This window comes from Chlorocebus sabaeus, chromosome 26 (assembly GCF_047675955.1).
Source record: "Chlorocebus sabaeus isolate Y175 chromosome 26, mChlSab1.0.hap1, whole genome shotgun sequence".
Taxonomy (NCBI): domain Eukaryota; kingdom Metazoa; phylum Chordata; class Mammalia; order Primates; family Cercopithecidae; genus Chlorocebus; species Chlorocebus sabaeus.
Genome location: NC_132929.1, coordinates 40,518,244 through 40,572,668, shown reverse-complemented (window position 1 = coordinate 40,572,668; position 54,425 = coordinate 40,518,244). Strand labels below are relative to the sequence as shown.

General features: G+C 48.1%; 1 protein-coding gene across 1 annotated transcript; it reads right to left on the bottom strand.

Annotated features, from left to right (window-relative positions):
* Positions 1-3,333: 3,333 nt before the first annotated feature.
* ANKDD1A (ankyrin repeat and death domain containing 1A) lies at positions 3,334-45,488 on the bottom strand. Its single transcript, XM_008016271.3, has 15 exons — positions 44,768-45,488; positions 40,771-40,874; positions 39,184-39,282; positions 34,539-34,637; positions 30,394-30,498; positions 29,567-29,665; positions 25,652-25,750; positions 25,008-25,106; positions 22,372-22,470; positions 14,365-14,463; positions 13,015-13,113; positions 11,543-11,638; positions 8,053-8,257; positions 5,707-5,838; positions 3,334-4,769 (listed from the first exon to the last, which is right to left on the bottom strand). The coding sequence occupies exons 1-15, from the start codon at positions 45,123-45,125 to the stop codon at positions 4,708-4,710; spliced, it is 1,854 nt and encodes a 617-aa protein (XP_008014462.3). The 5' UTR covers positions 45,126-45,488; the 3' UTR covers positions 3,334-4,707.
* Between the last annotated feature and the right edge of the window lie 8,937 nt (positions 45,489-54,425).

Genomic DNA, 54,425 nt, shown 5'->3' with positions numbered 1-54,425 from the left:
TGCATGAACACTAAGGACCTCTGTTGTGGAAATCAGACCACAGTTTCAGAAACTCTGAAGTAGGACTGTAACCATTTACTGAAGCTCTGCACACGGGAAGAGATGAGGGGAGCAACCTCCACTAAGAGCCAGGGACTCCACCTCTGTTCTTAACCTGTGCATTTTATAAGTTCATTTTGATACATGATGTGATCCAGGGCCTGCGCCCACTTCTAGAAGTTACCTTGGGATCCACAGGAGAAAGGCTTTGCACTTTAAGTATATAAACCTGCTTACTATATGTGAATAGTTTTAAGTACAGTATATATCTTGAAAAGGGGCCAGGCGCAGTGGCTCACGCCTATAATCCCAGCACTTCGGAAGGCCGAGGTGGGCAGATCACGAGGTCAGGAGATCGAGATCATCCTGGCTAACATGGTGAAACCCCATCTCTACTAAAAATACAAAAAAAATTAGCTGGGTATGGTGGCCCGTGCCTGTAATCCCAGCTACTTGGTGGCAGGCTGAGGCAGGAGAATCACTTGAACCCGGGAATCGGAGCTTGCAGTGAGCCAAGATTGCGCCACTGCACTCCAGCCTGGTGACAGAGCAAGACTCTGTCTCAAAAAAAAAAAAAAAAGGAAAAGGGAAGGGAGTAACTGTAAGTAAATACACATTGGAAAAGTGATTTAAATATACATTTTAGAAACAAGGAGAGTCACAATTAGCAAGGGAAAGTAGACTCTGAAAGGACAAGCAGATGTGTGTTTCCAAAGGTGGAGTCTATTCTGTTCAGTTTCTACTTTATGAGACATCTAATTTTTGGTGATGGGGTGGGGAACAATTTCCAACGCATCTGCACCCCTTCCCCTCCCACCCCTCAGGTCACAGCTCCCCCTCCTTCCACGAATCCTGTGCTGCAGCCACGCCACGCCACGCCCCGAGGGGGGTCCCTCTCCACACCTGTGGGCCATTGCTCAGGCTGTGCTCTTGGCTTGGACTGCCCTTTCCCTACTTCCGTCTCCTCTGTGAGCTTCATCCCCTTCCTTTCGTCCTTCCTCCAGGAAGAAGTCCCATGGTTGTTTGCACCCATCCATTACAGCGGGGACTGCACCCTATTTCAGTTATTGGTGTGCACGCCCTTCTCCCCCACTAGACCGTAAGCTTGGGGAAAAGGAGGGAACTGTGGGCTCTCATCTCTGTACCCACTCCTGGCAGACCACTGGCACAAAATCCACTCAGGAAGTATTCACTGGCAGTGAGTTGAGCCGTTGTGCTTACATAGCACCAATCTGTGACAGCTTGTCTGACCTGGAATTTCGCCCTGTATTTCCCAAAGAAAAGAAATGAGTACTGGATTTGAGAGATATATTTCAACATTTCAATTTTATTGTATTTAAGAACTTTTTTGTCTCAGAAAAAAATTACAAAATTCATTGTATAAAATTCATCCAGAGAAATGATTTCAGTCCTGTAGTACCAAAGAAATATCTGCTGAGAGAAATACTATTTTGGGAAGCAGTTAATAATTTTACAATATGCAATAGAAGCAGACACACAAACAACTACAATGTGGATACAAGTTTTGTCAAATAATCAGGAGAAAAATGAATAAAAATCACAATGGCAAATGGCTGTCCAAATTTTCCAAGTCCAACTTTATAGTGCTGTGAAGGAAAGTGTGAATATGAGACTCTCAATAAACACTTGTGCATCCATGAAAATTGAATTATTTTGGTTTAAAGATCGAATTTTGGAAAACTGAAAATAATTTTTGTAATTTCAAGGTAAAAAAATCTTTACTTTCAGAAAACACATTGTAACTGTGGTAAGCCATGGCATTTATTTATGTGAATAAGATAAAAACACAGAAATTATTCTACTCTTGTTACTTAAGGTGGAAGAGGAATAATTGTGAAATTATGTTTTAATTTTCCAGCCTGGCCAACATGGCGAAACCCCATCTCTACTAAAAATACGAAAATTAGCTGGGTGTCATGGCACGCGCCTGTAATCCCAGCTACTCGGGAGGCTGAGGCACAAGAATCGTTTCAACCCAGGAGGCGGAGGTTGCGGTGAGCTGAGATCTCGCCGTTGTACTCCTGCCTGGGTGAGAGAGCAAGACTCTGTCTCAAAAAACAAAACAAAGGCCGGGCCCGGTGGTTCAAGCCTGTAATCCCAGCACTTTGGGAGGCCGAGACGGGCGGATCACGAGGTCAGCAGGTCGAGACCATCCTGGCTAACATGGTGAAACCCCGTCTCTGCTAAAAAAATACAAAAAACTAGCCGGGCGAGGTGGCGGGCGCCTGTAGTCCCAGCTACTCGGGAGGCTGAGGCAGGAGAATGGCGTAAACCCGGGAGGCGGAGCTTGCAGTGAGCCGAGATCCGGCCACTGCACTCCAGCCTGGGCGACAGAGCGAGACTCCGTCTCAAAAAAAAAAACAATTTTCACCCTTAAAGTGTAGCTCAGAAAGATTTAGAGTAAGAGCATATATTTAGCTCACAACATATATGTTAGGAAACAAAAGAATGCTGATTAAATATAAATTAGTGGTAGGTAAAGTTGTCTATTTTTTTCCCTATCATGTCTCATAAGGTAATAGATCACAAATATGTTTTAGAATTTTTCTTAAGTTTCAAGAATCCAAAGATGGCCAGGCTCTATGGCTCATGCCTGTAATCCTAGCACTTTGGGAGGCCAAGGCAGATGGGTCACCTGAGGTCAGGAGTTCGAGACCAGCCTCACCAATGTGGTGAAATCCATCTACTAAAAATACAAAAATTAGCCAGGCATGATGGCACGTGCCTGTAATCCTAGCTACTCCAGAGGCTGAGGCAGTTGAATTGCTTGAATCCAAGAGATGGAGGTTGCAGTGAGCCAAGATCAAGCCACTGCACTCCACACAGGGCAACAAGAGCAAAACTCTGTTTCTTTTTTTTTTTTTTTGAGACAGGGTCTCACTCTGTCGCCCAGGCTGGAGTGCAGTGGCACGACCTTGGCTCACTGCAAGCTCCGCCTCCTGAGTTCACGCCATTCTCCTGCCTCAGCCTCCCAAATAGCTGGAACTACAGGTGCCCACTACCACGCCCAGCTAATTTTTGTATTTTTAGTAGAGACGGGGTTTCACCATGTTAGCCAGGATGGTCTCAATCTCCTGAACTCATGATCCGCCCGCCTTGGCCTCCCAAAATGCTGGGATTACAGGCTTGAACCACCTCACCCAGCCGAGCGAAACTCTGTTTAAAAAAAAAAGAAAAAAGGAATCCTAAGAAAAAAATACATCACCTGCAAAAGGTGAAGAGAGAAAAGGAAGTTTTTTCTCTAAAAGCATCTCTTGACAAATAGTGCAGATATCCTCTGAACCAATTTCCTTCTGTTTAATGTACCTGTATCTTGGTGTTTTTTTTTTTCCATTTAATTTATCCTGGAGCTCTTTCCATAACAACAACATCCTTTTACTGCTGAACAGAATTCCATTGTGTGGATGGAACATATTCTATTTCACCAGTCCCCTGTAGCCAGTCACTTGGTTTGTTTCCAATCTTTTGCTTTTTCAAAGTAATAACCTTGTATGTCTGTCATTTTGTATGCATACAGGTTTATATGTAGGACAAATTCCTAGGACTAGGATTGTTGGACCAATGGATAAAAGTATATTGTGGACAGATAATGCCAAATTACCTTTCAGAGACGGTGGCCCTGTGCACCCCATCAGGCATGTGTGACCGCCAAAGCCCCTGTCAGCTGTTTTATTCTATCTCCTTTCCAGTCTCAGGCTCAATGCAGAACTTTGAGGTAAGCTTTTCTCAAATGTAGGCTCCTAAACTGGCCACAGCCAGCTCTGCCACATGAAAGAGAGCTCAAATGAGACAGAAACAGCCTCTGGGCAGGATTTCTATCCTGCGCAGATATATTTTCCACATTCTAGGAAACCGTGAAGCTTCCAGAGCCACATTTCCCCAGAAACACATCCCCCTGCTGGTGTAGCCGAGCCCCACAACAAGCTGTGCTTGCCTGGCACCTCAAAGCCAAGCACCATGGATGCCACTTGCCATGGGTGCCTACAATTTCAAATAATGAGAAATAAGAAATTTCAGCTTCTCAGTCCCTCTAGCCAACATTTCAGGTGCACGACAGCCTCAGGTGGCAAGCGGCTACTCTCCCGGACAGGGCAGAAGATGGAACGCCCCATCCCTGGGGAAGATCACGAGGTCAGGAGATCGAGACCATCCTGGCTAACACAGTGAAACCCCGTCTCTACTAAAAATACAAAAAAATTAGCCGGGTGTGGTGGTGGGCGCCTGTAGTCCCAGCTACTCGGGAGGCTGAGGCAGAAGAATGGCGTGAACCTGGGAGGCGGGGGTTGTAGTGAGCCAAGATCGCACCACTGCACTCCAGCCTGGCGACAGAGTGAGACTCTGTCTCAAAAGAAAAAAAGAAGAAGAAGAAGAAGAAAGTGTGCCAAGAACTCCAAGAGCTCCAAAGGACCATACCTGTGGGACAGGATTACCCACAAAACCTGAAACAGGCCCTTGGACCCATCCTCATGAAAAAGATCATTGTACAAACATTTGCCTGCTGGGCTCTGCATGACCGTGCATTTCAGTAGAATCAGTCGGAGGTCCATTAACAGTGATTTTTTAAAAAGCCCTTAAATGATGGTCATCTTCTGTTCAGGTGGCTCCACATGCTGAGGTCCCATGTGCCTGAAGGTCTGGCCCCCCCGGTTACATGGCTGTGCACCTCCTGGGGGCACTTGGGGCTGCGTTTGCTTTCTTCCTGATGTTTTCTGTTAAAAACAAGAATCTTATTTCCTCTGTTGCCTAAGCTCTGCCTCACAGGACTGGTTTTATGTTTTAATTGCCTACCAGAGTTTGTGTTAAAAGAAGATGCAACAACTATATTTAAGAACATTTTGGGGAAAGAAAGGTAGCGTCGCTAATCCCTCTACCCTGAAATGACTCTTAGCTTTTCCACCTGGCTTATAGCAGCTATGGGGGGAGGTCCTTTCCTTTTTTCCCTCAATAATATGCTAGAAATATTTCCCTAGCAATATGCTAGAAATATGTCAGGATTGGTTTTCTTTGTTGCCTCATAACTAATGGAGCCTTCACAACTGTCAGTGACGGCCTAGTGCTCCATTCTGTGGTTGCCCCATCATGTACCACGTCAGTGGGTATCACAGCGTTTAAGGCTTTTCATCATGAGCTGATTTTGTTTTTAATGAAGGGTTAGTACTAGAACCTTCTATCCTGCTTGTCTGATGATTCCACGGAACACTCTGAATCCCAAATCAGGCTTTTGAAATTGGCATACTCAAATAAGTTGTGATGACCTCAGAAGGTTTATTTGACCTGACTTAACTGGTTCAACTCATATTAAGTCAGTTTTGGCTCCCATGTCTTAATGTTTGTGAAAAAGAAGTCCGAAGGTGGCTTATTCCAAAATGGAAAAAAAAAATCAAGGTATAGAAGGCTGGTAAGCAAGAGATTCTGGACAGCATCACTGGCTCCGGGGCATCATAGGGTTCAGTTTGGGCCAACACCAGGGTCAGGAGGCACTGTAGTTTGCCCAAGGGAAAAGGGGGCAGAGCTAGGGGTAGGAATCTGGAAGGCCCAGAGCCAGCACCACAGCATTCTTGTCTGAGCAGCCCTTGGAGGGCCCTGCTGCATTCCAGTGGGGGCCACCCAGCTCCTGAGAAGAAACCCAGCAGAGTACGCTCTTACCAGCCAGGTCCCTCCTGCCAATGGTCACAAGGCCCTCGAACAGTGCTTTGCTGGGGTTCTCACCAGCTGTAGACACGCCATGCAGCCAAATGAGCAGCATTCGGTGGCCGTGCTCCTGATAGCTCTTGGTGCCTGAGGACAGTGAGGGAGGAGAGAGGGAGAAAGAGCCAATGGGGCCACTTGACCAGAACGCCTGTCTATGCCACCCTGCACTGCCTCCTGAACATGCCCATGTGGGAAAGAGGCCAAAAGCCTCCAAGGCCCTTCTCCATGCTCCAGCCAAGCTCAGCCTGGAGATGGGTAAGGGGAGTGGAGGAGCAGCCTCTCAGATGGAGGGGGAAGGGTTTGTGTCTTGGTCTCTAGAACCTCCCCAGCCCCAGGCCTTCTCCTGAACACCCACTATACACTCTGTTGGTGTCACTCTGAATGGAGAAAGAATTGACATTCATCGTTGTAGTACCATGATGCACAAACTGTACACTTCACCTCTCTGGCTGCTCAAAATAATCTGTGTCTTGCATGATAGTGGTCCTAATTTACAGATGAGAATACAGCTTAGACAGAGACAGAGCTGGCCATGCTCTTTCCTCTGCATTGGTGGTTCTGAGACTCAGCTGCTCCTTGGAAACACCTAGGGCCCATGTCACCCCCAGAGATTCTCATGTACCTGGGTCTGGGTGCAGTCTAGGCATTTAATGGTTTTAAAGTTTCCTAGGTGGTTCCAACATACAACCATGTTTGGAAAATAATTGCCCACACGGCATGGGGTTAACATGCTATTTGGCTGGCTGTGATTCAGCTGGCTCTCCTGTGCTGGGGAAACAGATAGATGCTGGGCCACACCCATCAGGTCCAGGTCACTCCATTTGCCCCTCTGACCTTCCATGTCCCTCTTGGGGCCCTCAGCAGGCATGTCCTCACGGTGCTGCCCTTGGTGTAGTGGCACTTCCGCTTGACCCAGCGGTCTCAACACCATTTGCCCCCACCACTGTAATGTACAAGTGCTTCTTTATCATATGTGAAAGTTCTTATCTGCAGCAGCGTTTACTTTTGAACTCTGCTCTATTCCACTGATCAATTTGCATATTTTTGTGTCAGGAATCTCTTTTTTTTTTCTCTTTGGGAGACAGAGTCTAACTCTATCCCTCAGGCTGGAGTGTAGTGGTGTGATCTCAGCTCACTGCAAACTCTGCCTCCCGGGTTCAAGTGATTCTCACGCCTCAGCCTCTCGAGTAGCTGGGATTACAGGAGCCCACTACCATGCCCGGCTAATTTTTGTATTTTTAGTAGAGACGGGACTTCACCATTTTGGCCAGGCTGGTCTCGAACTCCTAACTTTAGGTGATCCCCCACCTAGGCCTCCCAGAGTGCTGGGATTATAGACGTGAGCCACCATGCCTGATCCAGGTATCTCTTTTTGTAATTTTAATTTGGCTTTATAAAAGGCTGAGTCTGCTGGAGTTAGATCCCCTTTATTGTTTTCCCCCAGAATGTTCACTTTTACGTCCCTGTTTATTCTTTCAAATTGTAGAATACTTCAATCAAGTTTCAAAAACCTCCTATTTTGATTAAAATTAGATCCAATTTTTAATCTAATTGGGGAAAACTGGTATCTGTATGATACTTTTTCTTGCCACAAATACAGAAGTCATTCCGTTTACACAAATCATCTTTTAGAGTTGAACCATTATTGTTTTATTCATATGTGTCATCTGTATTTGTCTTTTAGGTTTTCCAGATGAAACACACACACCATTGTAAATAGAGTCTCTTTTAAAAGATTCTCTATATATACTTTTTGCCCATTTAACAATGGTTCATAGGAGTTCTGTGGTGTTAGTATATTTTCTATATTTAGCCATTTCCTTGAATTATTTGATTAATTCTAAGATTTTTTTTAGTTGATTCCTCTGGATGTCCTATGTATATTAAATATTCCATCTGAAATTAATAAGTCTTTCTCTTCCTTTACAATATTTACACTCCTTATTTCTATTTCCTTTTCATACCTTAGTGCCAGGGCCAAAATTTCCATATAGATGTTGAGTAATAGTGATAACAGCAGACCCTCTTCTTTTTACCAACAATGGTTTAGTTTAGGTGTAAACAGTGGGTATCGGTTTGGGCTGATTGGTGAAGAATGTAAATTCACAATCAATGGGGAGGGAGAGGCAGAGTGTGCACCCTGTGCGGAGGCCTGGAGGAGGGACAGAGCACCAGGTGTGCTGGGACCAGGCTGTGGGTTGCACAGGCTCTTTCCCCAGCAGCACAGAAAGCTGAACACATTTCAGGTGCCCCACCCCTCCGCCCACTGGTTGCTTGGAGGGAGGAGAGGCAAGGTGCTACCTGTCCACTGTTGTTCGATGGCATAGACATGCGCCTCCGTGAAATCCCAGGAATATGCCAGCTTCTTCCACTCACGGGGCTGCAGATGCCTGGAGGCCAGCCGCCACAGCACAGAACGGAGCTGCTGTGTTTCCTGCCGATGGTCCTGCTTAAAGGACAAGCTCTTCCCAGAGGGGTCACTGAGGTCCCTGCATGAAAGGTGGTCCTGTGGGGCAGATCCCAAAAGTGCAGAAGCTCTCCCTCACGATCCCAGACAGGGACAATGCTGAGCCGAGGCCCCTATGACCCTCCTACCACCTCTGCTGGGGAGCCTGGGAGCTGGAGTCAGCAAGGCCAGGGGCTTAACGTCCTCTCTTCTGGTTTCTCACTCCATGCCTTGCGTTGACCTCTGGAACCCAAGCTGCTCCCACTGTTCTTCCACCCGGAATTCCTCTGCTCACCTTCCTGCCCCTCAACCTCATTGTCATAGTCAAAAGACCACCCATGTGCCACTTCCGGGGAGCCTTTCCAAAATTCTCTGGTCACCTGCTCTTTCCTGTGTTCTTAGAGCATGGGTGTCGGCAGAAGTACTCCGAAGCTCTGGCCAAAACCAGGCAGGGCAGGCATCAGATTTGCTGAATCACAATAGGCAGTAAAGGGTAGGATTACAAAATCCTTTCTAGCAAAGCAGGCAATGAAATTAGAGGTTACAAAAGAATTCTATCATAGCATAAATGAAGGCCACCCACAGAAGCCTAAGGCCCTCTAAAGGGAATGGATGCAGAGTTCTGGTTGTTAAGTTCAGGGTGAAAAAAATCACCCTGGTGTCTGCAATTCCAAAACTTACGTCATGGTCAGCAGTCTCTGGCAATCACTGTGAGGTGAAGCTTGGTTCTCACCTGGGGTATTAAAAACTGGTCCCCTGGGGCAGTGTTTTCAGCCCCATCTGCACACTGAGACCATCTGGGAACTTTAAGAACCACTGATGTGTGGCCCCCACCTCAGAGATTCTACCTGCATTGGCCTGGGGGTCCAGGGGGGATTTGTGATTCTGACATGCAGCCACTGCCTTCGTGGTGGGGACCTGTAAAGCCTGAAGTGGCTTAGTACTCAGCACAGAGATGAATCAGTTAGTCTAACCCTCAGTATTCACATTTTGGGATTATATTTAGGAATAATCTGTTGTATGTAAAGGGGTCGTAATGTTTAAGGAAATCTAGCGTATCAGTGGGAGAACATCTTATGATTCCTACTGAAATTTATCTACCAATTGATTTTGAAACAGTGATTTTTATTTAAAAGGGATAAGAGTTTACTAAGTTTGTAAACCACACTGGAATGTTTAAGATATTTGAGATTATTTCTAGTTTTAGTTAATGGTCTTATTAGGATAATTTAAGAATTTAAGAAGCATTTGAAGTGCTTAAAAAGAAAATCTGGCCGCGCGCGGTGGCTCAAGCCTGTAATCCCAGCACTTTGGGAGGCCGAGACGGGCGGATCATGAGGTCAGGAGATCGAGACCATCCTGGCTAACACGGTGAAACCCTGTCTCTACTAAAAAATACAAAAACCTAGCCGGGTGAAGTGGCGGGCGCCTGTAGTCCCAGCTACTTGGGAGGCTGAGGCAGGAGAATGGCGTGAACCCGGGAGGCGGAGCTTGCAGTGAGCTGAGATCCGGCCACTGCACTCCAGCCTGGGGGACAGAGCAAGACTCCATCTCAAAAAAAAAAAAAAAGAAAAAAGAAAATCTGTTATATTAAGTTTATTTATTCAGTTTCAGTGTTTAAGGTAGTTTGACTAAGTTTAAACACAGGACCCAACATTACTCAAAAGATTTCCCTGAAACTGACTGGAAAAATTTACTAGTTGTATAGATAGAATAATAAGATTTATCAAATTAATTTTAAAGTTTAAGAAAAAACTAGGTTTTTATTTTTTTTTATTTTTTATTTTTTTGAGACGGAGTCTTGCTCTCTAGCCCGAGCTGGAGTGCAGTGGCCGGATCTCAGCTCACTGCAAGCTCCGTCTCCCGGGTTTAAGCCATTCTCCTGCCTCAGCCTCCAGAGTAGCTGGGACTACAGGCGCCCGCCACCTCGCCCGGCTAGTTTTTTTTTTTTGTATTTTTAGTAGAGACGGGGTTTCACCGTGTTAGCCAGGATGGTCTCGATCTCCTAACCTCGTGATCCGCCCGTCTCGGCCTCCCAAAGTGCTGGGATTACAGGCTTGAGTCACCGCGCCCGGCCAAAACTAGGTTTTTAAATGTGTAATTTAGCAGATTCAATACAGATGCCCCTCAACTTATGATGGCGTTATGTCTTGATAAAAATATCATAAATTGGCCGGGCGCGGTGGCTCACGCCTGTAAACCCAGCAGTTTGGGAGGCTGAGGTGGGCGGATCACAAGGTCAGGAGATCGAGACCATCCTGGCCAACATAGTGAAACCCCGTCTCTACCAAAAATACAAAAAAAATTAGCCGGGCATGGTGGCACGTGCCTGTAGTCTCAGCTACTTGGGAGGCTGAGGCAGGAGAGTCGCTTGAACCCAGGAGGCGGAGGTTACAGCGAGTGGAGATCGCGCCACTGCACTCCAGCCTGGGTGACAGAGTGAGACTCTGTCTCAAAAAATAAATAAATAATATATATATCATAAAAGTTGAAAATGCATTTAATCTACCTAACCTACAGACTATCGTAGTTTAGCTTAGCCTACCTTACATGTGCTCAGTACACTTACCGTAGCTTAGAGTGGAGCAAATCATCTAACACAAAGCCAATTTTATAATAAAGTGCTGAATATCTCATGTCATTTATTGAATATTATATTGAAGTGACAAACAGCATGGCTATACGGGTACTGAAAGTACGGTTTCTACTTAATGTGTATCGCTTTTGTGCCATCATAAAGTAGAAAAGTCATAAGCTGAACCATTGTAATTGGGGACCGTCTGTATTAACTTTGAAAACTGAGGTAAATGCAAAATTATTTTCTGTATATAAAAACAACCCCCAAGGACACCAGAAAACTCCCTACCTCCATTTGCTAACTGGAATAGCAACATTCTGCCACTCCTCTGTCCCAAGTCCACAGGAGACATTGCTAATCAATCCCAGCACACTTACTTCTGACTCAGAAAGTTGCCTGAGCATAACATCCCAAGCAGCAGTTCAATCACCTGGAGATGGCATGAGATGGAACCACCTGCCATCTCTTTTTCACACGTCCATATGCATTCACGCATGCATGCATTCGTCAGCTGGACGCCACAGCAGTGTCCAGCAATATCTCCACGCTGGCATGGACCTCAGTCTGCCTTGTTTCAGCATGTTTGGACACTTGCCCATCACCAGATCCTCACAAACAACTGTGGTAGCATACAAGGTGGTGATTATCACCTACTTGGAGCCTGAGGGACCCAGAATTGGTCAGGGCTGGAATTCAAAGCCAGCTTCATCTGGAGCCAAAATCACTCCCTTTCCAATGAGGAAAGATCAAGCGTGAGGCCTCCGTACCTTCTCCCATCTGTAGAAACGATCAGCTTTTATGATCATGTCCACCAGGCTGACATGGTTGCTGCGGGTGGCCACTGCCAGGGCGGTTTTTCCCTGCTGCAATTAAGAGGCAAGAAGAGAAGCCAGAGTTTCTACAGAAGGGATACAAAAGGGCCTCTAGCACTGAGCACAAACCCTCCTGCCCACAAGAAGTGCTTTCCAGCAGTCTACACTGAGAGCAGAAAGGTTTTCTGGTTTTCTGGGCATGATGGGGATATGGAAAAGTCACAAATAGAATAAAGCAATAGCAATACATAATTCCAATGACCATCTCTTATGTTTCTTTAGAAATTAGGAAGCTTTAGAGCTTATGAAACTCAGCCCTCATTAACTCTTCAACATCCCCTGTGAAATAGGGGTTCCCACCCACTTTTCAGATGAAGAAACCAGAGCCCAGAGATGGTGGCTTGGTGGGGTTTTGTTTTGTTTTGTTTTTTTGATACGGAGTCTTGCTGTGTCGCCTGGGCTGGAGTGCAGTGGCATGATCTCGGCTCATGGCAAGCTCCACCTCCCGGGTTCACGCCATTCTCCTGCCTCAGCCTCCCGAGTAGCTGGAACTACAGGCGCCCCACCACATCCAGCTAAATTTTTTGTATTTTTAGTAGAGACAGGGTTTCACCGTGTTAGCCAGAATGGTCTCGATCTCCTGACCTCGTGATCCGCCCGCCTCCGCCTCCCAAAGTGCTGGGATTACAGGCGTGAGCCACCGCGCCCGGCCTGAGGGCTTGGGTTTATCATGTCACTTTTGTCCACCTCCCGTCAGGCCTCCTTTTCTCTAGGCCTCCCAGACGGTTACCTCCACAGACCTGCAGTGAAATGGGAAGCTCCCCTTCCCATCTGGCCAGCTGCCCTGGTGCCTAGCTCAAAGCAGGGAGCCCCCTCTTAGGTCCAGCTTCAGGATCTGATCCTGGCCGCCAGCTCTACCCCACACCATCCCAGGCTGGCCTCGCTGAGTCACATGTGCAGGTGCCCTTCTCCCCATACGCCTGTGACCTCCCAGCCTCATACCAAGTCTTCGGCTCTTCTGAGACCACTAGCACCTGCGGAAATAGCTGTCACAGTGAGCTGAGAAGCTTCCCCAAACCCGGTCCCACATGTGGGGGTTGTTGGACAGTACTGTGGGCAGTACTTCTACTCCCCAACCCTACCAGGCGACTCAGGAGGTCACAGTCTGATGGGGGCCATAAAGGAGAAAGCAATCATTTCACAGGCCTATACCAGAGAGGGGTGGGCCAAGGCTGAGGGACCTTAGTAGAGAGAGGAGAAGGTGGTCAGGAAGGCTTCCTGGAGGAGGTTGCATTTGGGCTGGTATAGAAAGGATGGCAGTCCTTGAACACCCTGAGAGGGAGGAGGGAGGGGGCATTTGAAGCAGGGTCTCTGGCAAAGGGGGAGCCATGAAAGCCTGAAGCGAGATGGGTTGTAAGCAGAGGTACCTTATCTCTCAGGTTTAAGTCAACCCCAGCAATGAGGAGCATCTCTGCTATGTCCTGCCAGGCGTGCTCTGCAGCCAGGTGAAGGGGTGTCTGCTGCCTCTAGGGGAGAAGCCAAGGGAATAGGTAAGTGAAAAGCACATGGGGTGGCCTGCCACCCTAAGTCAACCCCCACAATCATCCTAGTATATTTCTTCTAGTCTTTTCTTTAATGCAGAACGTTTTTAGTTTATTGGTTTTACATACATGAGATCATCCTATATGTACATTTTACATCTTTTTTTTTTTACCCCAACATGACACTTTTTGTGTACTGTAAACTCTGATAAACACCATTTTTGATAACTCCATAATAGCCTATTTGTGTCTGTGCCATAATTTACCTAACCACTTCCCTATTATTAAATATTGAGGCCATTTTCAAAGTGAAGACTGATAAATAATACTGCAGTGAATATCTCTGTGCATGAACTTTTAATATGTTTCTCAAGGCTCAGTTCCCAGCAGTGCTCATACATATTATTTAAAGGTATATGATATATTCTGCCAAACTGCTTTCGACTCCCAGTGGCTCTGTGAGCCATGCCCTTGCTGGTACTGAGAATTATGTGGTTGGTGGGTAGATTGTGGGGACAGGATTTAAAAGGGCTCTTTACTGATCACAGCTTCAGGACTCAGAGGCCTCTCTTTTTTTTTTTTTTTTTTTTTTTTTTTTTTGAGACGGAGTCTTGCCCTGTCGCCCAGGCTGGAGTGCAGTGGCTTTATCTCAGCTCACTGCAAGCTCCGCCTCCCGGGTTCACGCCATTCTCCTGCCTCAGCCTCCCGAGTAGCTGGGACTACAGGTGCCCACCACCACGCCCGGCTAATTTTTTGTGTTTTTTTTAGTAGAGACGGGGTTTCACCGTGTTAGCCAGGATGGTCTCGATCTCCTGACCTCATGATCCGCCCATCTCGGCCTCCCAAAGTGCTGGGATTACAGGCATGAGCCACGGCGCCCAGCCCAGAGGCCTCTTTTTACACAAGACTGCCTCAGTCACCCCTGCCCTGGGAATTTTCCCTAAGGAAAAAAAACAATGAAAGGAAAAGGTTGAATGTAAAAAGATATTCACTGCAATGTTATAGATCATGGCCAAAACTTGGGAACACCCAAAATGTTCAAAAGAGGGGAATGATGAACAAAATGATATTCCCTTCAACAACTATTTAAATTACCTTTTAAAAGCTAAAAAAAAAAAAAAAAAAAAAAGCAATTCCTCAACTCTGGGCCATGCTGGGAGACCACAGCCAAGCCTGCCAGCCTGGGAGGGTTTCCAGAAGCTCCCTGGGGCCCGGAAGGTCTCTGTAGCCACTTACATTGTCCATGGCATTCAAGTCACTGTCAGAGTTGATGAGGAGCTGGACCAAGGCAGGGAAGTTGTGCCTCACAGCGAGGTGCAGAGGAGAGGCACCCTGCTGTGGGAGGAGATACACGGATCAATCGACGAGTCCCTCCCAGGACTGCCCAGCTCCAGGCTGGTGCTGGGGACAGGAGGAGGGAAGGGTATAGTGCTTCTGGGTTTGGCCCTTTTAGCTTCTTGGCTGACATGGATGGCCTTAGGCAATTAAGGTCCCAAAGCTTGAATTCCTGGAGCTCCAAACTGATCCTCCAGATGGGTGAGAGTCTGAAGACCCAAGGGTGAGACCCTGCTATGTCAGGAACTCACTATGTGACCTCAGGCAAGTCATTTCCCTTCTCTGCTACTCTTCATCTGGCAAGTGAGGTTTGTCATGGTCCCTCCTAGCAACAATACCTGAAGATTCTCTGACATCTCATTTAATCCACACATCAACCTAGGAAGTATATAGGGATGGTGTTCTTATTAGTATCTTCATCTTACAAACAGAAACACTGAAGTTCAGAAAACTTAAGTCACTTACCCAAGGATACATAGCTAATAAGAACTATGTCTTATTGGACTTTCTACTCCCACTGCGTCCCCACCCCCAGTACCTAGGTACCTAGTACCTGATAACTATTTGTGTAGAAAATGAATGAATGAGAGAGCCAGCTGGGACCAGAAAAGATACCTCACTCCAAGTTCAACTCTCCTTCAACAGTGGAAGACACCATCCTCAATAGTCTCCTATGGCCCCCTGAGTAAATGACAAAGAGGGGATACTCCCTCCTCTCTAGGTGATATAGTGACACACATACTGTGGAATAATACAAGGCCAATACAATTGATATTAGAAACTAATACTTATTGTGGAAAACATCTTCATATATTGAGCTATAAAAGGGTTACAGAACAGAATACACACACACATAAAACAAAAATGCCCATTATTGCCATTACTAATTTAGGCCAGTGGGTATGGAGTGTTATCAATATTAGAAGATTTGGGCCGGGCGCGGTGGCTCAAGCCTGTAATCCCAGCACTTTGGGAGGCTGAGACGGGCGGATCACGAGGTCAGGAGATCGAGACCATCCTGGCTAACCCAGTGAAACCTCGTCTCTACTAAAAAATACAAAAAACTAGCCAGGCGAGGTGGCGGGCGCCTCTAGTCCCAGCTATTCGGGAGGCTGAGGCAGGAGAATGTCGTAAACCCGGGAGGCGGAGCTTGCAGTGAGCTGAGATCCGGCCACTGCACTCCAGCCTGGGTGACAGAGCGAGACTCCCTCTCAAAAAAAAAAAAAAAAAAAGAAGGTTTGAACAAAAAATTATTTGAGACATGTAATTGTATATTTACACAGAGCTTGCACAGTTGCTCTGTCTTACCGTGTGATGCCTTCCATCATGTCACAACACAGCAGGAAGTCCCTTACAAGAGGCTAGTACCATGTTCTAGGACTTCCCAGCCTCTAGAACCATGAGCTAAATAAATCTCTATTCTTTATGTCACCCAGTCTATAGTATTCAGTTATAGCAACACAAAATGGACTAGGACACCTTTCCCCACCAAAAATCCTAGTAGAATAAAATCATATAGAAGACAAAAATACTCTTCAGTAGCATTCTTGTATTGAATGCTTACGAGAAATGACATAAAATTTTAAAAAAGATATTCTAGTCACAATGACAGCCAAAAAAATAAACTAATTATGAAGGATATAATTAGAAATGAATAAGACAAAGGTAAACCAAAGCTATATAACATCACTTAGGGATATAAAAGAAGACATAAAGAAATGGCAAGGCCAGGTGTGGTAGCTCACACCCGTAATCCCAGTACTTTGGGAGACTAAGGTGGGAGGAGCACTTGAGCCCAGGAGTTCGAGATCAGCCTGGATAACATAGTGGGACCCTGTCTCTACAAGAAATTTAAAACAAAATTAGCTGAGCATACTGGTGCACACCTTAGTCCCAGCTACCTGGGAGGCTGAGGCAGGAGGATTGCTTGAGCCCAAGAGGACGAGACTGCAGCGAGCCATGATCCTATCACTGCAATCCAACCTGGGCAACAGCGTGAGACCTTGTCTCTAAAAAATCTACCTATCTAGGCTGGGCGCAGTGGCTCGCGCCTGTAATCCCAGCACTTTGGGAGGTGGAGGCAGGTGGATCACAAGGTCAAGAGATTGAGACCATCCTGGCTAACACGGTGAAACCCAATCTCTACTAAAAAAAAAATTACAAAAAATTAGCCGGGATTGGTGGCGGGCGCCTATAGTCCCAGCTAGTCAGGAGGCTGAGGCAGGAAAATAGTGTGAACCCGGGAGGCGGAGCTTGCAGTAATCTGAGATCACGCCACTGCACTCCAGCCTGGGCGACAGGGCGAGACTATGTCTAAAAAAAAAAAAAAAAAAAAAAAAAAAATCTATCTATCTATCTATCTATCTATCTATCTATCTATCTATCATTCTATCCCCACCGTGCACGGTGGAGACCATCCTCTTACCTAAAGCTCTCTCCCATCTGTCAAATATTTTTGTCATAATTTGTTAATTTTAAGCATTCTGAAAAGTAGTATATCATAATGTATTTCTCAAAATGCAGTATATCTCAAAAAGTAGTATATCATAGTATATCATATTACACTTCCCTAATAGCTAATGCTGTTAAACATCTTTTCATGTGCTTATTTGCCATCTGTATATCCTCTTCAGTGAAATGTCTATTGATGTCTTTAGCCCATTTTTTTTTTTACCTTGAGTTTTGAGAGCTCTTTATATACTCTACACACTAGCCTTTGTAAGACACGTGATTTGCAAATCTTCTCTCTTGGTCCGTAGCTTGTTTTTTCATCCTCTTAACAGATCCTTTGCAGAGCAAAAGGATCTTTTGCTCACAAAAAATTTTAATGAGGTCCAATTAATCAAATTTTTGCTCCTATGGATCATGTTTTTGATGTCAAGTCTAAGAACTCTTTGGCCCAACCCTAGATCCAAAAATTTTCCTCCTTATATATATATATATATATTTTTTTTTTTTTTTGAGACAGAGTCTTGCTCTGTTGCCCAGGCTGGAGTGCAGTGGCTGGATCTCAGCTCACTGCAAGCTCTGCCTCCCAGGTTCACGCCTCAGCCTCCCGAATAGCTGGGATTACAGGCGCCTGCCACCTCGCCCGGCTAATTTTTTTTGTATTTTTTAGTAGAGATGGGGTTTCACCGTGTTAGCCAGGATGGTCTCGATCTCCTGACCTCGTGATCCGCCTGTCTCGGCCTCCCAAAGTGCTGGGATTACAGGCTTGAGCCACCGCGCCCAGCCCTCTTTATATTTTTTCTAAAAGCTTTATAGTTTTACATTTAAGTCTGTGATCCATTTTGAGTTAATTTTGTATAAGGTGTGAGATTTTAGTTGAGGCTCATTTTTTTGCCTGTGGATGTACAGTTGCTTCAGTACCATTTTTTGAAAAGGCTATCAAACCTTCCTCCACTGAATTGCTTTTGCATCTTCAATAAAAATCAGTTGGACATATTTTCTTCTTTTTTTTTTTTTTTTTTTTTTTTTTGAGATGGAGTCTTCCTCTGTCACCCAGGCTGGAGTGCAGTGACGTGATCTCGGCTCACTGCAAGCTCTGCCTCCCGGGTTCACGCCATTCTCCTGCCTCAGCCTCCCGAGTAGCTGGGACTACAGGCACCCGCCAGTACGCCTTTACTTTCTGGCACTACAAGATGCTCCAGACTCACCCTATATGTTAGTATTCCCTGCCCTAGTCCTAGACTTAGCCATTTTCCCAAAGAATCCTGTTTCCTTGTAGTAGAGAATTTGCACCCTGCTTTGTTCACATAACTATATCTTTAAGGTCTTTCCATACAAGTACATATTTTGATAACTGTCCTCGTTATTTTTTATTTATTTTTATTTTTATTTATTTATTTTTATTTATTTATTTTTTGAGATGGAATCTCACTCTGTCACCCAGGCTGGAGTACAGTGGCACAATCTCGGCTCACTGAAACCTCTGCTTCCTGGGTTCAAGCGATTCTTCTGCCTCAGCCTCCTGAGTAGCTGGGACTACAGGCGTGCGCTACCACGCCCGGCTAATTTTTTGCACTTAGTAGAGATGGGGTTTCACCATGTTGGCCAGGCTGGTCTCGAACTCATGACCTCATGATCCGCCTGCCTTGGCCTCCCAAAGTGCTGGGATTATAGGCGTGAGCCACCGTGCCACCCAGCAGTCCTCATTCTTTTTTATAGTTACACAGTATTCCATTGCAGGGATGGGACATAATTTATTACATTGTCTCCTAAACATGGGTTTCAATATTTTGCTATTACAAATGATAGTGCAGCAAAAACCTTGTACATATTTTCATTCCATACATGTGGAAGTATGTCTGTACAATAAATTCCTAGATTTGTTGAGTCAAAGGGCACATGTATTTGTATGTTTTATACATATTGATAAATTGCCCTCTGAACAGATTGTACCAATTTCTACTCTTTCCAGTAATATATGAAGGTGCCTATTTCCCTACAGCTTTGTCAACCCGCTTGGCAAAACTTTTGGATTTTTGCCAACCTAATGAGTGAAGAATTGTATCTCCATGTAGCATTAATTTGCATTTCTCTTTTTTTTTTTTTTTTTTTTTTGAGATGAAGTCTCGCTCTGTCGCTCAGGCTGGAGTGCAATGGCACGATCTCAGCTCACTGCAAGCTCCGCCTCCCGGGTTCACGCCATTCTCCTGCCTCAGCCTCCCGAGTAGCTGGGACTACAGGCGCCCACCACCACGCCCAGCTAATTTTTGATATTTTTTAGTAGAGACGGGGTTTCACCGAGTTAGCCAGGATGGTCTCAATCTCCTGACCTCATGATCCGCCCGCCTCGGCCTCCCAAAGTGCTGGGATTACAGGCATGTGCCACTGGGCCCGGCCTGCATTTCTCTTAAGAATCCTCTGTGTTTCCTTTTCTACCAAATTTTTCTTCATAACCTTTGGCCATTTTTCTCTTGTGTTGTTTGTTTTTTAACTTTGTAATGATTTGTGGGACTTTTTTTTTAAATTTTAATTTTTTTTAGAGATAAGATCTCACTCTGTTACCCAGTCTGGAGTGCAGTGGTGTGATCACAACTCACTGCAGCCTCAACCTCCTCGGCTCAAGTGATCCTTAAACTTCAGCCCCCAGAGGATCTGGGACTATAAGTAGGCATCCACCACCACACCCGGCTGATTTTTAAATTTTTTGTAGATATGGGGTCTTACTATGCTGCCCAGGCTGGTCTCGAACTCCTGGACTCAAGCAATCCTCCCACCTCAGCCTTCCAAAGTGTTGGGATTACAGGTGTGAGCCACTGCACCTGGCAACACCTTCACTTGTTATGAATGTGTCTTTTGACAGTGTTACTACCAGCAAGTTACTTTTGGTATTAAAAACAACGCAAATACAACAAATAAAAGTGACACAATTAAATAAATAAATAGGCAGCGAAAACAGCTGAAATGAAAAGGAAAACAACATACTCAATGTGGGTAACAGGAAAACTTCATAGTTTGACCACTGGGCTGGCATCAGGATTCTGGTGTCTTAATGGGCAGAAACAAGTAAGCATTTAGCCTGAATTCTTTCTAGCTGGAGGTGATACTCTTTACACAGGGAAAACTGGGAGGGCATTAAAAAAAAGTCCTTGCTTTACTAGGGCTTTGGAATCAAGGATGCCTTTCTTCTCTATATTCCGATGAATTGTGTAATACTGTTTCTATAATAAGTTTAAATATAGTACTTGTTTTAGTTATAAGAAATGATCCCTTTCTGATATAAACCATAGATGTTTCCTTGTTTATATAATAGGAATAATAATAGTACTTATAGGTAAGGAAACGGGCCCAAAAAGGTCAAAGTAGCTTGCCCAAGGTTATTCAGTTTCTAGTGCCAGCATACAAAGCTAGGCCTAACACCAAAGCCTGTCATTTTTAAATTTTAATTATTTAATTCAGCTTGATAGTTATTGTCAACTTGCCTTCTAGAAAGATAGTTACCATTTGAAACTCCCACTACTTTTTTTTTTTTTTTTTTTTTGAGACAGTCTCACTCTGTTGCCCAGGCTGGAATACAGTGGAGCGATCTCAGCTCACTGCAACTTCTGCCTCCCAGGTTCAAGTGATTCTTGCGCCTCAGCCTCTCAAGTAGCTGGGATTACAGGGATACACCACTATGCCTGACTAATTTTCTTTCTTTCTTTCTTTCTCTCTCTTTTTTTTTTTTTTTTTTTTTGAGGCAGAGTCGTGCTCTGTCGCCCAGGCTGGAGTGCAGCAGCACAATCTCGGCTCACTGCAAGCTCCACTTCCTGGGTTCACGCCATTCTCCTGCCTCAGCCTCCCGAGTAGCTGGTACTGCTGGCTCCCACCACCACGCCCGGATAATTTTTTTGTGTTTTTAGTAGAGACGGGGTTTCACCATGTTAGCCAGGATGCTCTTGATCTCCTGACTTCGTGACCACCCGCCTCGGCCTCCCAAACTGCTGGGATTACAGGCGTGAGCCATCACGCCCGGCCTTTTGTTTGTTTGTTTGTTTTTGTTTTTTTAAGACAGAGTCTCACTCTGTCGCCCAGGCTGGAGTGCAGTGGTGTGATCTCGGCTCACTGCAAGCTCTGCCTCCTGGGTTTAAGTGATTCTCCTGCCTCAGCCTCCCAAGTAGCTGGGACTACAGGTGCCTGCCACCACGCCTGGCTAATTTTTTGTATTTTTAGTAGAGACAGGGTTTCACCGTGTTAGCCAGGATGGTCTCGACCTCCTGACTTCATGATCCGCCAGCCTTGGCCTCCAAAAGTGCTGGGATTACAGGTGTAAGTCACCGCACCCAGCCACACCTGGCTAATTTTCTATATTTTTTGTAGAGATGGGGTTTCGCCATGTTGCCCAGGCTGGTCTCGAACTCCCAGCCTCAAGCAATCTGCTTACCTTGGCCTCCCAAAGTGCTGGGATTACAGGCTCACGCCACCATGCCGAGCCCATTTTTTTTTTTTTTTTTTTTTTTGAGACAGAATCTCACTCTGTTGCCCAGGCTGGAGTGCAGTAGTGTGATCATGGCTCACTGTGGCCTCAACCTCCTGGGCTCAAGCAGTCCTCTTGCCTCAGCCTCCCAAGTAGCTAGGACTACCTATGTACACCACCACGACCAGTCAGTTTTTCAAAAAAATTTTGTAGAGATGGGATCTCCCTAGATTACCCAGGCTGGTCTTGAAGTCCTGAGCTCAAGCAATACTCTAGCCTCAGCCTCCCATAGTGCTGGGATTACAGGTGTGAAGCACTGCACTCCCAAAGGCTGTGTTTTAACCAAAAGATTATACAGTTCCTGTGTGTGGACCAAATGTATAACAGGAAGAAGATTAACAATTAAGTGGACAGATAGGCAACATAAAAGATAAATAGTAAAACCCAATGCCTAGGTTTGGCACAGTGACTCATGCCTGTAATCCCAGCACTTTGGGAGGCTGAGGCAGGCGAATCACTTGACTCAGGAGTTCATGACCAGCCTGGCCAACATGGTGAAACCCCATGTATTTTTCTACCAAAAATACAAAAAAAATTAGCCAGGCGTGGTGGTGTGTGCCTTTAGTTCCAGCTGCTATTCAGGAGGCTGAGGCAGGAAAATTGCTTGAACCTGGGAGGCAGAAGCTGCAGTGAACCGAGATTGCACCACTGCACTCCAGCCAGGGCAACAGAGCAAGACTCGGTCAAAAAAAAAAAAAAAGCCCCAGTGCATAAATGAGCAGAGAACAGGAGCTGATAGTTCAGTTCAGAGGAATTGCAAGCTTGGTTTCTAATCCTATTACAGCTACAACAGTATTTCACTCTCCTAAGTGCTGCCGGCTCCCCTGCTCCTGGTCCACACCCCAACCCCAAGTATCCGATGTTTCCGTTTCTCCTTGTGCTTCATCAGTGTGCTCATGGAAGGCTTTGCAATGGAGACCCCCTTCAACCCTCGCACCCACGCTTACATGATCAGCCACGTTGGTGCAGCCTCCTGCGTGGATGAGGACCCGAGACACATCCTCCGAGCCACTGAGGGCTGCATAGTGAAGGCAGCTCAGGTTTTTCTAGAAGGAAACAGGCATCAATGCAATATCACAAGGCCCCCTCCTACTGAGGTTTGCAAAGCTCTTTGAGATTCATTTTTCCATCTGAGTGTCCGCTGGGAGTATTATCCCCATTAAACTGAGGCTGGAAAAATCAATGACTTTCCCAGGCCTGGTGACCAGTAAAAGGAACTCACTATGGTCTCAGTCTTTTCCTCACCTCCTATCACAAATGCAAGAATGTAGACCAAAGCCTGCCCAAGTCTATGGCTGGTAAAGACATGCAGTTGATTGACTCTAAGGAGGTGGTTTTCTTTTTTTTTCCCGAGACAGAGTCTCACTCTGTCACCCAGGCTGGAGTACAGTGGCACAATCTTGGCTCACTGCAACCTCCACCTCCCAGGTTGAAGCAATTCTCCTGCCTCAGCCTCCCGAGTAGCTGGGATTACAGGCACCCACCACCACGCCCAGCTAATTTTTATATTTTTAGTGGAGATGGGGTTTCACCGTGTTAGCCAGGCTGGTCTTGAACTCCTGATCTTGTGATTCACCAGTCTCGGCCTCCCAAAGTGCTGGGATTACAGGCGTGAGCCACCACGCCTGGCCAGGAGGTGGTTTTTAAAGAGGAAGACAAGTAAGATTTGCCAACACAGAGCAAACTCCACCCAGCATGCACTGCCCAACACAAGCTGGTCTTGGTGCATCCAAACAGGATCCTGGCAGGGCCAGAATGGAGGCTTGGTCTCGGTGGGCCTCAAAGTGCTCTCTTTCAGTCAGAGCCCAGCCCAGCCCAATCATCACCTTGCACAAGGCACATACCAGACAGGCCCCACTAGGGTGACCCACTGTCTCAGTTTGCCCAGGATTGAGGAGTTCTTGAGATGTGGGACTTTCCATTTTAAAATCAGGACAGTATGGGGCAAACCAGGACTAGCTAGCCACCCTGCTAAAGTCCCAACTGAGTACCTGGGGTGTGTGGGACTCAGTCCATCTCCCAATAGGAAATGCAGTCACCGTGCGCTTGGCACCTCCTCCGAGACCCTGCAGCACGACATTCTGGGAGGGGTGGGAATGTGGCCTCTGCCAGAAACCGCAAGCTGAGGCTGAAGCCCAAGTCCTGGCATGATGAGCAGCTCCAGCCCCCCACCCAGTGGCCACGCAGCTGGGTGCAACCTTCCCAGTCTCTCTCTTTTTTTTTCTTGAGACAGGGTCTCACTCTGTCGCCCAGGTTGGAGTACAGTGGTGCAATCATAGCTCACTGCAGCCTCAAACTCCCGGGCTCAAGCAATCTTCCAGCTTTGGCTCCCAGAGTGCTGCGTTACAAGCATGAGCCACCTTGCCCAGCCTTTTTTTTCAAAGCCAGTCAAATTAAGCAGTAGGGAAATAAATATTTTTTGTCATAACATTTTAATTCTCTGTTTTTGAACTGCCTGTGTATTTTTGCTATTATTTATATTGTTTTATTTATTATTAATATTTTTGCTATACCATTGACATTTAGAACAAAGCAAGAATTCCAGAACCTGAAGCCATTCAACCACCAAAAAAGTTATTTGTCACTGATACAAAAATAAAAAGCAAAGCAAAAACACCAACTCACTACCTAAAGAAAGGCCACAACCCCACTTTCCAGGTCATAGAGGAGAATTTCTACTGGCAGAATTGATGAGTACAATGGGGAGAAAGAGAAGAGGTTCATCCGGGGCCATACCCCAAGCCCCAGCTCTGTCAGGGGAAAGCTTCATCAGTGGGTGGGAGCTCTGGAGTCAGGGGAACAGGCTTTTGAGACTCAACTTTGCCTCATACTAGCTTGTGATCCTGCGAAAATGCCCTCAAAGCTCCAGTTTTCTCATCTGCAAAATGGGTGGAATTTTCCTGAGGTAACAGTTATGAAGGGGCTTTGTAAACTATCAAGAGCTCAACAAATAGAAGACACTAACAGGGCCAGGTGCAATGGCTCCCACCTATAATCCCAGCACTTTGGAAGGCTGAGGCGGGCGGATCACTTGAGGTCAGGAGTTCAAGACCAGCCTGGCCAACATGGTGAAACCCCATCTCTACCAAAAAAATACAAAAATTAGCCGGGCGTGGTGGTACACACCTGTAGTCCCAGCTACTTGGGAGGCTGAGGCAGGAAAACTGCTTGAACCCAGGAGGCGGAGGTTGCAGTGAGCCAAGATCACACCATTGCACTCCAGCCTGGGTGACAGAGTAAGACCCATCTCAAAAGAAAAACCAAAAAAACACTAACAGGTGTTGAGGTGTTGAGGTGTTGGGCCCTATTATGTCCTGGGCACTGTGTTAGATATTTAATCCTCACAATAATGTAAAAAAGTAAATGTCATCCCACTTTATAATTGGGAAACAAGGCTCAGAGAGGTTAAGTAACCTGCTCCGGGTCACAGGGCTCAGCAGTGGAGAAGCCAAGATCAGAACCTGGCCTGCTGCCTCGAAGCCTCTGTTCACTCAGGGTTCAGGAATCACTGTGGCCATTACTGCCGACACGGCTATGGCTCAGCAGACAAGAGCAGACCGCAGTCTTGGGAGGGCCTGGCTACCTGGGTGAGCGCATTCACGGTGCTCCCAGCCCTGAGGAGAAGCCGCACACAGTCAGGGTGGGTCCCTCCAGCAGCCACATGCAGGGCAGTCAGACCTTCCTGCAACACATAAGTAGAGCAATGAGGATGGTGGGGAGGCCCACCCAAGTGACCCCCAATCCCACCGTGAGAGGATGCCCCTTGTGCCTTGGCCCCAGGGCCCCTTGAGCTCTCCACGGCCCTGCCCCTGGGAAAAATGAGCTTTCTTGTTTGTGATCCCATGAGCCCCACCCCTGAAGTCCTCACTTTGTGGAGCACACACATGGCATAGCCACTCCTGGCTCCACATCTCTGCTCACGTTCCACACCCCTCCCGCTCTGTCTGTTTCCTCCTACTCCAGCAAGCCCTCCCTCACCATCCTGGCGATGTCTCCCTTCTTTGAACACACACTCTGTGTCTCACTTATTTGGTGATCTGTCCTGCCAAGTGCCACCATTAAGCCTGGAGTTCAGTGCTGCTGCTTGTCTTTCCCTGGTGGGCTCTCATTTGAAATCATGCCCTCAGCCTCCTGGCTTTAGACTGCACCATGGATTGGTGGGGGTTCCTCAAAGGCAGACAGCAAGCAAGGGTCATGCATCTCGCCATCCCCCAGGTGGTGACTCACCGCATTCTGCTCCTCCAGGTCCAGCCCGATGTCCACAAGTCGCTGCAGCACAGCCATATGGCCCCGACCAGCAGCCAGATGAAGGGCCGTGTTCCCCTCCTGCAGGAAAAAGGGTTCCTGAGAGGCCAGCAGACCAGAAAGCCCCAGAATCATAGACCTGTGATGAGCTGCAGCCATGCACACTGGGTCAGTGCCACCCTGCTCCTGACAGCTGTGCCAAAAACTACAACCAGGGGCAGATTGCAGGGCCAAGCCCTGGTCTTTCTTTCCTTATACTTCAAGGCAGGCACATTGCTTAAAAATTAAACAAAACCAATTCTACTTTCCACGTGCCCATCTGAAGCCAGTCCCTCCTCAGGTCCCCCAAATCCATCTCCTCTCACTGCTCAAGGCCCCAGCAACTCTTCCCTGAGCTCAGGCTGTTCCAGGCAGCTGCTTGGTTCAGTCACCTGCCTCCTTCAAGTCTCTGTGTGAGATGTTAGTTTCTTATTGAGTAGCGTGGCCTGCCCGGGCCACACTCTGAAACTGCAAACCCCACCTCTGTCGTCCTGAGCCTATTTTCCTGCCCTGCTTTTCCTCTCCCCACTGCACAGATCACCTTGCCAACACACTCTGTCAGTGGCTGTGTGCTTAGTGTTTATCGTCTGACTCTTTTCTTTATTATTTTACTTTAAGTTCTGGGATACATGTGCAGAATGTGCAGATTTGTTACATAGGTAAATGTGTGCCATGGTGGTTTGCTGCACCTATCAACCCGTCACCTAGGTATTAAGCCCCGCATGCATTAGCTATGTATCCTGATGCTCTTCCTCCCCTCGCCCCCCAAACCAGGCCCCGGTGTGCGTTGTCCCCCTCCCTGTGTCCATGTGGTTCTCATTGTTCAGCTCCCACTTATGAGTGAGAACATGCAGTGTTTGGTTTTCTGTTCCTGTGTTAGTTTGCTGAGAATGATGGTTTCCAGCTTCATCTAAGTCCCTGCAAAGGACATGATCTCATTCCTTTTTATGGTTGCATAGTATTCCATGGTGTATATGTGCCACATTTTCTTTATCCAGTCTATCACTGATGGGCATTTGGATTCATTCCACATGTTTGACCCTTGTTGCTGGAACATAAGCACCACAGGGGCATCTATTTTGTTTTCTGAAGTTTCCTTAAGTGCCTAGAATAGGGCCTGGGGCACATGGCCAACACTCAGTAGATGTTTGTTCAATGAGTCAATAATGTAGGAGGGTCTTCAGGGGATCATGTGGAGAGCCTGATATGTGTCCCTGGAACTTGAAGGCCAGAGGACTGGTAGTTGCTTTGCACTTGGAAAGTCTAAAGGTGACAGTGACATAGCCAAGAGAAGCAGCTGCATTGGGCAGGGCAGAGGGTGCAACGTACTCTGTATTTGAAGTGGCCCCTGCTGAGGTCAGCCTGCTTGGGGTTGTCCTTTAAAGGGATCTCCCTGCCGGGCATGGTGCCTCACACCTGTAATCCCAGCACTTTGGGAGGCTGAGGTGGGCAGATAGCTTGAGTCTAGGAATTCCAGTCTGGGAAATATAGTGAGACTCCATCTCTACAAAAAATACAAAAATTAGCCAGATGTGGTGGTGCGCGCCTGTAGTCCCAGATACTGGAGAGACTGAGGCAGGAGGATTGCTTGAGCATGGGAAGTTGAGGCTGCAATGCGCTGTGATTGCGCCACTACACTCCAGCCTGGGCAACAGAGTAAGATATTGTCTCAAAAAAAAAAAAAAAAAAAATGAATTCAGCTAAAAATAATAAAATTGTAAAGTAATTTTAAAAATCCCTCAACAGCTTTGTTTTTCTCTCCTTGCCAGCTTCTCTGCAGCCTGTAGCCTGTCGGCTGGCTGCTGCAAGCCAGGACAAGCAGTGGGAAATGCAGTCACAGTGTGAAATCTCTGTGTTCAGAGACACGCAGGAAGCAGGTGAACCGTGAAAGGCCAACACATGCCCCCAGTTAACAGGGTGTAGAGGCAATGGTGGGGCTTTCTTCTTCCTTCTGGGTTATAAATATCCATGTTCTGGCATTTGAAGCTGCAGGTGGCACACATGGATGCCTGACAGGCGCTCACACTTTCCTGGGCAGGGCAGGGGGCTCAGAGGCAGGAGAGCTGGGCAGAAGGTAGCCTTGGCGTGGGCCCAGGGTCCTCTCCCCTCCACCTTGGGGACGTCCAGCATCTCCGCCTCTGTGAGGCCTTGACAGCAACACTTCACCCTTCCAAGTGGAGTTAGTCGCTCTCTCTGGGCTCTCAAAGCCTCCCTAGCATTCTAGAGCACACGTGGAGTGACCTGTGTTGTCATTGACTCTAAGAGGTCTATCCCCTTAGCAGGCATTGAAAAACTTACTGTGCCCCCTCCCCAGATGAAACTGAAAATGAAAACACTCCTATTCTGAAAACACAAAACTTAACAGGGGTATGCAGTTTTAAAAGCTTCTTTGCAGAATTTCTGATTGCAAGATTCTGGAGAAGTTCATCAAAGCTGTATGTTCTCGTTCTCTATTCTTGATGCTCATGCTCTCCTGGGGCCCTGAGGTGTGATCATTTTGCCTCTTGGGTTAGCCAGTCCTGGCAGGTGCTGCCCTCCCCATTCTCTGTATGCCCAGTTCCTGGCCCAGTGCCTTGCTCAACCACCTGCTCAACCCAAAAGGATGAGTGTGGATGGACTCAGTGCAGAACCCAAGGGGGTCCAGCCCAGGAGGCAGCCTGGTATGGGGAGGAGCACAGCTTTATGCATTAGGATGCTGCTTCCAAATCCAGCTCTACCTGTGTCTCGCTGTGTGACCTTGGCTAAGGCATCTCCCTCTCTGGGCATCAGTTTCCACAGCTGTAAAACGAGAAGGCTGAATTCAGACGCCTTCCAGTTCCAAGACCCAGCAGTGGATTTGTGTGTGAGCTCTCTATCACTTCAGTATACATAGAACTCCCTCTATCCTGGCCAAGCACATTAACCAGAAGATTAATAATGGAGTTAATCTCTTTGTTGGAGGCATCATTTAGAATTTGCTGTAACAGGCCGGGCGTGGTGGCTCACGCCTGTAATCCCAGCACTTTGGGAGGCCAAGGTGGGCGGGTCACGAGGTCAGGAGATCAAGACCATCCTGGCCAACACGGTGAAACCCCATCTCTACTGAAAATACAAAAAAATTAGCCGGACATGGTGGCGGACACCTATAGTCCCAGCTACTAGGGAGGTTGAGGTAGGAGAATGGTGTGAACCCGGGAGGCGGAAGTTGCAGTGAGCCAAGATGACACCACTGCCCTCCAGCCTGGGCAACAGAGTGAGACTCCACCTCAAAAAAAAAAGAATTTGCTGTAATATATTTTCCCTAATGATTTGCAAGGGTCCAATGATAAGAGTCATTTATAGGGTAGACCCTCCGGTCCCCATCACTTGCCCCTTCTCAGATTGGTGAAACACTGCTTACAAGCCCTGAATGATGCGTTCCCTCCTCCATGCTCCCATCCTATTCCTGCCATAACCATAGCAGAGCAGTTGTGTGGCTACCACCCCCTAACACTTCCCCACGTCTGCCAACAACAGACAGCCCCAGTAGATTACAGCCCTGCTCAACGCACTCCAGGCAACACTACCAACCACCCAGATCTGCCACCCTGGCCAGCCACGTCAGATCAGAAATCCTTACTATGGCTGTGGCACTGAGTTCCTCGAGTAAGAAATGGTGTCTTGGGCATCTTTTTGCCACCAACCTGTAGCATAGGGCTGGCCCATAATGCATGCTAGTGAAGGGCCTGCTGGATGAACACTAAATACGCTCTCGTCTTTGGGCCACATGGCCCTCAAGCACAATGGGAGTCAGACGTGGACACAGGTGAGGAGCCAGAGCCTGGAAGCTGGCAAGTTTTGCACCCTGGTCAGGATCCCAGAGCCTCACGGACACAGTACCTTGTCTTTGACACTGTGGTCACAGCCAGAGCCCACAAGGAAATCCAGAGCATCCAGCTGCCCGTGCTCAGCTGCCCGGTGAAACGCCGTCCTCCCCAGCTGGCCAGGAGGAGAAGTGGTGTGAGCCTTCCTCACTCTGTCAGTGGGCATACCTGCCTCTGCCCACCTGGCCTCTGTTTCCCAACCACTCTGGCTTTGCAGTGGCCTCTCCTGCCCCAGACACTGTCCTCTCCACTTGCCTTCCCACACCCTGCCTGGAAAGCCCAGACCCAACTTCCCAACGAGAGCCACTTGCTGGGGTCCCTCCCTGGCCAGTCCTTAGGTGGCTCCTTGCTGTCTAATGAATAAACAGATTCTTGAGGATGGGGGTTGAGATCTCCAGAGGGACCTCCAACCACCCATCAGACCTTCCCTCCTAAGATTCCAGCCCCTCAGAACTCACACTAGAGCCCTTTCCTGTCCCTAAAGCTCCCACAAGCCTCGCTCTTCCATTTGGTGCCCCTTCCAACCCCTGATTTCCAATCTTACCCACAAATCCAGTTTATTTACCAAATGCCACCTCCTCCAGGAAGCAGAAGCAATGGCTTGCTTTTCTAACCCACCTAGTCCTTGATCAGGGCCTCTCTGCGGCAACTGACTGTGTTCTGCTTGTATTCTGCTCGTTTGTGCCCCAACACCTCTTCCCAACCAGCGGCTCCCCAGGCCAGGTGCAATATGCCCACAGATCAAAGGATGCACCCAAGGAATGTGGTAAGCTCAGTGGGCAAGAGTGGCCCCAGGAGCCCCCCGCCCAATGGGAATGATGAGTAGCCCTGAGGCACTCTCACCTTGTCTACGTGGTCCAGGGCCACATCCTCCAGGTCCTCCATTATGAACGCCAGCACAGGCACATGGCCTTTTTGGGCTGCGCAGTGCAGTAAGGTCAGGCCATCCTGGAAACAAGTGCAGGAAGGTCCCTGCAGTCTGCGAAGGGAGGCCCTTTTCACATGCTGCCAGTCTCCCAGACAGCGAGCGTTTGGGACCCAGAACACAGCCTCCCCGTGGACACAACACTATAAATGATGAATGGACCCCAGGGATAACCCACTCTGCTGCCCACTCAGCCTCAGACGGGCCGGCAGGAGTCAGGATGCCAAAGTTCAAATCCCAGCTCCAGCACCCCTCAGCTCCAGAGTCTTGGGCCAGTTACCTCCACCTCTCTGAGCCTCCATTTTCACATAGGACAAACTAGCATCATAATCCCTGACCACCTCAGTGGGTGGTTGAGAGGACTGGACCTACAGGAAAAGTATTTTATCAACTAAAAATTAATTCAAACATGTATGATGAGGTCATATAGCACTAGTAGCCTCCAGAATAATTAAGAAGGTTCTAGGCATCTGCCTCCCTTGATACAGCTGCTAAAGAAGAAGCAGGTGACTAAGTGACCAGTGTATGTCACTAGGAAGTGACCTCCTCACCTTCTAGGGCAGATTAAGAGCAGATGTGGTCTGCAGGGAGTAGAGGGAAGTGGCTTGGGTTGAGGGTGGACAGGAAGAAGGTCTCTGGGGCCTAGAAGCAAAAGGAGGGAGGCTTGAAAATACTATATTTATGCCCCAGGGCTTCTACTTCTGCCTTGCATTAAGGTCAGATTATTTGAAGTCCTGTTTGCAACCCAACAGTGAGTCATAAAAATCAGTAGAACAGTGTTTTACATCTTGACAGTGGTCAAATCTCAGTGAGTATAAACTTTCAATGTGTGTATTTCTTTTTTTTTTTTTTTTTTTTGAGTCAGAGTCTTGCCCTGTCTCCCAGGCTAGAGTACAGTGGCACAATCTCGGCTCACTGCCTCCTGGGTTCAAGCAATTCTCCTGTCTCTGCTCCCGAGGAGCTGGGATTACAGGCACCCTCCAGCACGCCCGGTTAATTTTTGTATTTTTTGTAGATATGGGGTTTCGCCATGTTGCCTAGGCTGGTTTCGAACTCCTGAACTCAGGCAATCCGCCCACCTCGGCCTCCCAAAGTGCTGGGATTACAGGCGTGAGCCACCATGCCCGGCCCAATGTGTGTATTTCATGATGGTATCATGGACCCCTTGATATGAAGGGATGAGAAGGGCACTTCCCTCTTGTGTTCTTCCCAAATTCCATAGCCCTGGACTGATGATTTTCATGAGAAAAACATAAGACAAACCCAAATTGAAGGGCATTCCACAAAATACTTGACTACTACTCTCCAAAAGAGTTAAGGTCACGGAAAACAAGGAAAAACTAAGAAATCATCACAAGATTCGAAGAGACTAAGAAGACAAAATGACTAAAGCATTTAGAATATTAATGGAAAAACTGCTGAAATCTTATTATAGTCTGTAGTTTAGTAAAACTGTAACTATCACCAGTAGAGCTACGTAAACAGCAGGGAAAGGAGAAAGCTTCAGGGCAGAAGCAGGACTGGGCCTGTGGCATCTACAGGTGGGATGAATCCCTTTGGGGAAGACCTTGAACAAGAGATTGAAAGAAATAGTGGGGTCTATCATTTGCAAAGCTGGCTGCATCTATCCCTCCTGCCCTTGGAGGCACACCCCAGGATGGTGCCACTCTTCTCACCGAGAATCTACACTGGTCCTGCGACGGGCTTTTGAATGCAATGGAGGTGATACCACGTGGCTTTCCAGCCTTGGCCTCTAGAGCCCTTGCCAGTTCTGCTCTGGATCTTTTGCTGCCCTGAGGCAGACAGGTAAGGAAGTCTATGCTGGACTCCCTAAGGATCAGTGGCCACCTGGAGAAACTAGCCACACCATCCCAGACATTCCAAACCTTCCTGCAGAGGCTCCAGACATGTGAGCGAGACCCTCCAGGGCCAGCCAGCCCCCAGCCCACTCACCTGCTGACTGCAGCCTTGCAGGTGAGCCCAGGCAAAGCCACAGGAACTGCCCGCCAACCACAGAATTGTGGAAAATAATATATCATTACTTTCAGATTCATTACTTTTAAATTTTAGAGTGATTTGTTGCCAAAACCAGAAAATGAATATAGAGGGGATCTGCTTAACTAGAAGAGTCCATGACTCAGAACCTCACCCTCCACATACACCCAAGACCCTGCCTTCCTCATTCTAGAACATGGAGGCTCATTCACAACTCTGTTTATAGTATACTACATTAAGACAACACTGGATTCCCCAGGGCCACTGAGCCCTTCCAAGGCCAAGCCAGGCCAGGCCAGCAGGACCAGACAGCAGAACCCTGAGCTTGAACCTGGGTGTATTCACAGGGTACCCTCCTGCTGGCCCCTCCCTCCCACACTCTGGCTCAGATCTTGTGACCCACCACATAGGGACATGGTTCTCTGGGATGGATTTTCCAACCCAAATGCTTTCAGGCACTCCCACCACTGCCAACAGGATCCTAACAATGACATGAGACAGACCTCTTACATGCCACGACCCTTTTACATCTGGTGAAGCCTATAGACCCCTTCTCAGAATAACATTTACTTAAATGCAAAAAAAAAAAAAAAAATTATACAGGAAAAATATTTAATCAAATAAACAGGCTTACAATGGTGTATTCGTTTTCTATTGCTGCTATAACAAATTACCATCGCTTCATGGTGTAAAACAGCACAGATTTATTATTTTACAATACTGAAGTTCAGAAGTCTAAATTGGGTTGGCAATGCTGTGTTTCTTCTGGAAGCTCTTGGGGAAAACCCATTTCCTGTCCTTTTCCAGCTTCTAGAAGCTGACCAAATTCCTTGGCTAGTGGCTCGCATCATTCCACCCCTGCCTCCTTCATCACACCTCACACACATCGCATCACACCCAACAAATTCCTATTGGCGTGTTAGGTTCTGGGGGTTCAGAGGTTCTAGGAATTAGGATATGGACATCTTTGAAATGACATTATTCTGCCTACCATAAAAGGAAACCAATTATATTGAAATTAAGTTATCAAAATATTACAAACCAAGTTTTCAATCTAGTAACACATGTGCTTCCTTACTGACCCGTTAAACAACAAGATCTACTGAAGGGTCTAATCACTGCCATAATTTCAGTGTAATGATAAATGTAAGGAGTATTTTAAGATAACTGCAAAAACTTTCATGTGATATGAAAATAGCTACATTTTCTGTTAGTGACAAAGTCACAAGTACTAATATTACCTACATTCATCGATGAAAAAAATGCTAATTAGTCGGGCGTGGTGGCACGTGCCTAAAGTCCCAACTACTCTGGAGGCTGAGGCAGGAGAATTGCTTGAACCCAGGAGGCGGAGGTTGTAATAAGCTGAGATCGTGCCACTACACTCCAGCTTGGGTGACCGAGCAAGACTCCAGCTCACAAAAAAAAAAAGAAAGAAAGAAAAAAATGCTAAATTTTCAAGAAGTTAGCCAAAATAAATATGCACTTTTTTCCAATCCAAGTTCATAGGTCCTCTGAATTTTCTCCAAGAACCCATGTGAGAACTCCTGGCTGAGGGATTTGGCCCAGAAATGTTTGCATTTTCCTATGGGTGACTGACACCCTAAAAGGTGAGACAGCAGCAGAGGGATTCCAGGCACTCTCACTTGCTGAGGCCCTGCTCCCTCAAACCACAGTGCAGGCTGATAGAGTAACTCGCCCACCATACCACACTTGGTAAATGATGCTTTGCTCCTTTCACCCCACCACACTGAGCACAAGGGGTACAGGGCCTGGCAGGAGGGTGGAGGAGACCTCACCTCCTTCTCATTTAATTTTCCTAACTACCCTCTGAGGGAGTTACTTTGATTTCTCTCCTACAAACAAGGAGGCCAGTCAGAGGGCTGGGGACTGTCCCAACTCACTGAATAGTAAAGAGAGGTGGGGGAGATCAGAAGAAAGAGGGACAGGCAAAGGCAGGTGGGGGACTGGAGGGGCAAGTGGGGGTGGGGAGTAGAGGTGGGGGGAGACCTGTGCATCCAGGGCCAGGGGAGCTGAGGGGATAGAGGGTTACCAGCTGAAGCCTTACCTTGTTCTTACAGTGGATCTTGGCCCCCGAGTTTACCAGGATCTGGAGGATTCGTAAGTGGCCGAACCAGGCAGACAGGAGAAGCGCGTTCATCCCAAACTGGGGGAGAGGACATACAGGAGGTGAGAAGAATGTGGGAAGGCGTGGCCGTGCCAGCCAGGCCCTGTGCCTTATGATTAAACCATACAACCAGAAGGAACTATAAGTGCCACTCAGTCCAGAGAGCTCCAAGCTTTAGGAATTTTAAGATCAATTTTTTTTTTTTTAAAATAGAGGCTGATGTACTGTTGCAAACTTCTTAAATTTATTTTTTGCTAAATGAAACTTAAAAATAAAACAGCTGCCGGCCAGGCTCGGTGGCTCATGCCTGTTATCCCAGCACTTTGGGAGGCTGAGGCGGGAGGATCACATGAAGTCAGGAGTTCAAGACCAGCCTGGCCAACATGGTGGAACCCGTCTCTACCAAAAATACAAAAATTAGCTGGGCGTGGTGGTGGGCACTTGTAATCCCAGCTACTTGGGAGGTTGAGGCAGGAGAATCACTTGAACCCAGGAGGCGGAGGTTGCAGTGAGCTGAGATCCACCACTGCATTCCAGCCTGAGCGTCAGAGTGAGACTTCATCTCAAAACAAACAAACAAACAAACAAAATGGCTGCCATTTACTTTCATCATCATTTCATAAAGAAAGACCATTTTAGAAGAAAAAATTTGTAAGGAACCAATCTTAGAATATATTCTTGGCAAATAAAGCTTCATAACTGGGCATGGTGGTTCACGCCTGTAATCCCAACACTTTGAGATGAGGATCACTTGAGCCCAGGAGTTTGAAACCAGACTGGGCAAAATAGGGGGACCCCCATCTCTACAGACATTTTTTAAAAATAAGCCAGGCATGGAGGCACACTCCTGTGGTCCCAGCTACTCAGGAGGCTGAGGTGGGAGGATTGCTTGAGCCCAGGAGATAGAGGCTGCAATGAGCTGTGATCGCACCACTGCACTCCAGCCTTGGTGACAGAGCAAAACCCTGTCTCAAAAACCAACAAACAAACAAAGACAAAAAACAAATGTAGCTTCATAAAAAATACATTGTCCCTGTTTTCTGATTTGCTATGACTGGTGAAGACCTTTTCCTGGACTGGTGTTTAAGAATAGATTGTTTAAATCTCCCATAGAGGCTGGGCATGGTGGCTCATGCCTGTAACCTTAATATTTTGGGAGGGACCAAGGTGGGAGGATCGCTTGAGCCCAGGAGTTCAAGACCAGCCTGGGCAACATAGTGAGACCTGTCTCTACAAAAAAATTAATTAGCTGGGCATGGTGGTGTGTGTGCCTGTGGTCCCAGCTACCTGAGAGACTGAAGTGAGAGGATCATTTGAACCCGGGAGGCAAGGGTTATGGTGAGCCAAAATTGCACTGCTGCACTCCAGCCTGGACGACGGAGTGAGAGCCTGTCTCAAAAATAAATAAATAAATAAATATCCCATAGAATATCTTCAAAGCAGATAGCTTAAGTCTGCAGCACCACACCACCTCACGAGACATCCCTGCACAGTCAAACACTGGCTTCTATTAGAAATGCCTCCTCCAGGCAGAGCTTGCAGTGAGCGAAGATCACGCCACTGCACTCCAGCCTGGGTGACAGAGCAAGACTCCGTCTCCAAAAAAAAAAAAAAAATGAAAAAAGAAAAGGAAGAAATGCCTCCTCGAGCTCTGTTGAAATCTGCAATCCTGCAATTTCCATTCCACCAACTCTCTTGAGCAACTGAAAATATGTCTGTGCCTCCACTCAGGGCAGCCCCAGGCCTGTTTGCAGGGTGCTCTTCCTCCACATCTGCACGGTGCGTGCTCCAGGGTCCCCAGAGCCCCTTCAGTGACCTCCACTGCAGTAGGGTTCCACACTTCCCCCATCTCCCTGGAGTCTTTTCTTCTCTGTGAAGAGCAACCCCAGGCCTCCAAACTCAGCTCTGGGGATACATCAAGAGCCAGCCAGATCCTGGGAATGGTTTTTTGCAGTGCCTCCTTGGGTGTGGCTCCACCAGGAGCCTTTGGAGGGGTACCAAGAAAAGGGGTCTTAGCGGCTGGCACCAGAATTCCTCTTAGGGAGGGAACTGTGTTTAGGTAAAAGCCTTTTCCTCAACAAAGGGTTGAGGAAAAAGATGAAACTCAGAGGGAACTCACTGATCAGCAGTGAGCAGGCTCCCGAGCATCCAAAGAGAGTTGCTCTGCTCTGCTTTAGAAACAGGTGGGAATTTGGAAGCAGGAAGGGGGCGGTGCAGACAAGGACAGCACTGGAGAGAGGGAGGGGAGCAGAGGCTGGGCCCAAGGCAAGGAAAGAACCAAGGGCCTTTAAAGAACAGAATGTCAAAGAGGGGGTTTTAGGATTTTTACATTGTTTTTGTGTGTGATATAGGTCCCCTCTATATCCCAGTTTGGAAAGCCATCCCACACTACAAGCCTTCTGTGAATGGAGTCCCAGGGAGAGGCACCATGTTTGGGATGAAGCCAGGGTGGAATCAAAGGACTATTTGCAAAATTTCAAGAGGATGCCAAAAGTTGACCAAAAGTAGGAGACAGCAAGGACCACAAGCATTTAAATTCTTCCTCCTGAAATCCTAGGGAAGGTGTTGGACCCAGCAAAGAGCCTCAAATGAAGGTCTATCATCCAAGATTGGGGCATATTTTTTAAAATTAAAAAAAAAAAAAACAAATGAGGGTCTACATCTGGCCTTAACTAGAGCTGAAGAGGCCAGGAGACCCGGCACTGGCTCAGAGCTCAGCGCCTGGTAGAATATCAGCAACTGTGGGCTGGCTGCAGGAGGGAGGAAAAAGAACAAGCACCGGCAGAGTCCAGAGGAAGAAGTCCACAAGCGCTCAGGAATAAAAAGGGTAAAGGCTCAGGACTGGGGGAGGGAGAGCCATGGGAGCCAAAGCCTCCTGACAGTGAGGACCCCCGGGATATGTCACAGTCCTAAACCAGCTTTCCCCACATACATAGTTCCTAGGAACTATCCAAGCCAGAGTCCTGTGGCATATCACTAGAGATCTTCCTCCAGCAACAGGATCTCCTTTCTCCAGTATCTCCTGAACCCCATTACTACAGCAGGCAAGCCCACCATGCTGTCTTATTTTTCAAAATGTTACGTATTGCCATTTGCAAAAGAAACAGAGAGGTTTTTGTTTGTTTGTTTGTTTGTGACGGAGTCTCACTCTGTCACCCAGGTTGGAGTGCAGTGCTGTAATCTAGGTTTACAGCAACCTCCGTCTCCCAGGTTCAAGCGATTCTCCTGCCTCAGCCTCTCCAGTAGCTGGGATCACAGGAGTGCACCACCACACCTGGCTAATTTTTGTATTTTTAGGAGAGACGGGGTTTCACCATGTTGGCCAGGCTGGTCTGGAACTTCTGATCTCAGGTGATCCTCCTGCGTCAGCCTTCCAAACTGCTGGGATTACTGGTGTGAGCCACCGCGCCCAGCCAACCGGGGGGATTTCTAAAAGGGCCCCCTCTTACTGTTCTCCCTCATAGCTTCTTTTTTCACTAAACCCTTGAAGGAACAAGTGACAGCATAGTGGTGATAGTGGGGGTCTTTGTGGGTAGAAAGAGTTGATGCAAGAGCCTCTAGTGTTTCACCAGGGAGCTCAGACTAAGGATCCTAGACGTTCTGCTCCTAAAGGCATCCCTAAATGAGGCCTAAGCAGGTACAGGGAAGAGACAGGATTGGGGAATGGGGAGGTAAGGGTTGCTGCCTCACTTCAACCCCAACTAGTAATCAACCCCCACACAGCAGGGCCTGGGAGCAGAGAGAAGCCGGAACAAAGAAAATTGTTTTCACGGACAACTAAGTCGCTGCAGGGAAGTTTATGGTTTTATTTTTTATTTTAAAATTTTTACCTATTTATTTATTTAGACACCAGCTCATAAGACTGGCTAATTTTTGTATTTTTTGGTAGAGACGGAGTTTCGCCATGTTGCCCAGGCTCGTCTCAAACTCCTGGGCTCAAGTGATCTACCCGCTTGGCCTCCCAAAGTACCGAGATTACAGGCATGAGTCATCGCGCCCAGGCACTTTTTAAAATTTAAATGTAGACAAAGCCATAAGAGTATCCCTTTCAAATGTCATTATTAGATTCAGCCTTTTTCCCAAACCTGTAGAGATAATTTTACAGACCCCGTAACTCATCAGTGCTCTCTCTCCGCAACACACTGCCTGCCAATTGTTTAACTAAGACTGTTAGTCTTTATCCAAGACTTTGATTGAAGCAGAGCCCTGTGGCATATCATGAGAGACCTTCCTCCTGGTGCTTTTGCTAATCAGGCCTCTATCAATCCACCCAGTTATCTGTTCTACAGCCCTCTCCCTGTTCACATGCTTTCATGAGGGACTGAAAAGGCTCTCTGAGAACTGAAAGACCCTTGAAAGTGGAGAGCTCTTCATTACTGTATAGGAGGAACATGGAACCAGTGCAGTGTCCCTGGCACCTGAAGCCTTTGACTCCCTGCCACTCTGCACCTGAATGTCTGCATATTAGCAGCAATCTCAGCAACCGGCTCATAGACCCAGAGAGATCTCCAGTGCCCCCCAGCACCCTGAGACAGACAGACAGACAGACACGCACACACAGATGTGCCTCTGTGAGGGCCCCTACCGCATCCTCCTCGTCCACAGCAGCCTCGTGCTCCAGAAGCAGACGCACAGCCTGCTCGTGCCCTGCACCTGCAGCCCAGTGCAGGGCCACCCTGCCCACCTGCCCGGAGGGAGATGACACTTGTCAGGTGCTGCTGCCACCTGGCTGCCTGGACCACCTCCCACACCCTCCGCCAGGACAGCTGGTCTGCAGGCTGAAAGGGTCTTTGCTGGCTCTGGTCCCCTCCGTTCTATCACATGCTCCTCTCCTGCATGGCGACCAAAGCCAACATAGTAAAATGGCTGGACCCATCTGTCCCCATCTAAAACTCGTTAGTTTCTCATGGCTCTCAGAATAAACTCCTGACCCTGGAGAGGATGAGGCGCTGCATGGTCTGGCGCTGCCCACCCTTGCTTCTCAGAAATGCCAAGCAGCTTCCCACCTCTAGGCCTTTTCCTGCTGTTGTCCCTGCTGGAAAGCCCATGTGGCCAAGGATTATCCTCCAAGTCCCTGAGAGGCACTGGAGTCCCTGGGTTCTGTCCCCTTCCTTCTCTCAGAATGGGGCTGAAGGGGTCTGATGCACCATCTCATTCTCAGACCACCCTGGCAGTTCAAAATGCCATCCAAGCAGGCCTGGGGGAAGCTGGCCTGTGGCCCCTGTGCCCACTTCTCCCCTCTGTAGTTTTCAGCTTATGAGGGGACAACGAAAGGAAGCACTAGTTTTCTGCGTGGTCTCAGGCAAGCCACATCCCCTCTCCGGAGCCCAGCTGTTCCTTCCTTCCTCAGGGTTTCTGCCCATACTGTTCTCTCTGCCTAGAATACTGTCCTTCACCTGGCTCCTCAAAAATGCCACTTCCGGGAGGGTGAGGTGGCCCACGCCTGTAATCCCAGCACTTTGGGAGGCTGAGGTGGGAGGATAGCTTGAGTCCAGGAGTTTGAGACCAGCCTGGGCAACATAGCAAGACCCCTATCTCTAGAAAAAATACAAAATTAGCCTGGCATGGTGGTGCGTGCCTGTAGTCTCAGCTACTCAGGAGGCTGAGGTGGGAGGATCAACTGAGCCCAGGAAGGTCAAGGCTGCAGTGAGCTGTGATTGTTCCACTGCACTCCAGCCTGGGTGATGTGAGGTCCTGTCTCAAAGAAAAAAATTAAAAAAGCCACCTCCTTGGGAGGCTTTTCCCGACCCTTCTGCACACGCTGTTACGACAACTTATCACAGAGAGAATGAATTGTTTGTGGGATGCTTTGTGTAATGTCTGTCCTCTTCTTTTGCCCATCTCCCAGCTTCTGGCTGCTGACCTTTGACCCTAGCCCTCCTGGCTCTAACTTCTCAGATGGGTCCCAGAAGTCAAGAGTTTGACCTCTGGAATTGCCAAGCCTGGCTTGGAATCCTGACCCTGACCTTGGGTGGGGGTCCAACCACTCTAAGCCTTAGATTCCTTAGATTCCTCGAGACAATGCAGGCCATGAGGACAGAGCCTGAGCCTCCCTCCAAGTTAACACATGCAAATGCACCTGCCTGTAGCTCAGATGAACTGTTGCCCCTGTGTACTGGCATTATCATGACACTATCCCAGGTGCCCCGATTCAGAGAAGCCCATTACGCACGTGGTTTCTGGCCCTGGTGTTAACCCTCCTCCCAATCAGCTCCTGCATCCTGCTGACGTTGTTCTGGCGGGCGGCCTCGTGGAGCTGCCTCTCCAGAGGAAGCACTATGGGGAGAAAATGGGGTGCAGGATGAGGGGGAGGATCCCCCACACTGCAGACACCAGAGGTAAACAGCCTGTTCCCACTCCTGGACATTGCTGGGGCAGGGGTCTTTCAGCTAGGAATGGGGGCAGAGCTGCACAGCCCTCTTCCCTCTCAAGGTCAGGGTCCTCCCTAGACAGGCTGCTCTTCTTCATTAACTCATCCCACAGCCACGCAACCAGGACGTGGTGAAACCCTGAAGACGGAAGAGCAGGGCAAAGCCATTTGCAGCAGCCTAAATGTGTGCCCCATTATCCAAGTTTCATGTACCCTCCCAAGAGCTGCTCTTGGGGAAGGAAATGAAATTAACTCCCTCTGGAGTCAGTAACCACCTTTTCAGTCTAGTGTAGAAAACAGCCAGGATTTACTGAGCCACCTATTTCGTGCCAGCGCCGGGTGAGGCCAGAAGCACGTTTACCCCACTCCTGTACCTTCCATCTCCTTGCTCCTCCACCCTTTCTTCCAACCCCTCTGTTGCCCAGACTGGAGTGCAGTGGCATGATCTTGTCTCACTGCAACCTCCGCCTCCCAGGTTCAAGCGATTCTCCCTCCTCAGCCTCCTCAGTAGCTGGGATTACAAGTGTGTGCTACCACACCTGGTTAATTTTTGTGTATTTGGTAGAGACAGGGTTTCACCAGGTTGGCTGGGCTGGTCCCCAACTCCTGACCTCAAGTGATCAGCCTGCCTCGGCCTCCCAAAGTGCTGGGATTACGGGTGTGAGCCACAGTGCCCAGCCTCTTCCAACCCCTCTTGCCCAAATCCTAACCAGCTTTCACCTGCCCACACTGAGGCCAACTCGATTTTCCTTCTCTGTGGTCTCTCTCTTCTCTCTGCTCCTCTCACCCTCATCGCTGCACCTTTAGCACAGAGTCTCAGATTAAAGGGAACCTCAGAGCTCCCCCTGCCCACCCCTGTCACACACAGCTGTGGGCTCAGGGTCAGACTGCAAGTTAGCGTCTGAGCCAGGAGGACCCAGGGCCAGATGATCCCTACCGGAGCCCCTTGCTGCCGTCATCCTGACAGCTCTTAATTGTGAGGATGTCTAGTCTCCAAGCATTTTGGAGGCCCTGGCCACACTTGACCCTTCCTGATCCACCCACAGCTCACAGCAGTCCCAAAGGTGGGCACAGTAGGAACCCACAAAACTCTGCTTCTGAGCCAGGCATGGTGGCTCATGCATGCAATCCCAGCAGTTTGGGAGGTCAAGGCAGGAGGATGGCTTGAAGCCAGGAGTTCGAGACCAGCCTGGGCTACAAAGCAAAACCCCCATCTCTACAAAAAAGTTTTTTAAAAAATTAGCCAGGTGTGGTGGCACATGCCTGTAGTCCCAGCTACTCAGGAGGCTAAGGCAAGAAGATTGCTTGAAAAATAAAAAATAAAAAATAAAAAAAATAAAAAAAAAAAAGAAGATTGCTTGAGCCCGGGAGTTTGAGGCTGCCAATGAACTATAATTGCACCTCTGCACTCCAGCCTGGGCAACAGAGTGAGACCTGTCTCTAAAAAGAAAACACAAACAGGCCGGGCGTGGTGGCTCACACCTGTAATCCCAGCTCTTTGGGAGGCTGAGGTGGATGGATCACGAGGTCAGCAGATCAAGACCATCCTTGCCAACACGGTGAAACCCGATCTCTACTAAAAACACAAAAATTAGTTGGGCATGGTGGTGCACCTGTAGTCCCAGCTACTCAGGAGGCTGAGGCAGGAGAATTGCTTCAACCCGGGAGGCAGAGGTTGCAGTGAGCTGAGATCACACCACTGCACTCCAGCCTGGGCGACACAGTGAGACTCTGTCTCAAAAAAAAAACAAAAAAGAAAAAAGAAAACAGAAACAAAAAAAAATATCTGCTTGTATGAGTGATACCAACAATCCCCATACGAATAGATGCCTGTCCCCTCTCCCAAAGTGCTCACACATACTAACACAGACAAACATTTGCTGGCCCTTTGCATAGTCACTGCAGGGCAAGTGACCCCACAGCTTTAATGTTTGGTCCAGTATGAATGTCTGAACCCAGCCCCTTTGTGTATCCAGGGACAGGTGATGAGTGTCTTGGTAGGGAAGGCTAAGATTCACTGAGGTGAGAGACAGGCCTGCCATTCAGTTTGCTTTTCTAGATAAATTCCACACAGACTTCTCCAGATGTGAAAGAGGATCTTGAGCTTTCTGGGGCCTCATGGATACAACCTGTGGACCTCAGAGTTGCAACCCCGGGAGGCAATCACACAGTCCTGGGTTCAACTCTGGGTGAACCACTTCCTAGCTGCGTTAGGCAGTTTCCTCATCTGCAAAACGGGAGCATGAGCTTCCTTACAAGGTTAATATAATGATTAGAATCGAGATATGAAAGCCCCCTGGCACAGTATCTGGCACATAATGACCATACCACCACCACCATCACCATCACCACTATTATTCCTCCAAGGCGAAGGGTCAAATTCTGGTAGCCAAAGAGAGCTGTCTCTTCAGGTGTGAGCTTACAGCGGCCTGGGTTCTTGCCCTGCCACTTTCTAGCAGCAGCATCCTGGGCTAGCCACATCCCCCTTGTAGGTCTGTTTCTTCCATTGTAAAATTGGGGGAGGGTGAAGAAAGAGATCCGTATAGGTCCCTTCCTGACTGGCGCCCTGTGTCTTATCTGCAGCTTAGGGCGATTGGCCTGGTTTGGCAAACAGCCAGGAGTCCCAGAGGGAAGCCAGCAGACACCACCTAGAGCCAGGCCACAGAAGGTTAAGTTAGAATGAAATCAAGTTCCGTCTCATCTCTTCCATCCACCTCCCACATCCAATACCCACTGAGCTGTCTGAGCCTTTGCCTATGCTGGGTCCTCTGCCCAGAATTCTCTGCCACACACACCAATGCTCCATGGCTACACATTCTTCGCAGGCCCCCTCAAGTGATCCTCCACCCCAGACACAATCATGTACCTACTCTGAAATAATTAGCATCTTGATTGAGCATTCCCATCCCCAACACATTCCTCAGCTGAGTAGATGCAGTGTGCCAGCATTTTGGACACTATAGGTCTCAAAGGAATCCAGTGAGCTGCACTATGCGCATTTGAGGGAGAGCCCCCGGGGCAGCTGTCAGGCAGCTGTCGGCGATTCAGCTGTCGGGGTTCAGCCAGGGCTGCAGGATCAAGGACTCACAGTGCAGACACCGACACAATCCTTCTCTCCCCTCTCCCAGACAGTGCAGCCAAAGCTGCCCCAGGCCAGCTGATGCCCACACAGACGCTGCTGCCCGGCCTAGAGGCCCTGGCACTGGGCGCACTTCCTGAGGGAGGCTTAGAGTTGCCCCTATCCCACCTGTGGCCAGTCAGGCTCCTCCCCTCTGACTGCGTGCCCCATCCGATGCGGTCTCCACTCGCTATCCAGCCCCAGCATTCCGGGGAGCTGGGGCTTTCAGCACTTCTACCACCCAATGGCTGCGTGACCTTGAACAACTCATTTGAACACCCTGTGCCTCAGTTTGTCATCTGCAAAATGAAGATAACGTAATGTCCTACCCAAATGGCCGAAGCGAAGATCAAATGACGTGCCTCTCCTGGGTGAAGGCCTGGCACACAAAGTACAGCATGCAGTCAAGGATCACTATTACCCTTATTATTTGTAGCTAACCTCTCAACCGCTGCTCCCCGCTCACCTGGCGGGTGGCGCCCCCGTGTCCCAGACGCACGGGCAAGGTCCCCTTGGCCCGCTGCGCGGACCGGTAACCATTCCGCTCGGAGCCACACAGACACCCAAGTCAGAGGTGGCCGTTTGGAGGGCAACAACGTCACCCCTGACACTCCCCAAACGGATGCGGGGGTCCTCTCGGCCTCGACCCCCCACCCCCGTCCTCCAGCCAGGCTAACTCACGGCCGTCGGTCTCCCACGCCAGCTCCTCCTGCATCCCGCCGTTCCGCAGCCCCTGCGCGCGCTGGCGCCCGGGTGCGAGGTGCGCGTCCGCTGGGGCTGGGCCCGGAGAGCCGAGAGGAGGGGGCGGTCGCTCCGCCAGATCCCACGCCCCGCCTTCTAGGAACGCTGATGCAGCGGCCACCCCAGTCCTGGACCAGGATGCAGGTCCCTCCTCCTGCTCCCTTAACCTGCCCACTGCTCCGCGCCCGAAGCCGGCGGGTCGGGGCCACGCCGAGTTCCGCAGGTGCCCCTGACCCAGTCTCCTCCCCAGGAGTTCGCCCAGCCTCCCCAGCCCTGAAGATAGATGCGCACAAGGCATCTAGCAGGCTCACCCTCCTCGCGCCTCTCAGGACTCGGGGCGGAGGGATGAGCCTTGGGCCCGCCGCCTCAGGCGCAGAAAGTCAAACCTCAGGATGTGAGCTGGCGTTTAAGGAACCACAACCTCAGCAGCTCTGCAAGCATATGAAGAGATTTTTCAGTGTTCAGAAAGATGACAATGAGATTATCACTTACACCCATTAAGACTGGCAAAAATTAGAAAGCTGAATAATGCCAAATGTCGGTGGAGAATATGGAGCTGTCGAGCTGGTGTGAGTAGCCTGTGGCTGTCAATCTGGAAAACAGTCTGGCAGTAATGAGGGAAATTATGGGAGAACCCTAAAATCCAGCTCCTTGATATAGATCTCTGAAATTCTCTTGCAGGCCCATAAAGGGACACGTAGGAGGATGTTGGTTGCTGTGTTGCTATGGTTGCTAGGAGTTGGAGACAATCTAAGCGCCCTTTCTTGTGAGAGCGGATGGATAAAATGTGACGCTGTGCAGCACTCAAAGCAAGGGACCCCGTGTATTCGTGGCAACATGGATTTAAACACCTAGTGCTAGGCAGAAAAAGTAAATAACCAAACCAAATAGGACCTATACGACAATATCAATAAAAATATTACAAATGCATTTACATCAAACAACACAGACTTGCAAAGACACATAGAAACAAAAAGATACCCATTAAATACACCAGAATGGGTTGCACTTCAGACCCTTGGGGGATGTCCATGTCCTTTTTGCCTTAAAGGCATTTACAGCTTCTTTGAATTTAGGGATAATGGGGTCTCAGGCATCTTTATCCCAAGGCAAGAAGCCAGAAAAGCCATGATAGGTGTAGTTACTACTTTGGGGATCAAAGGAGGAAGAGCATCTTTCAGTCATTAGTCCTTAAGATATCGTTCAGGAAGACTTCCTAAAGAAGGAAGTATTTGGAATGGCCTTTGAAAAATAACATAATGATAACAGCTAGCAATTAATGAGCCCTGAGCCAACCCCTCAAAACGGTCTCAAAATAACAATTCCAACATAATAATCAAATATATGATTCCTTTTTTTTTTTTTTTCCTGAGACAGTCTCAGTCTTTCTTCTAGGCTGGAGTGCAGTGGCATGATCTCGGCTCACTGCAACCTCCGCCTCCTGGGTTCAAGCAGTTCTTCTGCCTCAGCCTTCCCAGTAGCGGGGATTACAGGCGCTCGCCCCCACACCTGGCTAATTTTGTATTTTTAGTAGAGATGGGGTTTCACCATGTTGGTCAGGCTGGTATTGAACTCCTGCCCTTGGGTCATCCACCCACCTCAACCTCCCAAAGTGTTGGGATTATAGGCGTGAACCACTGTGCCACCCCCCTCCCCCTTTTTCTTTCTTTCTTTCTTTTTTTTTTTTTCTTTTTTTTCAGACAGAGTCTCACTGTGTTGCCCCAGCTGGAGTGCAGTAGTGTAATCTCGGCTCACTGCAAACTCTGCCTCCCAGGCTCAAGCGATTTTCATGCCTCAGCCTCCCAAGTAGCTGGGACTACAGGTGTGCACCACCACATGTGGCTAATTTTTGTATTTTTAGTAGAGATGGGGTTTCACCATGTTGGCCAGGCTGACCTTGAACTCCTGACCTCAAGTGATCCTCCCGCCTCAGCCTCCCAAAGTCCTGGGATTACAGGCATGAGCCACCACACCTGACCTAGGTTGCATGCTTCTTATGAGAATCTAACTAATGCCTGATCATCCGAGGGGGAACAGTTTTATCCCAAACCATCCCCCTACCTCCCAGTCCTGTAGAAAAATTGTCTGCCACAAAACTGGACCCTAGTGCCAAAATGTTGGGGACCAATGCCCTAACCCATAACTTCAACATGATTCTGCTTCCCTCATTGCATCCTGACTGACAAAATAACATTTGTGTTGTTGATGCTTACCCTTATATTGTTTAATTTAATCATATATTCTCTCTTTACTGCAGTAGCATACTATATACCATCTTCTCACTTTGCCCTCCCCCTTAAAATTCACCCATTTAAGTGTATAATTCAATAGTTTTTAGTACAGTATTGTTCAGAGTTGTATAACTATCACCACTAAATTTTAATATTTTCATCACCCCAGAAAAGAAAGCCCAACCCTTTAGCTATCATGCAGTTTCCCCTCCCCAATCCTCCACACACAGCCCTAGGCAACCACAAATCTACTTTCTTTCTCCATAGATTTGCCTGTTCTGAACATTCTTCTGGCTTTCATTCTGGGAACAATCTAATACAGAGATCTCTCCACAGTAGTCTGTCAAGATCTTCCTGCGTCCTTTGTACAGCCTCAGAGTCCTCCATTGGGTGGCTTGTTCAACCACTCCCTGTTGATGGACATTGGCCCTGTTTCCAGACTTTTATTATTACAATAGAGTTACAATGACCAATCTTATGCATGCATCAATTGGTATTTTTACCAGTGCATTTATGGGATCTATTCTTATAAATGGGATTGCTTGGTCAAAGGGTAAATGCACATGTAACTTTGCTAGCTATTGCCAAATTCTCCTCCATAAGGTCCAGAAATATTTTGCATTTCCATTACCAATGTATGAGGGTGCCTGTTTCCAAGGAGAACGTGCTGTAAAACTTGGATTTTTCCCAATCTGATAAGAAATAGTAATTAATTATAATCTTAGTTTGCATTTCTATCATTACAAGCAAAGTTGGTTATCTGTTTCTATGTTTAAGAGCCGTTTTTTGTTTTTTTTTTTTTCCTGAGAACAATCTGTTCTTATCCCGCTCTTTTTAAAAATGATTGTTGGCCTTTTGCTTAAGAGAAATTTTAAAACAGCTTTTTATTTCTTGTCTTATTAATGTTTGTTCATTACTAAAGAAATTTTAAAATATAAAGAAGGGGCCAGGCCCAGTGGTTCATGCCTGTAATCCCAGCACTTTGGGAGGCCAAGGCGGGGGGATCACGAGGTCAAGAGATCGAGACCATCCTGGCTAACATGGTGAAACCCTGTCTCTACTAAATATATATATATATATATAATTAGCTGGGTGTGGTGGTGGGTGCCTGTAGTCCCAGCTACTCAGGAGGCTGAGGCAGGAGAATGGCGTGAATCCGGGAGGCGGAGCTTGCATGAGCCAAGATGGGGCCACTGCATTCCAGCCCGGGCAATAGAGCGAGACTCTGTCTCAAAAATAAATAAATAAATAAATAAATAAATAAATACAAAGAAGGAACAAAATACAATCAATCTACTGGAAGACGCCACCATAAATCACTTGTTATATGCTGCGCTAGCCCTTTTCTAACAAAAGAAAAAAATATACACACATACACCACACACACACACGAGTAGTAAATAGTTGCTGGTCTTGCATCAGCACTTGGGAGCCAGAATGGCACTGGTTTCCTCTCTGCTTAGACCAATCAGCTGCTTGAGAGGAGGGAGCGGGTAGCAGAAGTCCCCAGCCAAGTGGGGTCAGGGGTAGCCAGTGGGCAGCTCCTGGAGAGGTGCTCCGACTGAGTGGGCAGTTTGATTGTGGATAGGAGTGGCAGCCCCCTGCAGAACTGCTCACCCAGTGGGGGAAGGAGCAGCAGGAGCACAGGACTAGGAGACCTGAGCTCCAATCCAGATCTGTGCTGCCCAGCTGTGGAACTGGACAAGTCCCTTCCCTCTCTCCATATGGAAATAGGCCTGGATGGTCTTTTAGGTCCCTGACCCCTCAAGCATTGGATCACCTCTCGGTGATGAATAATCCATTAGAGGAAGAAAGCATTAACCAAAAGGAGGCAGGGCCAGGTTATTTTTCAGGCCCCTGGGTACCCTCTAAACCAGCGGTTTCCAATCTTTTTAGCACCATGGACCAGTTTCCTGGAAGACAGTTTTTCCATGGGTTGGAGTGGGGCCACTGGAATGGTTTCAGGATGAGGCTGTTCCACCTCAGTTCATCAGGCATTAGATTTTCATAAGGAGTGCAGCAATCTATTGCATGTGGGGACAATAGGGTTCCTGCTCCTATGAGAATCTAATGCCTCTGCTGATCTGACAAGAGGCAGAGCTCAGACGGTAATGCCTGCTGCTCACCTCCTGCTGTGCAGCCCTGTTCCTAACAGGACACAAACCCGCACTGGTCCTGCAACTGGGTTGGGGACCCCTGCTGTAAACTCACAGACCTTAGACTCCACCCACATCTCCCAGCACTTGTGTATCCATGTCTTTCTGAGTCCAGTCCTAGCTCTGCTGTGTGACCCCATGCAATCACTAAATCTCTCTGACCTTCAATTTATCTATCTGTGGATGATCCTTTATTTATTATCATAATTTTTTTGAGATGGAGTCTCGCTCTGTGGCCCAGGCTGGAGTGCAGTGGTGCAATCTCGGCTCACTGCAAGCTCCGCGGCCTCCCGGGTTTACGCCATTCTCCTGCCTCAGCCTCCCAAGAAGCTGGGACTACAGGCGCCCACCACCACGCCCGGCTAATTTTTTCGTATTTTTAGTAGAGACGGGGCTTCACCATGTTAGCCAGAGTGGTCTCAATCTCCTGACCTCGTGATCTGCCCGCCTCGGCCTCCCAAAGTGCTGGGATTACAGGCATGAGCCAACGCACCCAGCCGGATGATCCTTTTTTAATAGGGTTATTTCAAAATGCCTAGGCCTAGGCACACAGTGAGTGCCCTAGTGTGGTGGTGGTGATTATCCTCTGGCTCTCCACCTGCAACCTATACTAGCCCATGTAATCATACTGACAATTTTATGAGGCAAATGCTAGAATATGGAAGCTCCACTTTACAGAGGAGGCACGTGAGGTTCACAGAGGTTAATACTTCACTCAGGGACACACAGCAAGCTGTGGAGAGTTGAGAATGGCCTCTCCAAGTGTGACTCTCTCCAAAGGAGAAACCGGTGATTCCCATGGCGTTGAACCACGTGCTGGGTCCCCAGCCAGGCCACAGCTGAAGGTGAGGTTGGAGGACATCCTTCAGTTCAACCACCCGGCAAGTCCGCTGGGACACCCCAATTCTAGGGGGTGACTTTCTCACCAGGAAAGAAAGCAATTTGGCAGAAAGCCTCAGAAAACAGCGCAAACAGGCTGGGCGTGGTGGCTCACTCCTGTAGTACCAGCACTTTGGAAGGCCAAGGCAGGTGGATCACTTGAGCCCAGGAGTTCGAGACCAGCCTGGGCAAAATGGTGAGCCCCAACCCCGCCCCCCCCACCCCCCCCACCCCCCCACCCCACACACACATCCACTGTCTCTACAAAAAAAAATTAAAGAAACAAAAGAAAAACTAGCGCAAGCATGTAACCTGACGCAGAAGATCCAGGTGAGAGGGACTAGAAGCGTATGGGCGCCCGGTTTCCCTGAGCCTGGCTCGTCGCCCTTAGCGTTCTCCCTGAACTCCGAGGGGAGTGGGCAGAGGACTCTGGGCCTCGCTGCAGTTTCGCTTACCGACACGCGGGGGAGCAAGAGCCGGCGAAGAGCAGCCGTAAGTACCATAATTCCCTCCCATCTGTCCCCACGACGGGCACGACAGTGACGGAGGCCAGAGGGGCGCGAGGAGTTAGAGGCTAGGGGTTACAGACTGTAGTCTAACCTGAGATGGGCTGGATCCGCCGATGACAGGGGAGGCTCCGCGCAGAGAAGCAGAGTGCCCACATGCTGAGTTTCCCAACTGGCTCCTCCACGCTGGGCTTTCTGCTGTACTATTTTCTGAGGCTTCCCCCAAGATTGCCAGTAAGGGTACGTGAATGCTAGGCTAAAGACTTGGGCCATGGGGACGGGGTGAGAGAGGAAGAGACGCGGTGGTAAAGATGTAAGTAAATGTGGGGTTAAGTGGCAGTTTAATTCCCAGACAGCCTCGGGCCTTTCTAAAGAGGGAAAAGATGCAACAACTTTCGCAAAGAAAGTAGGGAATTACTATGGATTCCCGTTAGAGGAATGCGCATTTTAAAAAGCTGCAGGAAGGGGGCAATATTTAACCCAAATGAACTTGAAAAGGTCTTTATTTTATTTTATTTTTTAATTTTTTTTTAGACAGAGTCTTGCTCTGTCTCCCAGGTTGGAGTGCAGTGGCGTGATCTTGGCTCACTGCAAGCTCCGCCTCCCGGGTTCACGCGATTCTCCTGCCTCAGCCTCCCGAGTAGCTGGGACTACAGGTACCCGCCACCACACCTGGCTAATTTTATATATATATATATTTAGTAGAGATGGGGTTTCACCACGTTAGCCAGGATGGTCTCAATCTCCTGACCTCGTGATCCGCCCACCTCGGCCTCCCAGCAGTTATTTTTTTAACTTTTGTTTTAAGTTCCGGGCTATTTGTGCAGGTTTGTTACATAGGTAAAATTGTGTCATGGGGGTTTGTTGTACAGATTATTTCGTCACCCAGGTACTAAGCCAAATACCCAGTACTGATATTTCCTGATTCTCTCCCTCCTCCCATCTTCCACCCTCTAGTAGGCCCCAGTGTCTATTGTTCCCTTCTTTGTGTCCATAAGTTATCATCATTTAGCTTCCACTTATAAGTGAGAACATGCAGTATTTGGTTTTCTGGTCCCGTGATTTTTTTAGGTTAACAGGCAGAAGGGAGAGAGGTGTTTGCCTGGAGAAAGGATGAGATGACCTGGCGTTGTTGGGTTGAGGGGTGAGGCAGCTTCTGTGATCTGGGTCCCAGAGCAGGGACAGGGTCCAGCCTGTTGTGAAAGCCCAATGCACCGGATGTGTGTCCTCTGTAAGAAGGCAGCACAGCCATGTGCAGTGTCCTTGAGCATGTCCTCTGCCTAGGGCTCTGCCAGCCCAGCCAGTGAAGCTCAGGTTGGGGGACAGGAGGTTGGGGGTCAGGGAGAGATGCTTGGAAAGCAAGGAAAAGAGAAAAGGAAAAGGCACCTAAGAGCTGGGAGGCTGGAGTCGGGCAAGACCTTCATCCTCCAGACTTGTTTCCTCATCTGGAAGATGGAGATAACAACACTACCTAAATGCAAAGGGTTATTGTGAGAATTCGATCAGTTGTTGTTCCAGAAAGTGCTCTGTAACCATTACAAAGGCTAGGCATGAAACCTCTTCTGTAGAGGGCTTCCAGATTGCTCCAAACTCAAAATGCCCCTTTCTTGAGGGTTCCCAGAACCCATGGTCAAGCCTTCCATGGTATCCCTGGCCTGGATGCAAGTAACTGTTTTGCAGCTGTCACCCCCTCCTCCAGCTCCCACTAAAACACCCTCCCGACCCCCAATCCCTGCCAGACTGTGAACTTTTTTATTTATTTATTTATTTTTGAGACAAGCTCTCACTGTGTCACCCAGGTTGGAATGCAGTACAGTGGCAAGATCATGGCTTATCACAGCCTTATCTCCAGGGCTCAAGCGATCCTCCCACCTCAGGCTCCCAGGTAGCTGGAACCACAGGCATGTGCCAACATGCACAGCTAATTTTTTTTTTTTCCCCAGAAATGAGGTTTCCCTATGTTGCCCAGGCTGGTCTTGAACTCTTGGGCTCAAACAATCCTCTCACCTCAGCCTCCCAAAGTGTTGGGGTTACAGGCGTGAGCCACAGCACCTGGCCAACTGTGAACTTTCCAAGACAGATGTGGTAGCTAATTCATCCTTGTACTCATTCAAAACTACAACCTGATAAGACTTGGCAAAATTATACTAAAGTTTATCTTAAAACAACAACAACATTAAAAATAGACAGCAATGTTATAAAAACAAAGAGCAATGGAGGGAAAGATGGGACCAGATATTGAAACAATTTGACAATGGCTATCAGAATTTTTTAAATATATATACCTTTCATGCCAACAACTCCATTTCTAAGAATCTACACCATAGAAATAATTGCAGTAATTATAAAGATGCAAGGATGTCTACTGCGATCTGTTTCATAACTATAGCAAACAACTGGAAACAACCCAAGGGGCCATCAATAGGGGATGACAAAATAAATTTTGATGCATGATTATAAAATCATACAATGCAATGTTGAGCAGCTGTTAAAAAGAAATGAGTGGGTCTGTATTTGCTGAGGTAGGAAGAATCTCTAAGAGACAGCAACAGTCAGAACAGGAAGTACAGTATGAGTCCATTTCTTTTTTTTTTTTTTTTTTTTTGAGACGGAGTCTCGCTCTGTCACCCAGGCTGGAGTGCAGTGGCGCGATCTCAGCTCACTGCAAGCTCCGCCTCCCGGGTTTACGCCATTCTCCTGCCTCAGCCTCCCAAGTAGCTGGGACTACAGGCGCCGCCACCTTGCCTGGCTAGTTTTTTGTATTTTTGTAGAGACGGGGTTTCGCCATGTTAGCCAGGATGGTCTCCATCTCCTGACCTCGTGATCCGCCCATCTCGGCCTCCCAAAGTGCTGGGATTACAGGCTTGAGCCACCACGCCCAGCCGAGTCCATTTCTTTAAAAACATTCTCCTGCCACTATTGTCACTTTTTCACCTTTTTTTTTTTTTTTTTTTTGAGCTGGAGTTTCGCTCTTGTTGCCCAGGCTGGAGTGCAATGGCATGATCTCGGCTCACCGCAACCTCCACCTCCCAGGTTCAAGCTATTCTCCTGCCTCAGTCTCCTAAGTACCTGGGATTATAGACATGTGCCAGCACACCCAGCTAATTTTGTATTTTTAGTAGAGATGGGGTTTCTCCATTTTGGTTAGGCTAGTCTCAAACTCCCAACCTCAAGTGATCCGCCTGCCTCGGCCTCCCAAAGAGCTGGAATTACATGTGTGAGCCACTGCACATGGCCTTTCTTTACATCTTTATCAGTCAAATTTCCCTTCCTGTCCCCAGATGACAATCTGGCAGATACTGTGCTTTACAATCATTTTAGGACATTAAAAGTCTGGTCCAGCTCAATTTAAAATTCCAAGCCCTTCAAATCTACAAAATACGGCCAGACGTGGTGGCTCACACCTGTAATCCCAGCACTTTGGGAGGCCAAGGTGGGTGGATCACGAGGTCAGGAGTTCGAGACCAGCCTGGCCAATATAGTGAGATGGCCAGCCTGGCCATCTCTACTAAAAACACAAAAATTAGCTGGGCATGGTGGTGTGTGCCTGTAATCTCAACTACTGGGGAGGCTGATGCAGGAGAATGGCTTGAACCCAGGAAGAGGAGGTTGTAGTGAGCCGAGATCGTACCACTGCTCTCCAGCCTGACAAAGCAAGACTCCATCTCAAAAAAAAAAAACCAAAAACTTCAAAATACATACAGCACAGATATATATCATATTGTCATATTTTTCACCACAGCCCTCTGAAGTAGGTACTATGATTATCCTCCACATCTTACAGATGAGGAAATTGTGGTATAGACAGGTGATTTTCCCAAAGTCA

Excerpts from the sequence above, each read along its gene's own strand:
- ANKDD1A (XM_008016271.3), bottom strand. The coding sequence starts at position 45,125 with ATGCCTTGTGCGCATCTATCTTCAGGGCTGGGGAGGCTGGGCGAACTC. Across the intron at positions 34,638-39,183 it reads CTGTGGACGAGGAGGATGCG|TTTGGGATGAACGCGCTTCT; the intron begins GTAGGGGCCCTC and ends CCTCTCCCCCAG. Across the intron at positions 13,114-14,364 it reads ACTTGAATGCCATGGACAAT|AGGCAGCAGACACCCCTTCA; the intron begins GTAAGTGGCTAC and ends CTTCTCCCCTAG.